The sequence below is a fragment of the Ochotona curzoniae genome, unplaced genomic scaffold (assembly GCF_017591425.1).
Source record: "Ochotona curzoniae isolate NIBS_2020 unplaced genomic scaffold, NIBS_Ocur_1.0 scaffold_3835, whole genome shotgun sequence".
NCBI lineage: Eukaryota > Metazoa > Chordata > Mammalia > Lagomorpha > Ochotonidae > Ochotona > Ochotona curzoniae.
In genome coordinates this window covers 12,209,715-12,272,052 of record NW_024467114.1, presented here as the reverse complement: position 1 = coordinate 12,272,052, position 62,338 = coordinate 12,209,715, and the positions used below count along the sequence as shown (strand labels likewise).

The following is a 62,338-nucleotide window of genomic DNA, read 5'->3' as shown; positions in this document are numbered from 1 at the left end:
AGCAATTAATGTAAGAAACACATTCAGGCAAATATGTTAGCAGCAGGAATTTTTGCCAAGCTGAGGAATAGGTCCGTGTCTTGATTGCAGACTTGATAGAGGCTCTGAGAGAGGCCGGTTTACCACACACAGTGTGAGGCCAGCTTTCCAGCTTCCGTCCTCACTCTGGGTTTAGCAACAGGATCTGGCAGGGAAGTCGCTGTGTATTTCCTGTAAGTCAAGGCTCCTAATGAGCCTGGGGGGAGATACTGCTCAGACCTTTTTGAATTTCCTTCAGAGGCCAAGGGCATGTTTTGTTAATGTAACCATCATTTGTATTGGGCACTTGAGACAGTATAATTTAGGAATGCGATAAAGGTTAAGTCAGATCTAGAACACTCAAAAATGACATTATGACATTACGCTGCGGCATACTCATTACTTATGTTAAAGCAATGCTTCCACCTACTGGTAGAAAGGAAGAACTTTCAGTATTTCCATTTCGAGGCCTAAGGATGCAACAGGTTACAGTCAACCAAGGGCAAAAACTGACACAGCATTCACACCCGGCTGGCCACAGCAAGTTGCCTTCAAGAAACAGCAATTTATGTGGGATAAATAAGAAATCCAGTGTCTTTCTGACTTATGAAGGACAACTTAAGCTTGCACCAAAGTTGGAAAGAATTGGAAATCGAGAACTTCAATTTCCTTTCATGTAGTTAGCAAGTCCAGTGTATTCACGAACTAGACCTCGGCCAGAACAGCTTTGCTGGCCTAACTCACTGTTCCCGGTCACCAGGCAGGAGTCCCTGGGGTCCTGGGGTGATGTGAAAACCCCTGGTGCATGTGTATTCCGTAAACCTGATTGTAGTGTGACTGAATGCAACCCCAAGACCCAAAGATGAACTTTCAAATCTATGTTGTGATTTTAAAAAAAAAGAAATCAAACATTCTTCAAAGCATTAGAGCATTAATGATAGCTTTTAATTTTCATCAATTAGGGGATATTGAAAATACCATGTATACCACGTAGAGGTCTGTAATTTTTCTTTTTCTTTTTTTCTTAAAGACTTCAGGATATTTTGCTTTGCTTTGTTTGGTTTGGTCTTACTTTGTTTTCCGAGTAGCATACAGTTAGCATCTGTTGATCAGAGCCTCGTGCCATGGTATTACCGGCTCAGCTTCTGTCTGCAGCGCTGGCATACCATAGGGCACCAGTTTGAGTCCCAGAGACTCTGCTTCCAATCCAGCTCCCTGCTTATGGCCTGGGAAGTCCATGGAGAATGGCCCAAGTTCTTAGGCATCTGAATCCACATGGGAGACCCTGAAAAAGTTCCTGGCTTCTGGCTTTGGACCGGCTCAGCTCTGGCAGCTGTGGCCATCTGGGGAGTGAACTAGCAGATGGAAAATCTTTGTCTCTCCTCTCTCTGCAGCTTGGCCTTTCAAATAGAAATGAATAAATCTTAAAAAAGAAAGAATGAATCTATGGGCAAATATTTTCTTAAGAAAACATAACACTTCTTAGTCAGTTTAAATATTTAACTATTTCCTGAATACTTGTGCCAGAATCTTTAGTGCTTTCCAAAAATGAGCTCATGCAATCATCACAATGCCATGTGTCATTGTCAAGACAGAAACAAAACTAGAGCTATGTGAGGCTTAGAAACCAAAGTTCATATTTAAACCAATTTTAATTTTAAAAAGTATGTTAATTTTATTTAAATATAAAAGGAAGTATTAGTTTCTGTCAAAGTGAGCTGAGTTAGTTATTTGAAAACACAGAAGTTGTTTTCTCTTATGACAGCCTTTTGGAAAATAAAACAAGAAAAGGAATTTTTTTTTTAATCACACATTGAAAATAGCACCTGGCATGGTGGCTAAGATGGCTGTGGCAGTGCCAGCATTTCAGTCCTGGCTCTGCGCCCAGCGCCAGCTTTTTGGAAATGTGCTTCCTGGAAGATGATGGTGATGATAGTTCAAGTTCCGTGCCCCCCACACGCACCCCTGGCTGGAGTTCCAGACTGCTGCCCGTGGCCTGCTCCAGCCCGTGGCCTGCTGCAGCCCGACTGTGGCAGGCACTCGAGAAGCCAACACACAGATGGAAGATCTCTCGCTCTGTTTCACATAAAGAATAAACAAAAACAAAAACCACTAGCACATATTTAAGAGTGGAAGAAGTTTGACAACAAGAAATTCCCCTGAGATCACAAAAGTGGAAGCCTGCCCGGAGCTGCATGAAGCTGCATGTACAAACTCATCTCACTCATAGTGGATTCATCTGATTTTAGTTTAATTTTCATTTCCTCATCTCCCAGAAAAAAGATCTTTTTCATCAACTGTAGGTTGTTTCAATTTTTTGTGCGACTTTTCAAAATCACAAAGCTCAAGGGTCTTTTTGCCTCACGACAACGTTGGAAATGCTAGTGTCTCCAGAAGGGACCAGTTAAGGCCAGTCTCACCAGCGCAGTGGGCAGAGTCAGGCTGGCTCAGTTCCCTGCCGGGTGGCAGTCAACAGGGGAGCCAGAGGCCACCACCGCAGTGGGGAGTTCATCAGAGACAGACACGGGCAACAGCAGTCCATCCTTAAGTCAGGAGAAGTTTTTCCCTCTATCCAACAAGCCTTCCTGGGCAGGTGGTTGGCATTTCTAGGCTTTGCCTGTCCCTCTTGCGGCGATTCCTCCAGCATCACTTCTAGAGTTCTGACATTTCTTTTCTTTCCTTTCTTTCCCAGGAGAGATAAATTTCATTATCCAAGGGAATGGAAATGGCACCTTAGAAGTTTCAAGTCTACAATATAATAGCAGCTGCCACTTGCTGAGCCACCACCTCATGCATTGCCTATTCCTAATATGTATAATCTTAAAAAAACTAAGATATTTTGACAGACCCTTAACGTGATGGACACAAAATACAAACTTATTTGACAATTTGGTCCCCGAACAATGGTCTGGCGGCTAAATCCTCACCTTGAAATGCCAGGATCCCCATTAAGATGCAGTTTCCTCTTTATCTCTCTCCAGTGTCTCTCTTTCTCTCTCCATCCTCTCTGAGCTTTTTCCATGTCTCCTTATTTGTCTTTCTCTCTCTTTTTCTTCCTCCTCCACTCTGAGCAGCCTGACAGTAATTTTCTTGGGTTTTCTTTCTTTCTTTTTTTTTTTTTTTAGTTGAGATTTGGTTAAATTCCTTAACCTCATGCTCATGACAATACTATCTCACAAGATGGTGATGAAGATCAATTTTTTTAAAATCTATGTTAAATTCTTGGAACAGTGCTTGGCATACAACGAGCTCAATTAAGGAACAGGCTAATGCCACAGGACAGGTTGGTGAGCGAAGGTGATTCTTAGTTTAGTTAGTCCAAAAGCGTAGGTCGTCATGTTTGAAAGTCCCTTACAAAATTGCTTGACCTGTACAAGTTGAAAAGTAAAATGGTTAGGGTTGCATTGTGAAAGATGAGGGATTGTGGGAGCAGTAAGGTCAGAATGACTGTCTTGGGGAAGCCCATGCTCAATGTCACCCATCCCCAAATTCTCAGTTTGGATTTTAGTCTATGTACAAGTGTGAATCTCCAGCAGATGTAAAACAACCATTTCATACGATCCAGTTCATCTATGTGTTAAGAAGCAGTACAGTGGTAGCAGGCATGGATTTGCAGGAGCCAGAGGAAAAGCAGAAAGCAGCATAGGCAGGGCGGCGTGGAGGCGAGGTGGTGACAGCTGCAGAGTGGTGGGATGGGTGAGGACACACTGGAGCATTTCTCATCTACAGTGACAAGTTTTCCCTGTTCTTAACCAGAAAATAAGTCACAAAATACAGCAAAGAAGACGCCCAGATTTTTAGCTTGATCCAAATTACGGTTTGAAACAGGCTGGTATATTTAATTAGGCTTTTCTAATTATGGTCCAGATGATGTTTTTTCTTCTAGTTATGCATCTGTTTTAGCGAATCTGAATTTCGATACCTGTGCACATTTCCTCCATCCTCATGGAGCTCTTCAGGCTCCTGTTTTTCAGCCACATCTTGCCAAATGCCTGATGAAACTGTATCCCATTCTTCTTGATTTCAGGGTGTAGCTGTCCCATCCCATTCTTGCAATGGTTGAACAGCCATCCCAGCTGTAGGTGCTTGCATTATGAATCACACTGTAGACCTTGTTTAGGAGTTTGCATGCATGCAACAAATGCTTAAGGAACATGACTTCACCAGTATTGTGTTGAACTTGATAAGGGGAACCGGAAAGCAAACAATGGGTGCCAGCTTACAATAAGGGTAGGGGTGGTAGAGAAACAGAAGAATTCCCAGCAGGTGGTGATTTCCTCATTAGCATGGCTGGTCTAATGTGTTTTGTCCATTGTTTTGTCCCCAGCCAGAACACGCTGAACAGTCTTTAATTTATTTGAAATGCAAAGTGACAGGGGTGGGGTAGAAGTGGGGAGACAAACAGGCGTCGGTGTGCACTGCTTTACCTCCTAAACGCCCACAGAAGCTAGGACTGCGTTCCCAGACGGGAACTTTCTTTGGAGGTGCATCCTCTGTTCCCTGGGACCCTAGCTTTATCTATTTGCTTTTTGTGTTTTAAATATTTATTTATTTGGAAGTCAGAGTTAACACAAAGAGGAAGAGGCAGACACAGAGATTGCCATCTTCTGGGTCACTCTTCAAAATGGCCACTGCAGCCACACTGAGCCAAGAGCGTCATCTGGGTGTCCCATGTGGGTATTAGAGGCCAAGAAATTGGACCGTTCTTAGATGCTTTTCCTAGGTGCATTAGCAGGGAGCTGGATCTGAAATGGAACAGCTGAGACATGAACTAGTTTCCATGTGGGATGGCAGCCTTGGAGGCAGGGACTATGCCATATTGCCAGCCCCTTGATCCTAAATTTGTAGACAGGGATTCCAACTGTCACTTTGACTATCAGACACTTAGCAAATTAGGAATGCTTAATATAAAAACTTTACTAAGTGTAAAAGGTGATAAAGCAATGAGGTATTGGCCAGGAAGAGTGATTGTGTCAGCAGCTCCAGGAGGGCAGCCGGCACAGCGCCAGGCTGGGACCTGGACCTCGTTGGAGAAGATGGCACGAAAGCCACAGTGTGCTATGCAGGCAAGATGTGCCAGGAATCAGTTCTGGGGAGTGTGGAGCAAAGCTGTTCACAGGCAGGTTCTCGCTGGAGGAGGCGCATCACTGTCAAACCATGGGGGGAGGAAACTGGCTGATGACTGCTGCTAGCTGGCACCACTGCCAGGGCTCCAGGAGCAGGTGCTGCGCAGAGCCACGCACGCCTGAGTTCCCAGCACAGGAAGTGAGACCCTTCCTCCCGGGCCCTCCACTGACAAAGTTTAACCTTGTGTCAGCTGGCTCTGGGAAAATATTTTAAAAGCCCAGATCCAACGTCACAGAGCAGGTGTTGCGTACATTTAGAACCTGGAGGCTACAAACTGATCACAGGCATGTGGGGCAGTCACCACTACACTTACTCCAGTGTGGGCCAGCCCATGCCCTGCAGAGCTTGTCCTGGGCACGTCTGGGCTTCCCTGTGGCTGTGTTATCTTGAGCCTCTTCCCTGGGCCTGTGTGTCCCAAGTCTGCACGTTCCAGCTCGCCTTCTCACTGCTTCCAGAGATATATTTTTTTAATTTTTAAAAACTATTTACCTGAAAATCAGAGAAAGAGGAAAAGACACATACAAAGATACTCCATCTGCTAGCTAGCTCACTGTATGTGGGTGGCAAGACCCAAACACTTGAGCCGTCTTCCTCTGTTTTTTCCCAGGCCGTTAGCAGGGAGCTGCTTAGCAGTTGGGAAACACACCTGTGCCTGGAGAGGAAGCTGCTGTCACATGGAGCAGCTTCACCACCTGCGCTTGCCAACCCCCCAAGAGGATTTGTATTCCTTGAAGCCAAATGCATCTGAGTTAATTCCTCAGACTTTATGCTGATTAGGCCAGTATCCCAGAGAAGAGTGCAGGTTGGAGACCTGGCTGCCCTACTTGCAATGCAGCTCCCTGCCTGGTAGTGTACCTGGGAAAGCAACAGAAGATGGCCCAAGTGCGTGGGCCCCTTCCACCCATGTGGAACGCCCAGATGGAGTTCCTGGCTCCTGGCTTCGATGTGGCCCAACCCCAGTTCTTGTAGCCATTTGGCAAATGAACAGGAAATGAAACTTACTCTTTCTTACACTCAACCTTCAAATAAATAAAGTAAAACTGCATTATATAATTTCTCTGTACAGAATGCAAGCAAGACCAAGAGACACGACACGAAGAAGTCTAAAGTGATACAGTGAGTAGACATGGCAATGCAATACATCTGGGAATCAAATTCTCTTGAACTTTCTGTCCTGCATTTTAACACATTGACTTGTGGCCTGGGACCATCTGTAGGCGTAAGAAATGATACAAGATAACAGACAGGAATGGTTTCGAAGTTCTGCTTTCTGTAATCTGTATTTCAAGTGTCCAAAAATAAGTTCATTTGAGGGCTTGGTACAGTGGCCTAGTGGCTAAAGTCAGCGTCTTGCACATGCCAGGATCCCATATGGGTACCGGTTCATGTCCTAGCGACCCAGCTTCCTTTCCAACTCCCTGCTTTTGTCCTGTAAAAGAAGTCAAGAACGGCCCAAAGCCTTGGGACCCTGCACCTGCATGGGAGACCTAGAAGAAGCTCCTGGCTTCAGGACAGTGCAGTACTGGCCTGTTGCAGCTGCTTGGGGAGTGAGTCACTGGATGAAAGATCTTCCTCTCTGTTTCTCCCCTCTGTATTTCTGACTTTCTGAACAAAACAAAACAAAACAAACAAACAAACAAAAAACTTTAAAATAGAAAAAGAAGTCCATTTGAATCTTAAATTGGAAGATATAAGAAAAAATTCGTCACTGTCTGTGGGTTACTGGCTAATAAGCAAGTTAACAACAAATAAGCCTTAAACGCACTTCCGGAAGATAGAAGTGGGCTGGGTAAGTTCTCCGTCAGGTGCAGGGCAAAGGAGCGATGTGTAACTGCCTCATGTCTTTGAAAACTTGGGAAAAAATCTTTTAGATCAAAGACAAGACTTTAGGATTTGGACATAAGTGCGTTTATTTATCTGAATACCAGCACAGTCATAAAGTGCAGTTTCTAATATTTTTAAAATATTTATTTATTTATTTAACTGAGAGGCAGATTTGCAGAGAGAAAAGGAGAGAGAGAGAGAGAGAGAGAGGAGAAAGATCTGCCATTCATGATTCACTCCAGCAACGGCCAGAGCTGGGCCTGTCTGAAGCCTGGAGCCAGGGGTTCTTTGGGGTGAGTGCAGAAGCCCAAGGATTAGAACCAGTGCCCATATGAGATCCCTGCACACTCATGGTGAGGACTTTAGCCATTACGCTATTGCGCCGGGCTCCCATTTGTTTTTTTAAAACATGTTTTTATATCATATTAGGATGTTCTATCATATTCAATGTGGGGTGTGTTAATCTGTCAGTTACACAAAAGCTCCACGTGTGTGAAAAGGTTAGGAATCATGGATTTAGTCAATGCATATTTCAACATTATAGATTAAAAACTTAGTGGGAAATTTAATATGAAGTTGGACAGAGGTTTCTGGAATTTCTGGAAAGTCCAGGTTTTAAATGAAAACTGGGGAAGTATTTTTTTTCCTGAAGTTATGAGACTGGATCAGATAGCTGACTGAGTGGTGAGTGTAGGTTTAAAAACAAAAAAGCCCAAAGGAGCTCACATGGTCACCTACCCAGAATTATAAACCTGCGACCTGGTAAGCGCGAAGAAATGCACCAGAAGGAATTATCCTGTACATGTTTTTAATCTGCAGCAAAAAAAAGTGACTTTAGGAAATCCTCCCCAAAGCTGTGACTCTATGAGCGAGGGAGCTGAGTCTGTGGAGCGGGAGTGCTTAGCACCATGCGTGGGGTTCAGCACCAACAGCACGCAGCAGAAGCAGGCTCTAAGGCGTGGTAACATCCCAAGACGTCAAGTCCCCCTGGGGAAGGAACCTCAGGGTTAAAGTGAAGCGGAGGGTGACCCGAGGCTCTTGCTGAGTCACCTGCTCAGGCTGCTGAGTCCAGCACAGCCCAGGCTGCCTGCTTCTCCTGCTGGAATGCGCCTGAAAACTGGAAAGACAGCTTTTGCCTCTAAGCTGCTGGAGGCATCAACAGGGTGGCTGTAGCCAGGTACAAGCTTGTATGGAGGTAAATCAGTGCATGGATTTTTTAAAAGTTTACTTTTTAAAGCTCCGTTTCCCTTCTATCTTTTAAAAGATTTATTTATTTATTTAAGGCAGAGTTACAGAGAGAGACAGAGATGAATCTTCCATCTGCTAGTCCATTCCCCCACATGACCGCAACAAGTCATGCCGGGGCCAAGCTGAAGCCCAGAGCAGAAGCTTCATCCAGGTCTCCCATGTGGGTACAGGGGCCGCAGGACGTGAGCCGCCCTCCGTTGCTTTCCTCGGCACATTAACAGGGAGCTAAGTCAGAAATGGAGCAACCAGAATGCCAGCTCTGCAGGTGGAGGCTTGACCCCCAGTGCCACAGTGCTGCCTCCACCCCTACCCGCAGACGTCAACTCAGTCACTAGCCTTGTAAGGCTGGAATGTCAGCTGTAAGAAACAGGAGCTTCGGGGCAGATACGGTGGCACAGAGGGTTAAGTGTCGTTTGTGACACCAGCATCCCCCACTGTGAAGGTATAATTCCCCACTCTTCTGCTTCTGATCCACTTCCTGCTGACGCACCTGGGAAGGCAGGTGGAGATAGCTCTTGGGCACAGGGTTCCTGGCTCCCTCCTGGCCCAGTCTTGGCTTACGCAGCCATCTGAGGTGAGAACCAGCAGATAGAATATCTTACTTTGTTTTTCCCTCTGTATACTGTTCTACCTTTTGGGTAAAGTCAAGAACAGAGAGGAGAGAAAGAGAGAGAGAGAGAGATGGGAGCTACAGATATGTAGAATTCATTTTCCTGGGGACCACAGAAAATGTCTCAAGTGTGCTAACGTAGAAGAACATTCGACTTCACTCATTCTCCCGTGCTCCCTAGAAATGATCAAACATTTATGCAGTAGAAAGTTTACCATACAGTGTTCATCAATTGATCTGAAAAGTCCGTGGATTTCCAATGAAAATATGAGGGCGAAATAAAACATGACAAGTAGCAGTGGCATCTGTTAAATACTTGCCAATAATGCTTCCAGCAAACTGGAAACTTCTAAGTAGCCAGGATGGGAATTCTTCCCTGGCTCATTGGTCCAAAGAGCTCACGCATCTCTTGTCTTCAGAGGAATCTTGCTGGCAGCAGAGAACACCTTCAGAGAGCAGTACCACCTAGTCTACATTCGTGCACTGGACGAGCAGATTGGAGGGAGGGCAGAGGACAGTCACCTGTTACCCACGGCACCTTGGCTGCAGGTCTGCCCCCTGTCCCCTTCTGTCTCCACAGCATTCTCGCTGGTGAGCCCTGAACACGCAGGAAGCCCACATCCTCACTCTTCCCCTCCCCGTGGGCCCAGCAGGCTGTGGACTGCATTTGACATCCTTCTGAATGAAAGTAGGTGCAGAGAATTCTTGAAATGCTGGGGGTAGTTTCTTTTCTTAAATTTTCATTATTATTGTTAGTAAAGACTTATTTATTTATTTTTATTGGAAACTCAGTTATACAGAGGAAGAGGAGAGACAGAGAGGAAGATCTTCCATCTGATGATTCACTCCCCTAGTGGCTGCAGCAAGCTGGAGCAGAGCCCATTCAAAGCCAGGAGCCAGGATCTTCTACTGGATCTCCCATGCAGGTGCAGGGTCCCAGGGCTGTCCTTGACTACTTTTCCCAGGCCATAAGCAGGGAGCTGGATTAGAACCGGTGCCCATATGGTATCCCGGCATGTTCAAGGTGAGGATTTTAGCCTCTAGGCTACTGCACCGGATATAGTTCCCTAGGCTCTGGGCTTTCTCCTCTGCTCCCCAATTTCCCTCACATCTCCCACTGACTTCCCCTCTATTATTTTTAATGTATAGCCCTTCATGAACAGTCATAAGTCCATCATTATGCCATTTGAGTGTACGCTGACATTGCAGGTATGGACAATGGCAGAGAGTCCAGCATCCTATTGTCAAGAAATATTGAACTGTTTCATTGGGATTTGAAAGCAGAGCTGTTTACTGTACTGTGTCTTCACATTTGGATATGACAGTCTCTATTACACAGTTACTATACATTCCCTTAAATGAAAATCCATAAAACAAAATCAACAACAGAAATAAAATGAAAAAATTTAAAACAGGAAGTTCAATAACATGCTACAGAATGTTGCTAAAGAAATGAAAAAGAAAATAAAAACCTTCTTGAAGAAAAAGGAATAGGTTTTCATTTTCCTTGTATAATTTCCACATTTGCCTCTGCTGCTTGCTCCCGGATCACTAAACACTTATTTCTTCCTATGAATGATATGAATAAAAACACGAAAAATTGTAACTTGTGTTATTAATTGTGTTAGTTCAATATAAAAGTGCAACTTTTAGGAGCTGAAGACTGCCCCCACCCCCATCTGCGTGTCGTACTTGAGAAGCAAGGAGTCCAGCGAGGCTGGAGTGTGGAGAACTAAGAAAACGGCAAGAGGGAATGAGGTTGGAAACAGAAGGGTGGTGTTTGCTAGGCTTTAGAATTTGCCAGATGCTTTAAGTTTTTCAGGAACTTTTATTCCATAGCTATAGTTGTCAGCCCAGGGTCTATACATATCTTGATTGGATATGGCATAGCCCAGAAATGCTTAAGAAATGTTGTCGGGTAGGACTTGAATGTTGGTTATGCCCGCTGTGTCCACAGACCTGGGTGGCATGATCTTACACTTATGGCATGATTTCATGGTATAAAATGACACATTTCTCCCCATGAGAAAACCCAGTTCATCTGCTTCTTTTGCTTCTGTAATTCACCAGCTGAAAACCAAGCCTGCACTGCTTCAATCTCTCTAACATTTTAAATAAAGTAACTCGCTCTGGTTTAACTTCTTCCACTTTCAACTTCAAAGCTCTGTTAGGTGAGATGAGTTATGCCGCAGTTGAAAACCATTTCCAATCTGACGGTGATCACCACAGGAGTGTTGGGGTTTCTTTGTGCGTTCAAGTTATACCCGAGTCATTGTAAGAAGACTACACCCTTCTCTATACAATGTTCTTTTAAAAAAAAGGATTTTATTTATATTTATTGGAAAGGCAGATATATAGAGAAGGAGAGACAGAGAGAAAGATCTTCTATCCACTGGTTCACTCCTCAAGGGGCCGCAATGGGCAGAGCTGAGCCAATCCAAAGCCAGGAGCCAGGAGTTTCCTCCAAGTCTCCCAGGTGGGTGCAGGAATCGTATGCTTTGGGCCATCCTCGACTGCTTTCCCAGGCCACGAGCTGGGAGCTGGATGGAAGTGGAGCAGCTGGGATAAGAACCGGTGCCTATTGTGACTGACAGCATTTCAGAACTATAGGAACCGCTAAAGCAGAACCCTTGGAACATGCTCCACACCGGGGACCCTGCGTTGATGTCAGGTGGCTGTTCCCCATCCCTGGATGCTGGGGCAGTGGGAGGCTGGATACAGCTTCTCCCCTTATGTCTCTCTTTCCCCCAGACACAGGAAGAAGAAAAAGGAAATTTGGCAACAACGGTCTCATCTACTTTCCCCTGACCTCAATCCTCTCCACCCTAGGCAACTATGTAAACATCATAAAAGAAGAAGAGGAGGAGGGGGAGGGGGAAAAGAAGAACTGGTGTCCTTATGGAATACTGGTGCGTGCAAGGCAAGGATTTAGCCACTAGGCTATTGCGCTTGGCTCCTCCATACAATTTTTGCTCTGGCCCTAGGAAGAGTTGCTTTTAGCAGAACACTAGTGGGACTGCAGTGAGGAGGTAGTGAGCCACTGTGGCTCTTCCTGCTCACAAGTGACACCCATCACTTTGCTTTCCAGCAGGAGTGCTATGGTAGCTTGGTAGACATTAGCCTGTGTGTGTAAGAGGGACTGAAGACAATGAGAATTTCTGTGAGGATGGAGGAGGACAGAAATGCAGCCACAAGCCTTGGGAGCAGACCAACATCACATCTAAAGCACTGCTCTGATTCAGTAGCCTTGTTTGAGGTGAGTCTTCTTCCCCCATAGTTGGATAAGGGAAGAAATGTTGAAGCAAATAAGCACTTATGTATCAAAAGTCCTGTCCCGTTCAATAGCTTGGTTGAGTGGGTCTCGATCCCTTCTCCAGATTAGGGACATTTCCTTGCAGAGGTTACCAAGGGGGCTATGAGGTGCATGATGACATTCTGGGAGGTACTTGAAGCATTCCACATCCGAGAAACTCTTCACTCAGTGAGCCCTTACGGGCAGGGAGGAGCAGGGAGAAATGGGGGACCCATCCCCAAATCCATGAGAATTCCAGTCTGAATGCAAACTTGGGTCTCATTTCTTTGCCCAGATGCTCACCTATTCTAAGAGCTGTACTTCTGTACTTCTCTTCTTCAAACTTCGCTGCCTTTGGGGGACTTCTGAACCAAGACATAAACTGCAGCATGCTGTATTCTGCCTGTTTCCTATGGCTGCCTTCTCAGCCTCATCTATTTGTTCTTGTTCCTTTAAAGGAGAGTCTCTGTTGCCTGTTTCCATTTGGCTTGCATCTTGATTTCTGCTGGCTGAAGGGTTGGGTTGGCACCTTCTGTGTCCTGGGGCCATCTCCTGGAAGGACTCTTGTCTACTGGACCTGCTGGGGGTGGGAGAGTCACTCCTACGTCACAACCCTGCCTCTGAAGCTCTGGCTCCGTCACTTCTGCCACTGTCTTGTTTGGGCACATTCACTTATCTTTTCAAAACACTTGCTACTTCTTTAACTGTCAACAGAGAATACAAGGGGGCGGGCTTTGGGCACAGCCACAGCTTGGGGCACCCAGAGGCCATATCAGGGTGCAGAGTGCCTTCCTGTTAAGGCACCGCCTGGAAGGCAGCCGGCCTCGGCTCAGTGCAGGGAAGTCCAGGATGGGGTTCCATGCTCCGGGCTTCAGCGTGGCTTACCTCTGATTGTCGCATGCGCTGAGGAGTGAATCAGTGCAGGGAAGATTTCTGTGTGTCTGTATTTCTGTCTCTCTGCCTTTGACATAAAATGAGAAGTAGACACTTTAAAAAATAATGATTATTACCCCTATGAAGAATAGAAATAAGTTGGGCTCGGCATAGTTGCCTAATCCACCGGGATCCCATATGAGTGCTGGTTCGGGTCCCAGCTGTTCCACTTCCCCTCCAGCTCCTGGCTTGTGGCCTGGAAAAGCCATCAAGGGTGACCCAAAGCTTTGGGACCCTGCACCAGACTGGGAGACCTGGAATAAGCTCCTGGCTCCTGATCAGCTGAGTTCTGATTGTTGCAGCCACTTGGGGAGTGAACCAGTGGATGGAAGATCTTCTCTGTCTTTATTTTGCTCTGTAAATCTGACTTTCCAACAAAAATACATAAATATTTAAAAAAAAGTATAGAAATCCATAAATCTTTAAAAAAAAGTATAGAAATAATTTATGCAAGATGCATGTGGTTAGGAGGTACTTAATAGATGGTGGCTACTGTGAAGCTGAATATCATCATCCGATGTCACTGTGTCCCGAGCTCCCTGCTACAGTGTACCCCATTCATACCAATAATTATTCCAGTGTTTTGTAATATGCATGCTGAACCCCTGTTGTTTTTTTCTGTTTTTAAAGATATATTTATTTTTATTTGAAAGGCAGAGTTACAGAGAGAGAAGGAGAGACACAAAGAGAGTTCTTCTATCTGCTGGTTCACTCCCCAGATGGTCACAGTGACTGGAGCTGCGCTGATCCAAAGCCAGGAGCCAAGAGCCTCTTCTGGGTCTCCCACACAGGTATAGCGAGCGTCCAAGGACTTAAACCGTCCTCTGCTGCTTTTCCAGGCCATGAGCAGGGAGTGGGACTAGAAGTGAAGCAGCAAGGACTCAAACTGATGCCCTTCTGGGATGCCATTGCCACCGGTGGAGGAGTAATTTACTAAGCCAGGGTGCTGGCCTTTCTGGTTCTTTTATTTGGGACCAAATAACTGTGGGTGGAAGAGTTTAGTAGTTCTGGGTTTGAGACATTTACAGACACACAAAAGGAATATGTACATACTCTGTGTTAATGTCTCTTTTTGTTACACTAAGAATAACTAGTGTCATGATAATCTTTCTGGGATGTGGAGCTTCTTGGTTTTTCCAAATTGTTCTTTGACTTGCTAATTTAAAGCAGACATCAGGGAATGTCTCTGAAACTGGAAGTAGAGGACAGAGAAATAAAAGGGAGGAGTCTTATATCCAACTGAATTTTGGTTCCTGAAAAAAAAAATGGGTCATACATATGACCCATAAAATGAGTCTGACACTGAAACTTTTTTTTTGAATAAAGATTTATTGATTTGGAAGCCAGGGTACCAGCAAGAGAGGGTGAGGGGGATCTTACGTCTCCTGGGACTTGGCCAGGCCAAAGCACAGAGCTTGGGCGTCCACTCTCGTGTCTGGAAGGCAGGGACTCACTTAGCTGGCCATCATCTGATGCCTCGCACACACACTGGCAGGAAGCTGGAATGGAGAGCTGAGCTGGGACTCACTCCGATCCGGAATGCAAGCATCCTAAGCAGCATCTTATCCTGCTGGACCTCGATGACCACTCAAGAAGCTTGTCTTGAACTCAGCTACCTGGTCATTTTGCTCTTGTCTGCTATTTACTGCACACGACAGGCTATGCTCAGGGACTTTATGTTCTTGGCAGTTTTGAACTTGGGCACATATTGTAAACGGGATGTCAGCGTTGTGTGCTGTAAGCATCATTTGTGGTCTGATATGAGCACGTGTCTTGAACACATCATTTTCACTCTTTTTCAGTTTGTTTTTATGCTGATATAATTAATGAAATCTGAGCATTATGGAGTCAGGATATTCTTTTCTTGGTCATGGTGTATTTTCTTCTATCAGAGCTCCCAGGAACACACTGTTGACCAGGTGCTGGGGTGAGGTGGTAGGGTGGGAAATTTCTTTTTTTCAGTCTAGAAGAAATCTTTGCAGTTACAATGTTCAAGAGCCATGAGTCTATCTTGGCTTCATGTACTGCTTTGCTGTAGCTCTTCTGAAAGCCGGCACGTTAAGCATTTGTTTCTGTCTCCTTTCCGAAGGCAGCCCAACCGTGCTCTTAAAACGAGAGATTCGAATTCTCAGGGCAGGTAATGAACGGGGACAGGTCAACTTTACAGTAATCCTGCAGAAAAAGCGTTTAATTCCTCATGTTCAGTGAAAACAAGGACGGCGCGCCAGCCTCCTGCCATCCGGGGTGTATGGTCAGCCTGGCTGCCTGGTCATTCTACACTCCTGGGTGCAGCGTGACCAGGAGAGCAGCTGGTGGACACGGACGGCACACCTGGCTGATGCTACCTGCAGCCCCAAGGACCAAGGGCAGTGAAGCTGGGCAACTGACCTCTAATGAAGACTACGCAACGCGCTACGCACTGCGAGTAATCTTGACTTTCAATGAGTTCCCTTGGCAGCGTACAAAGGAAAACATCAATTTCCCTCTCTAAATGACATGGTTATGAGAATGTCTCATCACAGAATTTCAGAACTGGAAGATACCGCTTTAGTTTTTTAATTTTATTCTTATTATTTTTAAGATTTATTATTTTTATTGGAAAGGTAGATATTTAGAGAAGAGGAGAGACAGAGAGGAAGATCTTTCGTCCAATGATTCATTCCCCAAGCGGCCATAACTGAGCTCCAGAGCTGAGTCAATCCGAAGCCAGGAGCCCAGTGCTTTGTCTAGATTTCCGGGGCCCAAGGCTTTGGGACGTCTTTAATTGCTTTCCCAGGACACAAGCAGGAAGCTAGGTGGGAAGTGGGGCTGCCGGGATTAGAACTGGCGTCCATATGGGATCCTGGCTCATTCAAGGCAAGAACTTTAGCCACTAGGCTATCGCACTGGGCCCTCCTATTTTTTTTTTTTTTAAAGGGGTTTGTTTCTTTATGTGAAAGGCAGAGTTAGAGAGAGGGACAGTTCTTCCGTTTGCTGGTTTGAGTCTCAGAGAATCGCGGTAGCCAGGGTTGGGCCAGGCTGAAGCCAGGCGCTGGGAGCTCCACCAAGGTCTCCCAGGTGGGTGGTAGGGGCTCAAGTAGTTGTGCCATCTTGGCTGCTGTGCTCTGCTCTCCCTCGGCAGGGAGCGGAGATGGGCACTTGAATCTGTGCTCACCTGGGACGAAGGTTTCCCAGCGGTTTAATCAGGGTCCCACTGACTTTCCTTATTTTAAAGCTAGAAAACTAGCGTTCCTAGGACCAACAGAGCCGCACAAGTTAAGGCACAATTTGGACTCCCAACTCAGTCCCTTTAAAGGCAGCCGGTTCACAATCAAGTTCAAACAGAAACAGATGGGACAAGAATATGGCTTTGATAACCCACAGGGAGGCATAACTGGAGTCCTCAAAATGCAGGGTGAACGTGGCACCTGCAGCCCCAGCCGGTAACCTCGCTAGGAACAAAGCACGTGTGGGAAGGTCCGTGCTGGGCAGCCCAGCGTGCAGGATGCCCCAGGGCGCGGGGGGTCCAGCAAGGGTCCACGCAGGACTCCCCCGCGCGCGCTCGCACCCGCGCCCCGCCCCGGCCCGGCGTGCGTGCGCTGGCCCCGCCCCGCGCGCTGGTTGGCGCTCGCGGACATGATGAAACTTCGCGCACGCATTTCGCGAGCCGGAGACGGTCAGACCGGCCCAGAAGGTTGTCGCTCGGCCTGCACCGCGCGGCCCTGACCTTAGGAGCCAAGGTAAGCCCGGGACAGGGATGCGCGGCGGCGCTGTCGGATACCGCCGGACCCCGGGCGGGGCGGCGCCTCCCGATTGTTGCGCACCTGCGGGCCAGCGGCTGGGGAGAGCCTAAGGTCCGGGTGCGCCGGACGATGGCGCGACTGCAGCAGCCCCGAGGCGCGGCGATTCTGGACAGGAGGTGCGCGCAGACAGCCTGGGTCGGCCCCTAGGTGATGGCGTCGAAGTCTAGGACGATTTTCGCAGTCCGAGGGCTCTGCCGCCGACTGGCTGCAGTGCGCACGTGGCCCTGGCACAGGCCGGTCACTTTTCCCAGGCCCTGCAAGGAGAGTGACAGCTGTGGGGCTCAGGCTGGAGTCTGCCCCTTCTTGCCTCCCCTAGCGCTCCTCCTCTGCAGTCTGCGGGGCCCAGCGAGGAACCCGCCGGTCAATCCAAGCAGGCATCTGTTTAGAGTGACCGGGCGACTAAGGCAGCCTGAAGGCAGAGGAACCCCGCAGAGCGTCGTTTCCCTGGTGACTGGCTATTCTGTAGGGCTACCTTTGGATTAAGATTTTGTACAGGGTTACGAAATGGGGGCGGTTTCTTCTGGCGGGTGGCCTCTTTGGTCTTTTGCCTGTCCTCTGCCCTGATGTCTTGACTGGTAGTATTTTGGAAGCCCCGATAACTCCATTTTCAAGGAACCGTGGCGTAGTTGTCAGAGGAATTCCAAATGAAATAGGGCTTGCGCCTGTCCAGGGGTTGGCGGAGATTTTACCTGGGGTGTGACTTGAGCTGATTGCTCTGAAATGGCGCTGTCCAATTTGGTAGTGGCTAATGGAGCTCCTGCCAGCCCGACTAGCCGGACTGAGCTGGTGTTGTGAGAGTAGAATGTACTGGATCGTGACAGTCATAAGCAGTACTCACTGTCTTGTGCAAACACAATGTTTATACCGATTATGAGTTTGAGACGATGCCATTTTGTGTATAATGACTTAAACTATGTTTAAAATGACCTTTGTCTTTTTTTTTTTTTTTTGGATGGGACTGCACATAAGTTTGAAATTAGACATGTGGCTTCTATTTCTGTTGGAGGCATTGCTGTGGAAGTTAGGAAACATGGATGATGAGTGGAGCTGGGGAAAGCACTGCAGGTGGGACCTTTGCTCCACAAAGACTGGTTCCAGTGAAAAGAAGAGGTTGGGTTTTAAGCTGCTGCGTCCTCGCTGGAGAAACTGGTGTACTTCACAAACGTGTTTGCCTTTTCCCACATTCAGTCTAGTGGTCAGTGTGTGCCTCTAGCAGACTGAGGAGCGTTACTCACCAAATGACATTCACATGGGTTTCGTTGATGATTTGCTGAGAATTAACTTGGCTTTCAAATCACTTTCCCAGTCCGTTATAAGAATCATGTAATATATTTTTAAAAGATTTATTTAGTTTCATTGCAAAGTTTTATATATAGAGAGAGAGAGAGAAAGAGAGAGGAAAGACGGAAACATCCCCAAGTGACTGCAACAGCCAGTGCTACGCTGATCTGAAGCCAGGATCCAGGAGCTCTTCCCGGTCTCCCACAAGGGTGTAGGGTCCCAAGGCTTTGGGCTGTCCTTGACTGCTTTCCTAGGCCACAAGCAGGTAGTTTGATGGGAAACGGGGCTGCCAGCATTGGAACCGGCACCTGTATGGGATCCCGGCACATTCAAGGTGAGGACTTTAGCCACTAGGCCATGGCGCTGGGCTCAGAATCATGTAAAATAGAGTTACATGAGTTGAAAGAGTTACAGAGAGGAGAGAGAGCAAGAGCGAGAGGGCGCTATCTAGCATCTGCTGGTTCACTCCCCAATTAGCCACAATGACCGGAGCCTGGCTGGTCTGAAGTGGGGTGCCTGTAGTTTCCTCTTGGTCATCCACACCATTGCAGGGCCCCTAGCACTTCCAGGCCACCAGCAGTGAGCTGGATCAGAAGCAGAGCAGTCAGGACTCAAATTAGCACCCACACGGGCTGCTGGTGCTCTAGGTGGAGACATTTTAGACTTGGAATAGGTCAAAGAGAGGTTGCTCCTGAATGGAACTTCACGTATCTCTGCAGTTTTCAGTCTAAGTCACCCTTCATTATGGGCTCTTGGCAGGTGCGTGGAATAGAGGGCCCGGGATGTGTGACACTTGGTTTTCAAGATACTTGAAATGATGTTGTTTCCCATAACCTCAGTTTTGTCGCAGGGAATGGCCAGCCAGAGCTGTGGTTCATTTAGGTACCAAAAATGAAATAAATAACACCCAAGGATTCCTGTCATTTTAGAGTATCCTCGAACTATCTGGAGTCCTGGCTCCTGGCTCCTGGCTCCAGGTGGACCCAGCCCCGTAGTGGTAGGAGCAGATCCAAGGGAGGAAAATCCGAGGAACTGGTGGGAGTGGGGTCTTCCAGGGACCATCTCGGGAGAGGAGGATCAGCAGGACTCCTGGGAGGGCAGAAAACAAAGAAGAAAAAGGGGAACTCCTGCGTCCTGGGCAGCCAGGTCTGGCACTTTGCTCTGGGCATTATGGACGTCATAAATGTGTGAGAGGTGGCTTCCTCCTGCCATCCCGATAAGATGAAATCTCAGACGCCGTTCCCCTGACAGGAACTCGGAGGTGGGGGCTGCTCTAGGCTGTGTCTCCTTGCTTTTGTTGACTTTGTCTCTGTTCTCACGCCAGGAGACTTGGGGAGGGCGGGGAGGAGGCTAGGATGAACTTGCTTCTGGAAGGATAAGCGATGGGGAGAAGCAAGATTTTATATTTTAAACAGTAACGTCACCAGGGCCCAGAGACCCTAACTGCCTCTTAGCCCATCTGACTCCTCACATTATTATTATTATTATTAAAATGTTTATTCGGTTGTTTGAAAGGCAAAGCAGCAGAGAGGAGAGAGAGAGAAGTGGCTGGGACTGCCCAGTTTAAAGTCTGGGTCCCTCATGGGGGTCAGTAGCCCAAACACTTGGGCCATCCTCCCCTTCCCAGGCACATTAGTAGGGAGCTGGCTTGGAAGCACAGCGGTTGGGAGTAGACCCTGTGCGCATATGGGATGTGGGCACTACAGGCAGTAGCTTAACTTGCTGTACCGCTAAGCTGCATCTTTATCCTGCACCAGATGCCCACTCCAGGACATTTTGATGGGGAACATTTTCTATGTGCATGTTATGTTTGTTCCAAGGCCAGGATATCTAATATTTCATTATATCACTTTGTTTTTCTCTTTAGGCTTTCCTTCAGCACATTTGAACAGATCATTTAGAGGTAAGCTAAAGCTTGTGAAATGCTTATATGAACTGTGTGTTTTGGTATTATGCTTCAGCAGTGTGACCTTCTGGTCTACCGCTCCACCACTCCATTCTGCTTACACTTGGTCCAAGAGGGGGCGGTAAATCCTCAAAGATGCTTAGTGGGACTCTAGGGGATTGTGGGGTCCTTGAAGGCTTTTGAGATTCTGGCATGGGAAAGTTGTACCTGGAGGCATCTGTCCCTGTGGCCTTGTGACTGGAGAGCAAACTTCACCTGCTGAGAGAGTGCAGCCTGCCCGCCCCCCGGGGGAGGACGTAGGTGCTGGTGGGTGCCAAGCTGCTGTGTGTCTCCTTAGATGTAAAGGTCATTCATCAATTATGGTATTTCTAAGTGAATTAAGTCACTGTCTGCTCATGTCCACCTGGCAGCCTAATGGAAACCTGCTGTTGATAAGATGGTTTCTGGTTTCTATCTCAGTGTTGGAAGTGTTATGCAAGTTTCTGGCATCAGGACTTAATGCACACTTGGACTGGGTATTGAACATTTGTTCTCTTTTTCTCTCTGTAGAGAGCCTGTCACTCCGGGCGCCATGTGTGGCATCTGGGCCCTCTTTGGCAGCGATGACTGCCTGTCTGTTCAGTGTCTGAGTGCGATGAAGATTGCACACAGGGGTCCAGATGCATTTCGTTTTGAGAACGTCAATGGATACACCAACTGCTGCTTTGGATTTCATCGGTTGGCAGTGGTTGACCAGCTGTTTGGGATGCAGCCAATTCGAGTGAAGAAATTCCCGTATTTGTGGCTTTGTTACAACGGTGAAATCTATAACCATAAGACGGTAAGCAGGTCCAAACCGGAGAGCGTCTGGATGACACCTCAGAGCCTGTTGGTTACTGTAGTGTTTATTACACATGTCGTATGATGCTGGCTACTTTCAAAGCCTTTTCATGTTCATGATCTCATTTGTCAGAGTTCATGCCTGAGAATGCCAGGTTATGGTATGCTAATCCAGGCTGGCTTTTCTGCCTTAATTGAGATGGAAAATGCCTTTTATTACGGGATCACGGTTTTGCTTCTGTTCATTTCCTTAAAAATTTATTACCAAAAGTTAATTATTCTAAAGTATTTCCACTCCAGGTTAGCCAAGCTTGCTGTGTTTTTTCCCTTTTCTTCCTGCAACCTCCCTGAACACTCTGAGTATGCTCAGTGGACGGCTTCAGGCAGGTTCAGAGTGTCCCGAGGCATAGGAGGGGGCTTCAGCTGGCTCCTGGAAAAAGGAATTGAAAGAGAGGTTTGCTACCAAAAAAGTTGCATCCCATGCATTAAAAAAAAAAAGGTTTACATATTTATTTACTAGAAAGGGAGAGACTGAGACTGCAGTTCCGTTAGTTCATTCACTCCCTCTCTGGCCACAGCAGTCTGTCCGGCTGGGTTGAAGCCAGGAACCAGGAACTCACTCCATCCTGGTCTCACACTTGGGTGTCCTCCAAGGAGTCCTTCTCCTGAGTAAGTTACCTGCAGATTTAGGTCAAAGACAGGTGATTGGGGCAGGGTGGTAGGGAAGATTTAGGGAGTTGTTCATTACTGGTGTCATCCAGTGCTTTAGGAATATTTATCCTGCAGGTGCAAAAGCCCAGAAGGATCAGCCTGCTTCCCAGCTGCACCTGCCAGTGACAGGCACCCGCCTTTGGTGTCGCAGAGCCAGGAGGGTTAATACGTGGACACAGCCAAAGCCAGTTTCTGAACAAGTCTACCAATGCATAAAGACAAATTGGTCATAGAGCTTCCTAAACCTGAGCCGGCCCATCCAATGTGCGGCAAGGCAGCCGCTGGCACTGGGTGGCCGAAGGAAGCAGGTTTATTGCAAAGTGCAGAGCCAGGAGCCGGCAGTGGTGGCTCGATGGCCCAACTCCTTGATGGATAAAGGATTTTACAGTTGGAGGTTGGGGTGAGATGTGCACATTGGGCTCATGTGCAGGTCTCTGGCTTGTGCACGGCTCTGCTTCGATCGTAAGATCAAGTTTCAGGAATTATGAAGATGGCAAAGTGGGCTCGCCCAGGTGGCAATCACTTCTTTTTCAGGTCCTGGGATTTCTGGAAAAAGCCCTCAAGATGGGACTTACTCCCCCGAGGTGTTCTTTATGGGGGAGGTGGGTCAGTGAGCTCATGGGTCTGTGAGCCAGGACCCCACATGGCTGGCTGTAGCACTGCCTCAATTCCATGAGCTGACTTTAGATAAAGCGGAGCAGAACAGAGCAAGGTGAGGGAGAGAGATTGAGAGACAGTGGGCGAACTAGTGCCTGATGGAATCTAGCATCTACGTTGAAGGCTCTGACCGCATAGCTGCCTACTTCCAAATTCACAAACTGTGAAACCAGTTAGGCTGTGAAGCCTATTTATGTAGCCGCCCTATTCCCATGGGCTTACTGTTTAATATTCAAAAGCATGTTGGAAATGTTTAAAGTCCTCCAGGATTCTCACCGGATTTCACAGTAGCTTCTCCATTGCCAATTGAGTACATGAGCGCAGATACCAAGAGGGCCACGCCAGGCCTCTGCCCCCCACAGTTGGCAGAGGTGTGTGGGAGAGTGTGGGTGCACCTTGATTGCCCCGCCCTGCTGTGATGGCGGGGACAAGGGATGCTGCTACAGGGATGGAAGGAGTGAATGTGCCAGCCTTCCCCTTGGCCAGCACGTGTGCTTTGGGCCGTGTGTGTGTCACTGTGCTGAGACATTCAGTTTTCACGGAATGCTGCCAAGTTGTTCTCTACTTTGTATTTTCATAGGTAGGAGTTAGAGGCTGAACTGGCAGAGCCTCAGCTTAAGTTTTGTTCTCAAATTAAAAGTTTACAGCCGTGGAAAACACATTGTGAGGTTCCAGGCAGCCAGCCAACCTATTAACATCCATGTGTATGTGAATATTTGTTTTACCTGCATGATATACCATGAGTATGCATTTGCGCTGCCCAGTTGTTATTCTGGTATGTTACTATATATTCTGCTTTTCAGGATGCAGCTAAAAATTTCAGGGTTCAGCTTGGTGTTGTAAAAATGTTGCAGAATTGTGAGTTGATTCTTCAGAATCGAAGGACTGTTGGAGCACAGGTGTAACCGAAGCGTCTTTGGCATAAAGCATTATTAACGTGTGCACGAGGATTCTAACGCTGTGTTTTGCTGTTGCTTCCTTAAGATGCAGCATCACTTTGGATTTGAATACCAGACCAAAGTGGATGGTGAGATCATCCTACACCTTTACGACAAAGGAGGCATTGAGCAGACCATCTGCATGCTGGACGGAGTGTTTGCGTTCATCTTACTGGACACTGCCAACAAGAAGGTGTTCCTGGGTAGAGATACTTACGGAGTCAGACCGCTGTTTAAAGCCATGACTGAAGATGGATTTTTGGCTGTGTGTTCAGAAGCTAAAGGTACTCGTGGGATTTTTCTGTTGATTTTCCTTACCGTCACACCCGTGGGTTTTTTTTCCAGATCGTATCTTTGATCCCCTGACTGACCGGATCACGATCCTCTAAACTTTGTGTTTGAAAATACACCGCTGAGACTCGATCCTTGAGGGCTGGACGAGGAATCCCTAGTAGGCGTCCCTCTTTTTCGGTGTTGCCAGCAGCCTTGCATCTGGTGCGATCCTGCATCTGTTTGCAGTTTACCCATGTTGCTCTGCAGTGTTGCATTTGCTGTACTGCGACACCGGTAGAGCCCCCGGTTACGCCCACATTGTAAAAACTCGGTTATTGATCGGCAGTTCACACACCAAGTATTTCACCTACTTAACATGTTTAGCTTAATGGATAGCCATGGATATTTGAAAGCCCAGTCATTTTGGCTTTTTTTTTTTTTAATCACTTCACAAAGAACTACTGTGCCCCTTAGCTGTCATGCCCACCCTTCACCGTTTATCATGTTTGCCCCCTAGCCCTATCTCAGCCTCTGGCAGCTTCCAAGTTTATCTGTCAAGTGATGGGTTTTTGTGCTCTTTCTCTGTTTTGGTTAGCATGAATACTGCTGCTATTATGTGGTCGGACAGTCTTGGATGTTTACCTGCAAGGGGAACTGCTGGGTTCTACCTAAGTTGTTGAGGAACTGCCATTCTGTTGGCCGGGGTGGCTGCCTCCCTCTGTCTTCCCAGCAGCTCTGAAGGGTCCTGGTTTTCTGCATCCTCAGCACTTGGCTGGCTGTGTCTCCAGCCGTTGTAGTGTGTGTGAAGCACTCTCACATGCTTGGCCTTGCCCAGCTTGCAGTAATGTCCGGCTTCTTTGAGTGTTGGCCATTTTATTCCTTCTTTGTAGAAATGTCTGTACAGGGACATCTTCTCCTCCTTCCCCTCCTCCCTCCCACTCCCTTTTGGGTTCATCTAATTAAAACAAAAAAGTTAATGGAATAATTTTTAGATTAGTTTCAGGTTTCAAAGAAGTTGAGCAAAAGTACAGAGAGCTTCCATGAGCTCCTGGCCATTCAGCCAGTTTCCCTTGCCTTGAATGCTTGCCTTCCTGTACTACGTTGCTTAGAATTTATGAATGGATACTAACATATTACTGTTAACTGAAGTTAGTGGTTTTAGGAGTTTCACAAAATGCTAGTCTTTATGGTATTATATGGGATAGTTTATTGTCCTGAAAGTCTCTTGGGATCCACTTGCTCATTTTGCCCCTCTTCCTCATCCTGAATTCTTTAATACTGATCTATTTACAGCCACCATGATGTCACTTTTCCTGGTATGTCATGTACTTGGGATCATGTGGGATGTATCCTTTTCAGAATGACTGCTTTTACTTAGGAAAGTACACTTAAAATTGCTCTGTGTCTTTTCATGCCTTAATAACTTTAAAAAAATTAAATGGCTAAATAACAGTCACTCTATAGCTGTGCCCTAGTTTGCTTGCCCATTTTTTGAATTATTCATCTTAGAGCGGATCTTTTTACAGTTTACTCATACTGAATATTCTAGACACAAATTTCAGCACGATGTTCGGTGGAGTTGCAGGACAGAAGCTCGAAAAGCTACGAAAGCAGCTTTTACCCAGTACCAGGGAACAATCAGAAAAGAAATTTATTTACAATAGAAATTGAAAAGGATAAAATATTTGGGGAGAAATTTAACAAAACAAGCACAAAAGTTGTGCTATGGAAACCATATGGCCTGATTGAAAGGAGAGAAAGACGATCTGAATCGATGGGGAAGTGGGGTATGGCCCAGTAGCCACATTTTCAAGCGTTCTGTTCCCCCTAGCACTGTTAGAGCGGCCTGGAGAAGCAGGCTGGTCCTTGCACTGGGTCTCCTCAGCTACAGGGAGAGTCTTCAACCAAACTTATTCTGGGGTTTTGTGTTCCCTTCCTCCTCAGCCCTGCCCTCTTCCACACCGGATGGGCCTGGGACCTGTGTGTCTTCCTTTCTCAGCCCTTTGGGGTAGCCTGCCGAGTCCTGCTCTGGGCAGAGCACTCCCTGGTCAGGTCCTCGTTGGCTCCCTGGCCCCCCACCCCAAGCTCACTGGGAGGGCAGCAGAGGCCTTTGTCTGGACTTTGAACTTGACGCTCAGCTGGTAAATTGTGAGTGTCCCGTGTGGACATGCTGTGACTGTTTGCCAGAGGACCTTGGGGGTCTCGTGCTCGTCAGAGGTCACGCTGATGGCCGTTTGGTCACTGCCTGTAAGAACTTGCTGATGAAATCTGAAGTGTCCAGTGTCAGTCACAGTGTATGACCGCGCGGGGATACACACTTGACTTCTCACGTCCGGCTTCAGCTCCCCTGTTAGCCGACGGGTTTGTTTGTTACAAGATTAGGGCCCAGGCAGTTGTATTAAAATATCTCAGTGATGACCGAAAAGAACTACAAAGTTCAGGCTCAGGTTCATCCCTTCGCTTCATAAATAGCTTAGATATTTTTATATGCTTGCTTTTTTTTTTTTATAGGGAACGCATTAAAAAAATCTTTTTTAACATGTAGCAAAGGGGACAGAGAGCTCCCATCTGCCTTCACTCTCCAGGTGCCCACAAAGAGCAGTACCAGACCAATGCCCAGAGCCAAGAACTCAGCCCCGTCCTCCCATGTGGGTGGCAGCCATTCCTGCGGCTTCCCCAAGTCTGACTTCCCAGAAAGCTGGAGTGGGGAGCCAGGAGCGGTTCCTGAACCCAGGACTCCCACATGGGATGAGCGCGTGTCCCAGCTGTCATCTTCATGGCTAGGCCCAATGCCAGCCCCTAGATCCCATCCTTGGAAAAGAAACTGAATGCAGGAGATGTTGCTTTGAGTTGAAGTCTGCATAATTTGGTGCATGTTTCTAAGCCGCTGTTGTCTTACTAGCAAGTGGACGGCAGGGTTTTAGGTAAACGGAAATGGTTTCCCTCTTTTGCTTATGAAACTGACATGTGTTTGTATCAAAGAGAAATTGGATTGGCATTTAGAGGGTGGCACCTATCTCAGAGAGTTGCGGTGGGTGCCATGCAGAGCTGATTTCAATAAGGCTGTGCTTCAACCTGCCAGGGCTGGTTACGCTGAAGCACTCCACCACCCCCTTCTTGAAAGTGGAGCCCTTTCTTCCGGGCCACTACGAAGTTTTGGATTTGAAGCCGAATGGCAAAGTCGCCTCCGTGGAAATGGTCAAATACCATCACTGCAGGGATGAGCCCCTGCACGCCCTCTACGACAGTGTGGAGAAGCTCTTCCCAGGTAACAACTCCTCGCCCACCTGCTCCCATCCCGCTCCCCTCCCTGCCTTCCGGAGGAATGGAAGGACTGCAGCTTGAAGACCTGGCTCCCCGCTTTCCAGGGCGGTAGTGCGCCCCGATTCCGAGGCTGCACAGGTGCCATCACGGTGGCCGTGGAGGGCGTGCATGCCGTCCTGGAAGCTGGTTCAGGCCAGGCTCCCATGGAGCTGATCCGTTTATTTGCCGTGTTTATAGGCTTTGAGATAGAAACGGTGAAGAGCAACCTCCGGATCCTTTTTGACAACGCCGTGAGGAAGCGGCTGATGACCGACCGGAGGATCGCCTGCCTCTTGTCAGGTGAGGGCGACCGGAGGGGACTGCCAGCCTGGGAAGAAACGGTTAGCCTCTGTCCCCAAGGTTTTCATGGTAGAATGTTTGCTATATGATTAATCTTTCATTATAAAATGAAATTTTTAAAAAAAGATTTATTTATTTTTATTGGAAAGATATACAGTGAGGAGGAGAGACAGAGAGGACAATCTTCCTTCTACTGGTTCACTCCCCAAGTGGCCGCAATGGCTGGACTGAGCCGATCCAAAGCCAGGAGCCAGGAGCCTCCAGGTCTCCCACATGGGTGCAGGGTCCCAAGGCTTTGGGCCATCCTCCACTGCTTTTGCAGGCCACAAGCAGGGAGCTGGGTGGGAAGTAGGGCAGCCGGTACACAATGTCCCATATAGGTTCCTGGTGCATGCAAGGCGACAACTTTAGCCATTAGGCTACCATGCTGGACCCATGAAAAAGTTTTTCACAAGCTGTATTTAGTATTCATGGTTATACTATAGCGTATTTTGGTGTATATATAATATAAAAAGGAGCTAGATGGTGCATATGAAATGCACAAAATCTGTTCTTTATAGTTGTAAAAATTTTTATTAAAGAATGAGTGAATATACATTTTTTGAATACTGTGTAGCTATTTTTCTTTTAAGATTGATATTCTTTTTTTTATTTGAAAGTTAGGGAATGAGAGAGACCAATCTTCCACCATTAGTTCACTCCCCACATGGCTGCAACAGTCTGTTCCAGGCTAGTCTGAAGCCTGGAGCCTGGAGACAGGACTGCTGCGGGGTCTGCCATTTGGGGAGGAGATCCCAGCCACGTGAGCTGTCATCTGCTGCTCTCCTAGGCGCATTGACAGGAAGCTGGCTGTGAAGTATAGTGGCTGAGACTGGAACCGGCACTGCACTCTCGGGTGCAGGTGTCCTGAAAGCAGTGGCTACACTTGCTGTGCTGGGAAGCCCCCAAATGGCAGTACAGTTAGCGCTGCTGCAGGGTATCGTTGGCTGTCCCCCCTTCTCAGTGTCGCTTTCGGCTGACGGTACTGGGGGATCTTGAGTGCAAGTCGCTCCAGTGCCATCTCAAGGACATGGCCATCTTGCCTGCAGGGGGTCTGGACTCCAGCCTCGTGGCTGCCACGCTGTTGAAGCAGCTGAAGGAGGCCAAGGTGCAGTACGCGCTGCAGACTTTTGCCATCGGCATGGAGGACAGCCCCGATCTGCTGGCCGCGAGGAAGGTAGGACGCTGTCTCTCCCTGCCCCGGTGGCGGGAGAGCAGCCTGCGTGCCAGGAGGGTAGGCTCAGTGCTGGTGGGCCCTCTGCAGCTGCTGTGGGGACTTGGGTGATTGTTGCATAAAGCTCATGCCTTCAGCTGTCCACTGTGCTGGAATCTGGGATTGCTCATCCCCACGGCCTAGGCAGTGCTCCACAAGCCGTTTTCCTGCTCAAGGCTGTGGCTTTAGAGTCTTGTCACCTATGGTCACCCGGGTCCCCACCCTTGTGTGTGATGGTACAGTTTTGAAGTGAATATGTGGCAATTCATACTGCATGTGTAGCACGGGACCTGAGCCCCTAGTGTGCTGGTTTCGGTTGTGTATAGAATGCGGTGTTCAGAGCCAGGGGTCCAGGGCACCTTGTGCGCATGCAGTGTGCCCGAGACTGACCCCCTGCTCTGGAAGACCTGAGAACGAGGAGAAAGATCTAGAGTGCAGTCCAGTGTACGGTGGTTAGGATGGGGCTTCTGAAAGAGCTCTGGAGAGTAGCAGACCATATGGAAATACCAGCCATTTCAGCAGGGGCCAAAGGAGGCCGGGGTTAGAGTGGCATTGTAATAGCCCAGAGAGAGGGGGGAGGAAGAGGAAGCAAATGCCTGGGGAGGAAGGGACGTGCACTGGGAGCCTTTTTCCTGTTTGAAGCGTGAGAGTGGGACGAGCTGGTGGGGTCTGCTTGTGGCTGAACGTGTGAGTGTGGGGCTGGCACACTGGTGGGCAAGGCCCAGGCTGGGGAGTTCGTGGTGCGGTCTGGAGAATCCTCCCCCCTCGGTTTGCCATGTTTTCTGCTGTTGTTAATTCACAATGCTTTGGGAACTACTCTCCTGCATTCTTTCTTTTTTCTTCATTATTCATTAGTGAGGCAGAGAGGGGAAAGAGAGACAGATACACAAGCCTGGGTTCCCAGTGGACGGTTCACTTCCCAAATGCCGGAAATAGCTGGGGCTCTGCCAGGCTGAAGCTGGGAGCAGGGAATTCAGTCTGGTTTCTTGCGTGGGTGGCAGGGAACCACTTACTTGAGCCACCACCTGCTGCCTCCTGGCGTGGGCATTAGTGGGAAGCTGGGGTCAGGAGAGGGGGGCAGCTGCAGCCTGGGCACGGTGATGTGGGGATCCAGGCAGCCTCAGGGGCATCTTCGGTACTGTGTCCAACGCCTGTTGCCTTGTTTCACCTCCATATGGACTTCTGGTAATAACACGGGTATGGTTATTTCTTCCTGCACTCAGGTAGCAAACCACATTGGAAGTGAACACCACGAAGTCCTCTTTAACTCAGAGGAGGGCATTCAGGCCCTGGATGAGGTCATATTTTCCTTGGAAACTTACGACATCACGACAGTTCGTGCTTCAGTAGGTAAGGAGTTTCATGATACAGAAAAGGGTTTCTTTTTAATCACTGAAGAAGCGTCACACTTTCAGTATGCTAGTTCAAGCGACCGTTTAAGAAGCATTGTTCGTGAATGAATACAGATGGAATTCCTGTTACTGATTGCTTATGGCCATTTGAGAAGTCCTGACTCTTTAGTAAGTTAACAGTAAGTGCATGGTTCAGCTGCCACATTAGGGTCACTGCCTGGGCACCTGCTTCCCAGCCGCCCTCCCTCTTCAGTATTAATGTCCTCAGGCTACAGTCTGAAGAAAATGGGGACGTGGCTCTGTGATGCTGTGCATCTTCACTAAGGGATCCTTATTTTAGAAAACGTCCCATCATAGAACCTGTCAGTCACCAGCTAGTGCCACCTGCCGACGGAGCTGGTTCTGGACACTGGACTAGAGACTCTGGCTCAGGTGGAGCCTGGGCTGCTAACAGAGACAGATTGAGAGAGGGAGAGAGAGCAAGTGAGTGAGTGCTTCTAAGAGTTGTGGCTCATGGGACCTCAAGCTGGGGGCCGGGGAGAACCATTACTCATCACTGTTCCTCCCCACCCGGTCTACAGGAAGATGGGGTCAGGAGCCGGGGTTGGGCATGGAGCCCAGGCTCTCCACCGTGCAGTGGAGGCTTGTTGAGCCACTCAGCTACACACTCACCCCAGTATGCCTGTCTTTTTAAGGGACTTGCTAGACAGAGCAAAAATGTCATAGGGATGACCAAGGTTCTGACCCCGCAGAGCCCAGTAAATAGACACACAGTGGGTCCGTGTTGCCGCAGTTTTATAGGGTTTAATAGGATTAGAAAAAGAAAAAGTTGAAAGGCTCCTGAGGGAGGTCCAGTCAAGCTAAATGGAGAAGTCCTTGTTTCGAGGCCTACGGGGTAGGCACCAGGCAGGCAGGCAGGGCTTCATACATGAAGTCTCCTGAACCACATGTGGAATTCGAGAAATGGGGAGTGGCAGCAGAAAAAAGAACAAAGTTAGGAATGACTGACTTCATTATTTTGTATGGGCATACCCACATGAAGGGCATGGTACAGAGCGAATTTCGAGGTAGGAATTTGATAACTTTCAGCATCGTAGGACGGCCCTGGGTCGTCGTCCTGGCAGTGTAGGTGCTGCCTTCGCTGCTTGCAAGCCCCTCTTGGGGTCGTTGTTTTGGAAGCTACATTGATGACGCAGTTGAGGGTGGTTAGTTCCGGATGCCATCTCATGTTGATGGTTATTTCTCTCATTGAAGGGATGTATTTAATTTCCAAGTACATTCGCAAGAACACAGACAGCGTGGTGATCTTCTCGGGGGAGGGATCGGATGAGCTGACCCAGGGTTACATCTATTTTCACAAGGTAAGGCCTTTGGGTGGGTGTATCTCGAGCCACAGTAAAGAAGGCATGCCCTGTTCGATCTTTTCTGTTGCCAGTTTGGGGTAAACATTAAGATCGCCGAGCATCCTGTGAGTTTAGATGAGGAAATCTGTTAGTGCCTGCTCTGTGTTTTCTTGGGAAAGAAAGAAGTTGCTTTAGTGTCAGATAATTGTTATTCTTTAGAACTAATTAAAAGGGGTTGGCGTTGTGTTAAGCCGCCATTTCTGATACTAGGATCCCATAGTGGAGAGAGCCACGTTGAGTCCTGGCTGCTCCACTTCCAGTCCAGTTCCTGCTCATGTGCCTGGGAAGGCAGCAGACCTGGGGTTAGCTCCGGCTCCTGGTTTCTGCCTGGCCCAGTGCTGGCTGTTGTAATGGTTTATGGGAGAGCAGCAGCAGGTGAGAGTTCTCTCTCCCACTCTGTCACTGTCCCTTTCAAATAAGTGAATACATATTTAAAAACTGTTGAAGCAGAAGAATCACTTTTGTGACATTCCTTCATCTTCTGTAGCCTTGGGGCTGTTGCAGAGTATGAATAAGTATTAACTTCCTTATTTAAGATTCACTTCCTTATTTGAAAGGCAGACGGACAGGGAGAGGCAGGGACCCTGGCGCGTGGGATCACCACCGTCACCCCAGGTGTGTTAGTGTGGGAGTGACATCAGAGGCGGGCGAGCCGGGACTGGGAGCGGCGCTCTGAGCCGGGTGGGGGTGAGCCACGTGGTGGCCTGGCCCTCTGTTCTGTTCTGTGTCTGAGCTGTGTGTCCGTGACTTAGGCCCCTTCTGCCGAGGAGGCCGAGGAGGAGAGCGAGAGGCTGCTGCGGGAGCTGTACCTGTTTGACGTCCTCCGTGCGGATCGCACCACCGCCGCCCACGGGTAACTTAGGACTTTAGGACGCACTGTCAAAGAGAAGAGGACAGAAAGAAATTAGGAAACCAAAAAGCCCATTAGCTGGTTTTCTCTTTTTAATTTAGTTGGTTAAAAGCTACGAGTTGTGATTTCTACAGAGAAGGTCATCCTTGTCTCTTCGCACAGTGCCAGATGCAAAGCCCAGCTGCTGTGGCTCGCGTTGCATGCGGCGTACATCTACACGCTGTGTGTGCTTTTAAAAAATGTTACAGAAGGAAAGACAACAGCCTCCCATCAGCTGGTTCACTCCATCACAGATGCCTTTGATGGCCCGGGAGAGGCTGGGCTGAAGCCAGGAGCTGGGGACTCAGGCCAAGTATCTAACGTGGATGGTGGCACCAAACTCCTTGAGCCATGGCCTGCTGCCCCAGGGGTCTGGAATCGGGTCGAGTTAGGACTCACACGTGAGCCCAGGGATGTGGCATGTGGGTGTCTGACTGACATCTTGAGGCTGAGCACCTGCCTCACGGGTCGCCTCAAAGGCGTCAGAACAGCCTGGAGGCAAGGCTGGGGCAGCCTTTGCCAAGTCTGTTCCAGAGAAGCAAAGGTTGTAAAATCCACACAGCCCACCCTGAGCACTCGCCATGCCTGCGTGATGCCAGGGATGCCAAGCAGAGGCCGGAAGCGAGGTCCAGCGTAGGCTAGAAAGCCCAGGGTCCTTTGGGTTTCAGATTTCACTTTCATGAATAGAAAAACAATGAAGATTCTTCTTATTCATGATCAACAACTGACATTAAATGCCTTAGCTGCCTCTGTGGAATCACACTTGGAAATAATTAAATATGGGGTTGAGGAATGAACTTGTTTGTCACTTTTATTCTGTTGGTCTTTCATGAGAACACGAGGGTTCAGGGGACAAATGGTGTGGAATGTGGCTTGTATAAATTGTCCATCACTTAGTAATAGAGTTGTTAATAGGAAAAGAGGTGGGTTCTTCTAGAAAAAAACCTTTCTAATTGGAAGGGTCTAGGCAAGGTGATTTTTTTTTAAAAAAAAGATTTATTTATTTATTCATTGGACTTTAGAATTACAGAGATGGGGATAGATGGAGGTGGGGAGGGGGAGATGAGAGAGATCTTCCCTCCGCTGGTTCGCCCCCTGAGTGGCCACAATATCCAGGTGTGATTTGGTGTGACCCCAGGAGCCCAGGACTTTATCTGAGGCTCCCACATGAGTGCAGGGGCCCAAGCACCTGAGCCATCTTCAGCTGCTTTCCCAGGCGCATTAGCAGGGAGCTGGTTGGGAAGCAGAAGAGCCAGTGCTGCAGGCAGAAGCTTAGCCCACTGTGCGGTAGCACCAGCCTCAGGGTGCATTCTCAACGGTCAGACATGCGTTCAAGTGTTCATGGAAGGGAATGCAAACCTAACAGCTTTAAGTTGTCCGTCTCACTTCCGGGATGAGGCGGTGCACATCACCTTCATGCAGATGTTTTGTATTTATCCGTTAGTATAGAGTGCATTTTCCCAGGACTTTGTAATCTTACTTGTAACCAGATTCTGGTTGCTGGACCCTGGCGAGGGGTGTTGCCTGCCCGCTGTGATGTGGGTTTTTCTCCCTCTGTCATTCCAGTCTGGAGCTGAGAGTTCCATTCCTGGATCACCGGTTCTCCTCCTATTACTTGTCTCTGCCCCCGGAAATGAGAGTGCCAAAGGTAAGCACGGCAGCTTGGGAGAGCCGCGGCCGCCCGCCGGGCCACAGCCTCGCTCTGATGGGCCTTTGTTCTGTGCCAGAACGGGATAGAAAAACACCTCCTACGAGAGACATTTGAGGACTCCAACCTGATCCCCAAAGAGATTCTCTGGAGACCGAAGGAAGCCTTCAGTGACGGGATAACCTCAGTGAAGAATTCCTGGTTTAAGATTTTGCAGGAATATGTCGAGCATCAGGTAAAGCACCTGTGTGCGGTGGGAGGGCTGGGACGCGCGGCTTGAATCGTGACCCCTCTCGCCTTCAGTTTGAGCATTTTATGTATACAGAATTGGCTCATGGTTCCTCAAGTCCTTTATAAAAACTGTAAAAGAGTTAGGGAGCCTGAAACATACAGAATAGTATCTTAGACCCAAAGGAGCAAAGGGGCTGAATAATTTGTGGTCCCTGGCCTTCACTTGACACATGTGACATTTGCTGGGAGGGAGATATCATTGGGCCCAGCCGACTGTAGCGCTCTGAGCCGCTAAGAATTAGGAATGTGCAAGGTGAGGCTCCTTGCAGCTCACCACGCCCCCACGGCCCCTGACTGCTCTAATAATCTCTAAGAGATCCGTGATGCAGAGAGCCGCTTGCGCAGTTTCTTCTCTTCACTTTTTGGTTCCACGAAGGCAGGAGAAACACACGAGAGTCCCCGGGCCGGTGGAGAGCTGTGTGGCTCTGAGGCTGTTTGTCCTGCAGGTTGACGACGCGATGATGGCAGCGGCGGCCCAGAAGTTTCCCTTCAATACCCCGAAAACCAAGGAGGGCTATTACTACCGACAGATCTTCGAGCGCCACTACCCAGGCCGGGCCGACTGGCTGACCCATTACTGGATGCCCAAGTGGATCAATGCCACCGACCCTTCCGCCCGCACGCTCACCCATTACAAGTCAGCCGCCAAAGCCTAGGGGCTCCCCGTGCTCCCCAGCGAGAGTAAATGTGACCTGTGGTGTGTGTGTCAGTTCGGGGCTGGGGACCCAGCTGGGAGAGACAAGGGCTGACCACGCAGACTTACTTGAGTGTAAAGAAAATAAACATGTTACATCTAAGATGCACGTCTGGTTTTGTCTCTTCATTCAGCACTTTTCTTGGAGGTCAGTGAGGCCATGGGTGAGTCGGCTCACCACGTCTGATCCGACGCTGGCTTGTGGCCCAGTGGGTTAAGCCATTGCTTTGGAGGGCCACTTACATAGGAACACTGCTGGTTCGAGTCCTGACTTCACTTCTAGTTCAACTCTCTGCTGATGTGCCAGCGGAGGGACAGAAAGGTGGCCGGAGGGCTTGGGTCTCTGCCACCCTGTGGAAGACCTAGCTGGAGTTCCTGGCTCGCGGCTTCTGTTGCAGCCAGCCATCTGGGGGCGCTATCCAGCAGACGCAAAGATCTCTGTCCCTCTCAAAGTAGGTATACAGAGAGGAGGAGAGACAGACAGGAAGATCTTCCATCCGATGATTCACGCCCCCCAAGTGACCACAACGGCCGGTGCTGCGCCGATCCAAAGCCAGGCACCAGGAACTTCTTTCCAGGTCTCCTCCACAGGTGCGGGGTCCCAAGGCTTTTGGCCGTCCTCGACTGCTTTCCCAGGTCACAAACAGGGAGCTGGATGGGAAGTGGAGCTGCCGGGATTAGAACCAGCGTCCATATGGGATCCCGGCATGTTCAAGGTGAGGACTTTAGGCACTAGAGCACGCCGCCGAGCCCTCAGAGTAGATCTTAAAGCAAAAGCTGGCTGTCTCTGTCATATTTCCCTTTCCGTCCCTGCTGCCCATTGCCTCGCAGCACCCCGTTCTGGCCTCATTCCCAGGGGGTGGGATCTTCCACTCACGCATTACGCCCAACAGGACTCATTTATGCCTATTTTCTAATTGACTTTAATTTTGGGGTTGAACCAGTTTCTCTGAAGACTTACCTAGGACAAGGGCCGGACGCCAATTAATCATTCAATATGTTTAAATTCTGCTAGTCTTCATATAATTAGAAATCATGTATAGTAAATAGTGGCAGTTGTCAGACCTGAAAACTGAAACAGGAGAAGCCTGGAAGTTATTTTCTGAGTCGAAGCATCCCTAATTCTACAGAAAGGAGAAGCAGCTGTTGGTGGTAGCAATCGCATTCCAACGCATTTGAATTACAGCTCAGACTCCTGAAAAGCAAGACTGTTAGAGAAAAAGGCTTCAGATTGCCCACTGGCACGGTGTACATCCACTTCCTGTGCTTACACTAAACTGCTGTTCCTTATTTCAAGTGCAATGACGATTTTCCTTAAGGAAAATGAGTCTTAGAACATTATGTAAATGAGGTCACCAAGCAAATGATCAGGCAGCCTCAACTCCCGTCATTTCTCTGTACTTGAACTGCGAGAAGCACCTGCTTGGAATTGGCCACGACTGGATCAAGTTTGTTGCCTGATTACAAACATTTAAGGAGCGAGCGAGATTACTCAAAGTACAGTTTAAGCATCAAGTGGATTCGAGAGAATTCTGCTGAATGTTACTTTCATGTAAAAATTCAAAGATGTATCCATCTCAATCTTTACGTAGGAAGCGAGAATTTATTATTCTAGTGACTCAGCTAATGAAAATATTTACAAGGTAACTTGCTTGCGGTGTGACTGAAATGTTTAGCCCAACCTCATTTTGTAGAGGGCTGGACTCCCTGGCTCTGCGGACCTCTGTTGGATGTGTCAGCTCTGTCTTTGGGGTGTCAAAACCGGCTGTTAGTTTGCATAAGGCTCTTGAGCTGCCTCTGTCCTGCAACAATCCAAGCGAGCAAGCATTTTTGACACAACGAAAGTCGTTCTACAGCTTGGTTTGGAAAAGGGAAGGGGTGCCAGGGAAACACTGGGTGATCAACTCAAGTTTCCTTTGAATGCTCACAGGTGTTTCAGGGACAGTAGAGCTGAATTTAGTTACTAAGAACTTTGGGAAGCCACTAGTATACAAGTAAACCGGAGAGTGCTTGGTGGGAAAGCAGGATGGGAAATCCTTGGACAGCGGAAGATACTGATGGAGCTGCGATATGGGTCCTCACCTGCAAGTATAAATGCCCCCAGACTCTAGAAATGTCCCCTGTTTGTGATGTTTTTCATGACTACTTTGTGAATTGTTTAGCATGCCTTGGTTCTTGGCCTGTTTTTGATAAAACCTCCACTGGCCAAGCTGAGGTGCCAAGAATGCCTTGTGTGTGGTTGGCGGCGACTACACAGCAATCATTGCCAGGAGTAAGGCGGCATGGAGGCTAACCAGCCAGCTTGTCATGGCATGGGGCCAGGCTTTCAGGGTCAGTGCCACGTTGACATAGTACCCAGGAATTATGATACTAAGGCTACTTAAACCTTGGGCTTTTTGAGGGACCGACCCCTGTCGGGCTGTGATGGGGGAGTGGGCTCTGCGTTGAGACTGGCAGGTCATTGCTTGCTCTGAAATCCCTCCTTTGTGTGGTTGCTTTAGTCAGGCCTGGGACCTGTGACCCAGATCCCTGGAGTGGATTCCCTGATTGGAAAATGGCGGCTGAGAGGCTAGGGAGCTAGGAGGTGGCCCCTGACCCGGTGCTCAGCCACCTGCTTGCTCTGTGCATTGCTGTGGACAGGGACAGAGGGGCAAGCCCTGCCATCCTCAGTGCTCGCCTCTGCCCCTGGAGCCTGGCAGGATTTTGCCGGAGTCTTGAGGAGAGCAGTGAGGCGGTGCTGTGTGCCCTCCGAGGTTAGGTCACAGAGAGTGGTGGCTCCTGCTTTCTCTCTTTACAAAGTTTGTCTTTTTTAGTGTCTTTATTTGATAGGCAGAGCTACACAGGCTGGGGAGATCTTCCCTGCACTGACTCCTGGGATGCCTGGGACACGGACAGCCACGGGCGGCTCACCCTGCCACTTCCCAACCCCGTCCGCTCGTGCTCTCGCCGCGTGCTGTTTGGAAACCGTGTCCGCACACAGCTGCCCTGCATGATGGGAGCCCCAGTCAGGAGCCACTTCAATCACCGGGCACGTGGGGGCTGGAGTCCAGCCCCTGGGCGTGGAGCCTTCCAGCACAGGACCAACAGAGGCCACCCCTGCAGGCTCCGGACGAGCTCCTCACCCACACATCCGTGAGTATCCGGAGCAGTGTTCGGACAGCTTTGATTTTGGGACGGGTTTATGATCAAGTGTGGTGAGACACGCGAAGCAGCAGCGCTGCGGCAGCACACACACACACACACACACCACACACACACACACACACACACCACACCACACACACACACACACACACACACACACACACACACACACACACCACACACACACACACACACACACACACACACACACACACACACACACACACACACACACACACACACACACACACACACACACACACACACACACACACGCGAGCTGGAACTACGCCCGGGGCTGGAGTGGGAGTTTGCTTCAGGCGCTTCCGTGGGAACTCAGAAGGCAACGTGGGTATTCCCCACCTGTCCTGTGCTTGCTAGGGTGGGGGCCAGGGAGCCGCATGGGCAGCAAGAAGGCTCATTCTTACTGCTGGAGGACAGAAGGGACGACACGGCGAATCCTGGCAGCCACCTTGTCCCCAGCAGAAGGCAGCAGAGCCGCCACAGGCGTGAGCGAGCTGGGCACCAGGAACACGGCACCGGTGGGAGGCGGCCTGATTTCTGGCAGTAATGTGAATGTGGCTGGTGCTGTCATGTTGGCTACACAGTTCGCTGACTGTCCTGATGGCCAGGGACTCCTCTAAACTACAACATTTAAAAAAGATATATTTATTCATTTATTTGAGTGTCAGGGAGAGAGATTAAGATTGCCTTTCCACTTTCTGTCTGCTCATCTGTTCCGCAGATGACCACAGCAGCCAGCTCTGTTCGAGGCGGCAGCTAAGAGCGTTGAACTTCATGCTCTTAGTGGTAGGGGCTGGGGCTCAAGCGCTGGCATTGCCTTCCACTACCTTCCCAGACACATCAGCCAGATGCTCTGAAATGGGATGCTGGCATTGCATATGGTGGCTTCCCCCGCTGTACCACAACACCGGGTCTACCCACGCTCAGTCTTCTGAGTCGCCCAGTATAGGATGCACCCAGAGGTCATTCCCACGCTGTGGGCATGGAAGGCCATGTGCTCAGGGGTCAGGCACAGAGCTGAGAAGCAATGGGATGTGGGATGTTTGGGCCCACGTTCCAGACTTTTAGACTGTTTTATGTGACATTTCAAAGGGTTAGAAACAGAAAATGCAATGACATTCGTGGACAAAGAAAATTCACAATTTTCTCTAATTCTTTAATAGTAACATATATTTCCCTTTCGAGTAGCTTGTAAGTTTGTACCTCTGCTAATTTACAGCTGTATGATGCTTTCAGCTTATTTCAGTTTTTAAAGTTAGCACCGTGCCCATCTAGGCATATGTCCCTCCTGTCATTGGCGTCTCCTGTGAATTCTCACCTGCCCTCAGCCTGTATCTGGACAGGAGGAGATCGCCATGACCTTGTGGTCCTTTCACAAGTTGGAGCATGTTGAAGACCACTCAGAAACAAAGCCGTCATTACAACTGGTCCGGGTCTGTCCGGGATTGGAGCAATCTAAAGAACTTGCTCTCTGTGGCTGCAATACCACACGACGCCACAAGGTGGCAGCCACCACACACAGCATGCAGACTCCTCCAGGCTGGTTTGCAAAGTTCTGCAGGGCAGCGGTGAGACAAGCGCGTGTGGTCTACAGGGCAGAGATGACGTGTCGGTTCAGAGGCCCCGGCAGCACGGAAGCTCCACAGACACCCGGGGGGCTTTAGCGAGCACTTTTAATCTGTGCAGAGTTGGGGATTCTGAGCAGAGTATGGAAAAACACTCTGCTCCCGAAGTTCGCAGAAAATTCTCTTAATTCTGTTACCCCAGCCCGGGTCTTTTTTCTCCCTCCTCCTCTAGCTCATGTCTGCAGAAAGCATGTCCTAAGAAGACGGAGCTCCCCACAACCCCAGAGGATGGAAGGAAGTGAGCACCCCAAATCTGGGTTGATTCGCTTTTTTAAAAAAATGTAGATGCGTGCTGTTTGTTTTAAAGAGGGTTAGACAGAAGGAGAGGTTGATTTCTATCTGCTGGTCAAGGCTGGGGCTGAATCAGGAGCCAGGAGCTTTTCTGGGCTTCCCACAGGGATGTAGGGGCTCAGGGGCAGGATGTCGGGGGTTTTGCACCCAGCGACCAGATAGCACCACGTGAACTGCTGGCCTGGGATCTTGGAACACCCCATCTTACTCCAGTTGCTCCGTTGACCTCTTCCCAGCGTGGCTCTCAGATGCCCACACGGTGGCGCTAGAGGATAGTCGATGGAGAGTTTGCGCGTGTGACTGGAGTTTGCCTGCCAGATAACCGTGAATCTTGAAGCAGGTGTGCACGCCTAGTGTAGTGGTTTTTGTGGCCGTAGAGATGGAAAAAGGCACAACCTCCGGTGGTGACCCCGTGAACAGCTTTGCCATACTGGATCATGTGATAGTACAGACTCAGAGGGTGGCTTCTGTTGGGGAACCAGCTCTCCACCATCAGCCTGATGTTGACCCGGAGCTGTTTCTCAAATCCGTGACTCACCTTGACAGGTGGAGCAGGAAGGTGGCCTTCCTACCTCAGGTCCCCCACTGACACAGGGGATAAGAAGTGGGGGTGGGGACATGTGTGTTCTGTGTTGGGCAGCGATGTGTGTGGCAAGCAGTTGACATATGAGCGTGGATGAGTAGTCACGCACTGTCACCCAACACTACATGCCAGATGCTGAGTGGAGCCAATGACAATTGTCCCTGAGACCCGGCCCTTCCATGCAGAATTGTGACACCGGCGTTCTTGGTAGGAGAATCCAGACATCCAGATATTTCTGAAAAATCCCAACTCGAACATGTTAATTTCAAGGGCTAGAGTGGTGGCCCAGCAGGCTAATCCTCTGCCTACAAGTGCCAGCATCCCATACGGGAGCTGGTTTGTGTCCTGGCTGCCCCACTTCCATTCCAGCTCTCTATCTTTAGGACCTAGGAAAGCAATGGAGGAAGGCTCAAGTCCTTGGGCCCCTGCACCCACATAGCAGACCCGGAAGAAGCTGCTGGCTTCCGGCTCTTGGCTCCTGGCTTTGAATCAGCTCAACTGTGGTGGCTGCAGTCATTTGGGGAGTGAGCTAGTGGGTAGAAAGTCTTTCTCTCTCTCTCCTTTGTATATCTGCCTTCCCAATAGAAAAATACATAAAATGTTTAAGAATCTTCAGCTCAAACATGTTCAGTATACGGATTTCAATCTGTGTAAGTTGATCTATATTATTCACACAGCTTACTAACCCACCCTGACTTCTTAATGTAAGTGCCAGCAAGCACATGGTTAAGGAAAACTAAGCATTTCAAAAAAAAATTAGTTTATCTAAAAAGTAAAGACATAGATATTTTCTGGCTATTGGTTCACTCCCCAAATGCGCACAGCTGTCCGCGTGGGGTGGTTCAAAGCCAAGAGCTCAGAACTCCATCTGGCTCTCACAGGAGGGAGTCGAGCGGCCACGTGCAGGAGCTGCTGCCCTCCAGGGGTTGCACAAGCAGGATCCACAGTGGCAGAGCTGGGGACATGAGCCAGAGCCTCCCCATGGGGTGCGAGAGTCCCACGGGGCCGCTACACTGATGTGCCACATGGCCAGGCGAGGTAGGAACTGTTGCGGCTGTTTGACTCTATTCCCTCCTTCAGCAAGTCCGTGTCGAGTGTTTCCATAGCGTAGGCGTTGTAGTGCTTGGTGAAGAATGAGTGTGTGTGCCATGAGGTATTCGGGGCTGACCTGGCGAAGTGGAGAGCCGGCGGCAGGGTGGGCAATGAAGGCGGGACAGCCAAGGGGAGGGAAGCTGACCCTGAGACCTCCTTCGGGAGCTGCAGCTGGCGGGAGGGTGGAGTGGTTCTGACACTCGGACCCGAGGCTCAGCTCCTGAGGCAGCAGTCATAGCTCCAGTTGTTGGGTTGCTTTCAGCCAAGTGGGAGGCCAAGACTGCAGCTCCTTGCTCAGCCATGACCAGTAGGTGGGCGTTCTCCTGGGCCAAGTCCGAGAGGCCCCAGCATTGAGCACCCAGTCTCAGGTGCCCAGAGACGCTCCAGGCTCAGCAGGGAGCTGCCGGGAGTCTCGCTTTGCTTGGTAGTCCGGGCTTCTGGCATCTGCACCTGCTTTTTCTCTCCCTCCTTCCAGAACTCAAGCACCTTCTTACAGCTTCTGGCAACAGCGCCACCTCCTGGGAAAGGCTGGAAAAGGGTCGCAGACTTTGCTCACCGAATGACAAACAGATCTGCTCACGTGCAAAAACACAACATCTCAACAGACCCCGTTCAACGAGCTAATTGGGTTCTTTTCTATTTGCAAACTAGGTGACACTTCATCTGAAAATAGCCACGTGGTCCACTGGACCTGGCACAGCTGCTGCTGCATAGCGCAATTCGAGCCAGAAAGTGGATTTGTTAACCCCAGGTCACTGCCGGCTCCGTTCCAGGTAAGCATTTAGGTTAACACCGTCTGGGACCGCGCTGCTCTCCCGGTCTCTCCCGAAGGCACATAAACGATGTAGTTTCACTTTGCTGATGTTCACTCCGAGCTTGTGTGATCTTAATTTATTTACTATACTTTTACAAGTTTTAAAAGATGTATTTTACTCAGTAGAAAGAGAGAGAGAGAAACAGCTCTCCCATGTGTCAATTCATCCCACCGGCCATAACAGCCTGTCCTGGTCCAGGGAGCAAGGCAGAAGCCTAGAAGCTGGGCACTCAGCAGCTGCGCGACCCACACAGGTCAGCAGGGAGTCGGGACTGGAGCTGAGCAGCCGGGACTTGAACCCTGCCGCTAACATGGGATCCTGGCATCTCAGGAGGTGTCTTAACTTGCTTCTCCATGTTGGTTTTGTCTGCTGGGGCCTGGTGCAACAGCTCGACCCAAGTAGATGTTCAACATTCATTTTACTGAACATCGATGTCTATGAGCTCCCCTTCAGTGGACGTGTCCCCCCTGGGCTGCGCAGTCCCTGGAAAGTCAGGGTTCTTTATAATTTGTGTGTTGCGACAAGAGGCTATTGCCCGTCCACAGAAGGGCCCCTGCTATTTGGTGACATGGTACAGGGTCTCTTCTGTTTGGTGACATGGTACAGACAGGGCAAGCTCAGGATGCTTGTACTTCTCAGTCTGACCAAAATTATCACCTCCCTGAAATGTAAAATCCTAGGCAGGGAAGACCCAGGTCGCCACTCTCACCTCTTAAATTGTTCACTGGTGACTGGTTTCCAGTGCGGCGCATATGAAGTGAGCTACCAGTAGGTGGTGCTCTTGCTTGATTGTTGAAGGGTTGGTAAGTGCTTCAGGCGGGCGACTCTGAAAGCAAAGGAATCTGGCTTCAATGGAAAATGCTTGGTTTTTCTGATCCGTTACAAGCGACTCCTTCCTCCTCCCCCGCCAAACGTTTGTTTATTTTTATTTGAAAGGCAGATTTTACAGAGAGAGAAGAGATAGAGAAGGTCTTCCACCCACTGGCTGACTCTCCAAATGGTGGCAAAAGCTAGAGCTGAGCTGATCCAAGACTGGGAGCTAGGAGAATCTCCCAGGTCTCTCAAGTGGGTGTAGCATCCCAAGGCGTTGGGCCATTCCCTGTTCCTTTCCCAGGCCAAAGGCAGAGAGCTGGACTGGAAGTGGAGCAGCTGGAACACAAACTAGTGCGTGTGAGGGATGTGGGCACTGCAGACAATTACCTTCCCATGCCACTGCTCTGGTCCTGCATTCGCTCCTTTCTATCTTTTAAAAAGATTTTTATTTATCTGAAAGGTAGAGGTATAGAGAGAGAGGAAGAGAGAGATTGTTTACCATCTGCTGGCTAAACCTTACCCTCCTCCTCCCTCCCAACAAATGACCACTCCAGTCAGGGTTGTGCCAGGCCTGAGCCAAGAGCCCGGCACCCCATCCTGGTCTCCCATATGGGACTCACGTACGTGGGCCGTCATGTGCTTTAGCAGGGAGCTGCATCAGAGGTGGAACAGCTGGGAATTGAACTCACAGGATGTCGGTATCACAAATGGTGGCTTAACGTGCCGAGCTGACCCCTCTCCTCTGTCTCACTGATTCAGAAGTTCTTCGAAGAATCCTTAGTCACACATTAAGGAACCAGCTCTGAAGTTCTTCAGGGCCTTTTTGGAAACCTTCCTAACGGGTTTTAACTCGGGGAGAGGGCAGCACATTCTCCTAGGGGCCATTTGTAAATATGTGGGAACAGTTTTGATGGTCAGACAGCTGGGAACTTCGGTCAGCCCATAGAGGAGTGAGATCCAGGAATGCTGAGCCATCACAGGCCATGAGATTGTCCATGTTGAACGCCAGTGGCAGCTCCCATGAGACACTCTGGGTTAGACTGTCATCTGAGGACATCTTGAACAACCCTTTTCTTGAAGACATGATGTCAAAATGTGTGCCTAGTTGAGTTACATTAGCAGTTTTTTCTGCTCTGGATTTATGTGTGCAAGCTTAGTCGGCTCAACATACCCAACCTTTGCTTCCAGCATGGGATACTTGCCGTCAGCTGGACGCAGCCTCTGGGAGGCACACTCCAATCGATCATTTCCATGTATTAAGTGGGTTAAGGTGCTGATTTGCTCAGGAAAAGTTGTGTGGGGAGTTACATTAATTTGATTTCTCAACTCAGAGTTGGGAATGATGCTCTAAGACAGATTTCACTGGGCCACATACCTGTTCCCATCACGGGGTCTCCTGGGCTGCATCCCGTCCCTACCATGGGGTCCATTCTGGATTTTCTGAGAGTCCATGACTCCAGGGTGGCCAGAGGTCCATGAGGCTGTGACCCAGGGTGGCCAGTGGTCCATGAGGCTGTGACCCAGGGTGGCCAGTGCTCCATCCTTGATTGGTAGTACTCTTCTGACTGCTCTGGGCATGATTTGTTCTGCAAATGTGCAGGGCAGGAACTGACCAAGTCTCTTTTCATCTGTGAGTGCATTCTTCTTGGAAATATAATTACTCTGTTCATTTGAAATTGCCTTTGATCTAAGAACATGTTAGTATAAACGAAAGGATTTTTTTTTTTTACCTACAAATGGCTATGGCTATTAATTTGTTCTAAATACAAGGTGCTAGTTTGCCCGTGTAGTGATAGGGTTTATTGTGTTCTGATAAAAATTATTCTGATTCACACACTGCCTTTGGAGGGCAGAGAGCTGAATTTATATGCTTAACAAGATGTCACTTAAAAGATCAGGTAGTCAGGCAAAGAACATTAAAGGCTTTTTAAATTAACATATTTCACCTGATTATGCAAAATACTGGATAGTGACAAAAGAGTTTGAGAATGGGATTTGATTACTGTGGCCAAACTCAGATAACGTTATCTGAGTAAATTAGATTCTGAAACATACTTAATGTATGATATATTTTATGCTCTAAATTTCAGCTCCAGAACAGGATGTGGCAATAATGGTTAATTATTCTTTGAAGATGCTGGCAAGAAACATTATGGAATGCAGACCACTAACACTGCTTCCAAACTGGATGGAATTGTCAGGAAGGTATGGGGATTCAAGGCACAATAGTGTCTTCCTCTGACACATGCTGTTGGAAGCCACAATATACAGTCAAGGGAAGGGACTTGAGGGAGTGGAGGCAAACTCAAAAGGCAAGTCTCCAGCCAAAATGGGGAGGGGGAGTGGACGTGGGGTCAGAACCCTTTTTTTCCCTTGTGATCACTGGGACTTATGTGACCTTTGACCTGTGTGACCTTCAACTTGTGTAACCTTTGACCTGTGTGACCTTCGACTTGTGTAACCTTTGACCCGTGTGACCTTTGAGGTGCAAGAAGGTGTGCATTCTGTGTACTGACGGTCCAAGATGACAGAAATGCGAATGTGGCTAATCAAGGTCATGTACTGAAATATGGTCTTTTTATAAGGTGTTTCAAGAGAGAGGGAACAGGAATTTGGGGGATAAGTCTATAGTCTTCTGAGGCTGAGTATCAGCGAGCCCGATTCTGCCTTTGTCGTCTCTGTGTCAATGGCGATGGGACATCTGAGCTAGGAGGAGTTCAGGTCCAACTCCATGCTGGTGCTTATGTCTCTAGTGTCATAAGTAGTCATAGTATGGGGGCAAGTCCAAAGTGTTGTACTAGTGGGCTGTACCAACAGACGTGTTGGGTGGTCTTGCGGGGGCATGCTCAGAGGAGCCTGGTGGAGATCCTGACGGAGTTGCCAGAGGATGCTTTTTCATTAGGTATGGGCAGACTGGATTTGTGATGCAATGATTGGCTTTTCTGGTTGGGCTTTTAAGGGAGAAATAGGATCAAGATTTTGAGGGAGAATACAATGTTTTGATTTGTAGCAGACAACGGAGCTTCTGGCTTTCTTTGTTTTCTTAATTTTATCTTTCCAAGTTGTCCAAGTTGAACTTTTCTCGTGTACTAATTCGCTGAATGTTTGCTGTGTTCCCACACAGCCAAGCTTGTCCACGCCAATGGTCGTCCATGGATGCTTGTCTGTTGGGCAGATATATCATGGTAACTGGTAGTAAGACATAAAAAGATGAAGCCACAGTTTCCTTCCTCCAATGGGCAGGAGGAACATAATGAAAAGGAGAAACAGAGTTATAAAGATGATCTATTTAAGAAATAATAGCCACTAGGCGCAGTAGCCTAATGGCTAAAGTCCTTGTCTTGAAAGTGCTGGGATCTCATGTGGGCACTGGTTCTAATCCTGGTGGCCCTGCTTCCCATCCAGCTCCCTGCTCGTGGCCTGGGAAAGCAGTGGAGGATGGCCCAAAGCCTTGGGACCCTGCACCTGCCTGGGATACCTGGAAAGAAGTTCCTGGCTCGTGGCTTCGGATTGGCTCAGTTTTGGCCATTGTGGCCACTTGGGGAGTGAATCAATGGATGGAAGCTCTTCTTTTCTGTCTCTTCTCTCTATATATCTGACTTTCCAATAAAAATAAATAGATCTTAAGAAAAAGAAAGAACCATACTAATGGTGCACTCTAATTGTTGCTAAGTACTGCTTTACTCTCACTGCGTAGTTCTTGTTTTCAGCTGTTCAAAACATCTGATTTCCATTTTGAATGTTTCTTTGGTATATGGTAAGTTTCTTAGAAGTGTGTTATTTAGTATTCAAGCATAAGACTTTCCAGTTTTTTTAATTATTATTTACTTACTAATTTAATTCCACTGTGGTCAGAAAGCATACTTTGGATGATTTGAATATATATGCTTTTTAGTTTACTGAAATTTTATTTCAAATGCCTGGATGGAATGAACTGCTTGGACTTGAGGTGCGTGTTTTCAGACCAGACAAAGCTGGTTGCTGTTTGACTCCACACACTAGATATTGGGTATTTTTGAAGTTTGGAGAGTGTTTTCTGGGCGACCTTCCCAGTGAGGACTCAGGCACTTAACCTTCTCACTTCCGGGGGCCTTCCAGCTGTCTTCAGGTTCTCTTCAGATTCCTTCATTGGAGCAGCTGCTCAGGGAGGGCAGGGAAGGAGCGTTGGGGATCACAGGAGAAGCTCTAGGTGCTAATCTGTGAAGTGCTTTAAAACCCTTGGCTGACTTTCCTTCAGCTGTTACCCAGTGGTTGCTTTCAGGAAGAAGATACATATATCTTATATATACATATACATATTTATACATTAATAAATTATACATAAAATTTTCTCCCCAAAGTACTTTCTTCCAGCCAGTACTTTCTTTTTTCTTTTTTTTTAAAGATTTATTTTTATTATTTTTTTATTGGAAAGGCAGATATACAGAGAGGAGAGACAGAGAGGAAGATCTTCCATCCGATGATTCACTCCCCAAGTGAGCACAACGGCCGATGCTATGCCGATCCGAAGCCAGGAGCCTCTTCCGGGTCTCCCACGCGGGTGCAGGGTCCCAAAGCTTTGGGCTGTCCTCTACTGCTTTCCTGGGCCACAGGCAGGGAGCTGGAAGGGAAGTGGGGCTGCCGGGATAGAACCGGCGCCCATATGGGATCCCGGGCATGCAAGGCGAGGACCTTAACCACTGCGCCACCGTGCCGGGCCCTCTTCCAGTACTTTCTTCCAGTACTGGCTTTCTTTTGCTGTAGCAAGATCAGAATTATCTGGAACAAGGCTACCTTGGATGAGGCAGACACTTGTATTCCTTGATCTTTTATACTTCTTGATGTTACCAGTTATTTTCAGCTCTAACTGATCTCAGGCATTCTTCCTGCAGAAGAGTGCAGTGAGTCCCAGAGGGTGGATGCTTTTACCCTTGGCTCAGTGGCTGCTCCTGCTGTGGCAGGTTGTTCCCATTCGTTGTCCCTGGATTGTGGTTCCCTTTCTTCATCACCTAACAACGCAGACATGACACAGGCAGTGGGTGAAAACCAAGAAGGCGAGTTGTGGAGAATTCTAACAAGAGAGATGCTTGGCATTGCTATTTCCATGTTCCAGCAGCAAGTCTTCTTTGCTCCTTTCTTGCCAGATTTTGGGTTTGCGCCTTGTAGCATGAATTTGGAAATAATTCTAAGGCATACACACCTTCTAAATTCTTCTCTTTTCTCAAAGCACTTATGTGAGCAAACAACTCAAACAAGTTTCTCTCAACAGCCAGGAGAATTCAGCAAATACTGAATCAAATCAAAATCACTGGCCAGTGTTCCAACTGAACAACAAAATCAACAGAAAATAACCTCTTTCTTCCCAATGAAGCAGCTTTTTTTCTACTTGTGCTGAACAATTTCATTTGCTACACAGGTACCCTCTTGTTATTACTTGGCGTCTCTAAAGGCTCTTTAATTCTTCTAAATAAAATTTTTCTCCCCAAAGTACTTTCTTCCAGAAACTTTTTTTGTGTCTTTCTTTTGGTTGAGGTTGACTACTGTAGTCATTTCCCCCCTTGTTACTCCAGTATTACGCCTAATGCAAATTCCAGAGCTTTTGGAAATTGCTTGCAAAGTGGAAGAAAATCTGAGGTTTCATAATCTTGAGGAACATCTCAACCTGATCTGTGTGCTAGAATCTCCTGAAAAGCTTCTCCAACTCTTGACCCTGGGCCCACACTCCAGACCAATGAAGTCGGTCTGGGAGAGGGAACAGGAGGCAGATACGCATGGGCAATTGAAGCGTTCGCCATCTGTCGCCCCACTCACTGGATTAGACAGATCCATCCTTGATTCCAAGGAATCAGCTTTTAGATTATGCCTAAATTGCAACAAGATAAATGTTTTCAAAAGCCGAGTCTATGTGCAGAGCCAGTGCTCTGGGGATATAGCCTGGAATTCTTTTGGATTGGCACTGTTTGAAGATGCTGACTCTGGGATATGAGATACTGGCTTCCAGAGGGAGTTAGACCACTGTGGTGTCTGCAAGCAAAGGCGTCAAACACAGTGAGAGCTTGGCTGTCCAGTCTGTACATTTCCAACCCAAGACTGAGTTCTCCTACCAGTTGAACTTTGTTTGGTAATTAAAACAACTCACAATAAATATAAAGTAGAGGAAATTTTATTAAACTCCTATGCCTAAGATGATTCAACGGCTGGTAAAGCTTAGCATGATTGATGGGGAGGTAAGGTGAGACTGATGAAGTAACTTCCCAGGCACCTGAGCTCTCAGCCTGTGCGGTCCACGGCGCTGGTTCCTCCACTGTCACCTCTGGCGGTTCCGGGCTGTACCACGGAACTTCTTAGCTGATGGCTCCACTCTACCGGTTTTTCTTTTTTCTTTTTTGTTAAGCCTGGTTGTGAATTTTAACTTCTAGTCATTTCTAGCAAGAGTATGAATTGCACGCTCCTGAACAGCCACCTAAAGTCTTTCATAAGCAGGGCTTTCTGTCTTCTACTAAACCAGTTCCCAGGTTTACCCAGGGGAAAGTCTTATATTCATTTTATTCATTAAAAATTTTAAAATAAAGGTTTATTTTAATTTAATTTATTTATTTGCAAAAGCATATATACAGAGATGAGAGACAGAGAGAAAGATCTTCCACCTGCTGGTTCACTCCCCAAGTGACCGCAACAGCTAGAGTTGAGCCGATCTGAGGCCAGAAGCCAGGAGCTTCTTCTGGGTCTTCCACGCAGTACAGGGTCCCAACCTGTCCTCCACCGCTTTTCCAGGCTACAAGCAGGGAGCTGGATGGGAAGTGGGGCAGTTGGTACATGAGGCAGCACACATATGGGATCCTGACACATGCAAGGCAAGGAATTTAGGCACTAGGCCACCACATCGGGCTCTGTTAATTTATTTTCGTGTTCACATTCCTGTCAGTGGTGTATTGGGGTACATTTCCCTCTCCCCCCATATCCTCACCAGCATTTGTGATTTTTAATTTTTTCAGTGATAGCTGTTCTTTCTGAAGTGAGATGGAACCTCATCATAGTTTTAATTTGCATTTCCCTGATGGCCCGTGATTCTTAGTACTTTTTCATGTGTCTGTTCATTTCTTAACTGCATTGTTTTGTCATTGTCTTGTTTCTTGAGTTCTTTCTAGATCTTGAATATTAAAACCTTTATCAGTTTCATAGTTTGCAAATCCCATTCTGTCAATTGCCTCTCCACCTTTTTGAGTGTTGTTTTTGTTGTGCAGGAATTCATGAGCTTGATGTAATCCTATCTGTCTATCCTTGTCTTTATTGCCTGTGCTTCTGGGGTCTTATCCAAGAGGTCTTTTCAAAGGCAATGCTTTGCACTGTTTCCCATAAGTTCTCCTCTAATAGTTAGATGGCTTCAGGTCCTAGATTTGGGCTCCTCATCCACTGTGAGTTGATTCTTGTATGGGGAGTAAGGTAGAGGTCCTGTTACATAGTCTTGCATGCAAAAATCCAGTTTTCTTATCACCAGTTTTTGAAGTGACTGTCCTTTATTCAGGGAATGAGTTTAGCTCATTTGTGTAAGATTGGTTGGTTGTGGATGCATGGATGAATTCCTGGGGCCTGTGTTCTGTTTCACTGGTCTCCATGTTTATTTTTGTGCCAATACCAGGCTGTTCTGGCCATAACTGCCCTGTAATGTGTCCAGAAGTCTGACATTGTGATACCTCGAGTTTAATTTTACTGTTTAGGATTGCTTTAACTATTTGAGGTCTCTTGTGATTCTGTATGGATTTTAGGATGGAAGTTTTGCATTTTAAAAAGAGGGGATGTGCTGCTTAAAGGTGAGTATCCTGAAAATTGCCTTCTGTGCAGTGCAGTCCCCTAGGAATCCAGGGTAGTTGATTTACTGAAACACAATTCATTCATTTCCCCCTGGAACCAACTGCTCCTGCCTGGGGTGAATCATGTTGTCACTTGTCTGGCTGCAGAGAGGTGAGGCAGCTCCTTACTCCCATTCTTTCCTCGCAGCAGTCCGTGTAGATAACGGACAGGCAGTTGTGTGGCTCATGACACATGATGAATGGGAAAGATGCAGTTGCTGTTTTGGGCATACATGTAAAGCCGACTGATGGACGAACAGCTCCTCCCACCCCAGAAAACAGCACCGGGGCCTCGGACTAGCGTGTCTGGCCTCCTCTGCCCTGGACGTGTCCCAGTTCTCACTGTCACTGCAGGGATAGTGGGAGTATTTGAAACTGGGTTTTAGATGTGATCCACCAATTCCTAGGTATTTCAGGATGCATTTCCTGAGAAAGGGTACCATCATGACCCGTGAAGTGACACCGCAGACTAATCTTCAGTCTACAGCGCTAGCATCCCAAAGGAATGCTGGTTCATGTCCCAGCTGTTCCACTTCGCGTCCAGCTCTCTGCTCATGGCCTGGGAAAGCAGCAGAGGATGGCTCAGGTCTTTAGGCTTCTGCACCTAAGTGGGTTCCTGCTGGTTCCTGGCTTTGGATTGGCTTGCTTCAGTCATTGTGGCTATTTGGGGAGTGAGTCAGTGGATGAAGATCTCTCTGTCTCTCCTTCTTTCTCTGTAAATTTGCCTTTAAAATAAATAAATCTTAGAAAAAGTAATTCTTCTAAATACAATCAGGATTAATAAATTAGCAATAACTTCTATCATGCATATTAAAATATTCCCATTGTTTCTAGAATTTTGTTAGGCCCCTTGTTCTTCAAGGTATATCAAAATAATACATTGCATTTTATATGTATGTACATATAATATCTATCTATGTGTGCATTATAATGTGTGAGTTCTAATATATTCTATGTTAGAAGTCTATATCTAGTATACAATATCTAATACAAATAAAAGTTCATTGCAAATGGAATTAAAAGCTGGTTATTTTGATGCAGAATTTTTCAAATCCAAAAATGCCTTTTTCTTAATATGCATCTTGCATTAATCCCATGAAAACCCCTTCCTATGTATAAGGTATGAATTCATGTCAAGGAAGTATGTTTTACTACATTAACTTTTATTAGAAAAAAAATTTAATTTCTTTTTAAAACATTTATTTATTTTTGGTTATTACTTTAGATGATGTTTACATAGTTGATCGGGTGGGAAGGATCTGGGGTTAGGGAGACGTGGCTGTGATCTTTGTTTCCAAACTTCCTTTTTTCCATTTCTGGGGGGAGGGGGAAGATAGGCCATACCCACTGTGCAGGCAGACCCATGGCTCTGGGCTGTGAGACCTGAGATCCGCCAGACTCCCACCTTCAGCTCATGGATCTGGCACCCACCCTGCAGTGTGCCCAGTGACCTGGGCCAGGAGACCCAGGCCCCACTGCACCACCCCCCACCCTCTGTGGCTCACAGACACGATACACACCAATGGATGGGACCAGTGACCTGGGCCAGGACACCCAGGCCTCTCTGGATCCCACATCCCTGGGGCTCATAGATCCAGCACGCATTGTGCAGGCAGGCCCAATGAGACATGCACCGTGAGGCATGCTACCTAGGACACCCCCTTACCCCTCCCGGGGCTCATGGACCCAACACCCACCATGCAAGTGGGCCTAGTGACTCGGACCAGGATACACAGGCTCCACTGGAACCCCACCCCTGGTGCTCAGGGCTGAAAGTCCTGGGCCATATGAGAAAAGTAAAATTTCTGGTGTATAAGTTTTAAATTCTATGGATAAAACCAAATGATTTTTCTTCTTTGATCTCTTAATATGAATGTAATAATTTTATATAAATACTTGATATTTATATAAAATGTATAGATTTGTGCAAAATATATAACTTCTTTATATGTGAGTATATATAAAATGTATATTCTAAATTTAAACTTAATTTTCTTAAAAATCTTTCTTGGTGCCAATATATTTTTGCTGTTGGATTTTGTTGGCTAATACTCTTAGATTTTTGTATTGTGAAAGGGCTAGTGGTTCATGACTTTCTGGGTGCATATATGTGTGTGTGTGTGTGTGCGTGTGTGTAAAACCTTATGTTTATACATACAGTATTAGTTTTTTCTTAAAATATTGCACATATGTCAAACTCTTGGAGCATTTTAAAGAAATGGAACATTTTAAAGAAATTGGTGTCATTCATTTTTTTAAATGTTAGTGTATTTCCCTGTGATGGTTTTTTTATGTCCGGTGTTTTCACAGCAGTAGGGATTACTTGGATTATTTTTGCCATTTCTTCTACTAAAAAGTGATTTGTCTAAACGTATTTTTAAAGACGTTTCTGGGGTTAGTTTTTCTATGTTAAATTTTCTTAGAAAGTCACCAAATTTCATTTCCGTTTTTTTAGTTCATGTTTTTGGCATATATGCAAGGAATGTCTTGATATTTAATTTCCCCTGTGGATAGCTACTCTCTCGTTGGAATTTATTATTGGTTCAATCACCGTGTGATTGAAGTGTTCTTTTGATGAGGGTAGCAGTTTATCCTTTTCAAATCCTTTCAGATACCTTTTATTACTTATATGAACTCACATTTCCATCTATCCTTTTGAATTTTTGAGTTGATTACTTTATTCTTCTAGCTTCTGGGAGTTGAATGTTTAGCTGATTTTTCAGCTTATTTACATTTAATGCTACCAATCTTCCTACTGACATTGCTTTAATTGTACCACATAGATTCTGACTTGTGGTATTTGTATCAAAATTTTTAGAAATTCTAAAATTTCAGCTTGTACAATGTGACCAAAGCATGGTAAAATGCTGAGTTTTTAATGTCCCAAGTGGAAGAGTCTTAAAACGATTTTTGTTATGAACTTCTGCTTTATTATGCTAAGATTTATGCAGGCTTCTTTTAATGTAAATGTCTGACCAAGTCTTGTTAGTATCCTCTGTTTACTTGGGAAATAAAGAGATACAAACTGTTTGTTCTATTCTTGATTCTTGTGTAGCTTCTGAGTTTTTTTTTGGTCAATGTTTAGTTATTTATTTTAGTTTTATGTAAAATGAGGAGAAAACACACACACACACACACACACCCCACTGACTTTCATCTACCCATTCGTCCACATTCCTGCATCCCTTGGTTAATGCTCCAAATGCCTGCACAGACAGGGCAAGGCCAGACTGAAGCCAGGGGCCTGGGACTCAGTGTGGATGTCTCCTATGTGAGTAGAAGTGACCCAAGAACTTCCCACTGCACATTAGCAGGAAGCTGGATTGGAAGTAAAGTAGCTGGGACGTAAAACAAACATTCTTGTATGAGATGTGGTATCTGAAGTAATGTCTTAACTGCTAGGTCAAATGCCTGTCCTACTTCTTCCATTTTTTAGAAGAGTATTTTTGTTGGAAAGGCAGATTTACAGGACAAGGAAAGACAGAAAGATCTTCAATCTGCTGACTCACTCTCCAATTGACTGTAATGACCAGAGCTGAGCTGCGCTGACCTGAAGCCAGGAGCCTCTTCCAGGTCTTCCATTTAAGAGCATACTGATACTTCTCACACCCTGCCCCTGACCTGTGTTCCCTACCCATCCTCCTCTTTGCTTCTTCCTATTTTTTTCTTCAATTGTTTTTTTAATGATGGAACATGTCAGCTTTCAGTCTCACACCGAGGAAGCATTTAGTGTAGATACATAACTCTTTGTGCTGTACAGAAGAGCAAAGAGAAAGAGGCTGAGATTACAATAAGGAGCACTTAAGCAAGGAAGAGACTGAATATTTAGGCCAGGAAGAGGAAAAAATAAAAGGAATATTCAGAAAGGATGAGTCTACACTTTGTCCTAGATGCTGCAAGTATTTAGCTTGCTCACCAACAACACAAAAGTGTCAGACTTCTTGCTCTTACGAATGTCCTTTTTTGGTTGTCCTTGACCTTGCTGTTGTTATGGTTGATCTTTGGTTAGAGAAAGCTATCTGTCTTCAAAGCAGATCTAATTCTTCAAGAGTGAGGATGGCTACATCAAAAGTGCTAATCCTGTGCCCAAGGTCAGCCTGTATTTTTGTGAGCATGATCATCCTGTCCAAGCCACAAGCACTGGTGGTGACAGTCAGCTTGTCTGCAAGGCAAGGAGCGGTGAGGTTTCTAACGTTGCTTGTGCTCTACTGATGGGCGTCAGTAAAGCTCACTGGTACTGTGAAGATACCACAGTTTGACAGTTAGTTTCCATGCATGCATCTTTTTTATTTCAAGATCTATTTATTTAGTTTTTTTAGTATTGTTTACATAGTTGAGAAGGACACATCCCCATGTGGGCCTCCGATTAGGGTGTGGGGGGTCAGGTATGTAGGAAGGTGGGTGAGGCATGTTTCAGTTTTTTTCCTCCTACGTCTGCTGGACAGGAGGGGTAAAGGCCGTTCCTTGCTGTCAAACTACATCAGCACCTGGGGATGAGAGCCAATCATTTGATGAAGCCTTGGAGATTCTGATATGGGGAAGAGTGTTCTGAGGATGTTACTGGAGTTGTTTTGATAGTTTTGAGAAGTTGTTGGTTTCAATGCTTCAGGGTTGAGAAAAATCTTTCCAAGGTCTATGTGTTGACAAATTCCACCTTAGTGCATCCACAGACCCAGGGGTGTGTTGCAAAGCTTGGCCAGGAGAATTGTCCAACTTGCTTTCCATCCTCTGATGAGGCAGTTGACATCCCTTGCTGGCCTAGATGAGCACATGTATATTTTTTAAACCAAAGCTGAGACAGAAGTGTATAATCCCTTCCTTTTGTATTTGACTTCAACCTTTGGCCTGTCTTCTGGAAAATGAATAATGTAAATCAATATCCAATAATGCACTTTGCACCAAGTGTCACATGGTGGGGTTCCTCAGGCCTACATGACTGAAGGATCAGTGATTAATGAGTTCATATCTGTTGACGTAACAGCATGGATGATCCTCCTCTCCCCAGGCCTGGGAGTGTCCTCTTAGGGGCAGATGGCCACAGGTGTGGTAGCATCGGTGCCAGCTGCAAGGGTCTTCCACAGTTGCTGCTGACTCTTTGGGGGACAGGCAGCAGGGCTACTGCTCTGTTCTGCAAGCTGATCATTCTAGCATGAAAGTATGAGTACACACAAGGAACAAAATGATAAACCTGGCTTCAGAATTCTTGATCATCTTGTCATGTACTAATAGGATACTTGCTGCTAAATTGCTCAGTGTGTTACATGTATGCATGCTTGTCTTGCCTGTCGTCTCCTCTGACTTGCGTTTCTCTGTGTTTTGTTTGTGAGATGTACAGGCTGATGTGTATAGCTTTAATTCCTTCACTGTTGTGCATCATTCTACTGTTGGAGTACATTTGAGCTTATTTATTCATTTTCCATTTTCCTGATGATTTGTTTTTAGCATGCTTCTATTTCCATTATTATTAAGTACAGTGCTGTTGTGGTTATGAAAGCAAAGATCAGTGAATTCAATTAACATAGAAACTATATCCAAAGGGTCGTAAGGATGTCGAAGGGACAATGTGCTGAAGGTACATTTTGGTGCATGTAACCACCAGCAGAGTGTTCAGCTTGCATGAAGAACTCCCATATATCAATCTGAAAAATATAAAAATGTCAATAAAAAGGGGACAAGCCATGAAACAATTCATAGGAGAGTGAAGTTATAATTCTGAATGGCTAGTAAAATATTGAAAGATGTTTCATCTCCCATATAAATGAAGAAAGATGAAAATAAAACCCACAATAGCTTCTGCCTGCACTGTAAAAACGTAGAAGATCAAGTGCTAGTGAAGATATGCATTGATGCAAACCCCTTTCACTTGGCCCAAGGAAGTTAAAAGGAACACAGTGATTAGGAGGGAAAATTGATCATCTCTAATAAGATCAATGATAAGAATTCCACTTACCCAGCACTTTTGCTAAGAATGTACCCAAGAGAAATCTTACTCAGGTATTTAAAGAGAGGCTTCCTTGCCTCTCCAGTAGTTGATTTTAATGAGCATTTTCCTCTTTTTTTTTTTTTTTGTCAAGATTTGTTTAACTTATTTGAAAGGCAGAGTTACAAAGAGAGACAGAGATATCTTCCACCCACTCACTCACAGCCCAGACGGCCACAACGAACAGGGCTGGACCACGCTGAAACCAGGAGTTTCTGCTGTGTCTCCCACTTGGAAGACAGGGACCCAAGGACTCGGGCATTTCTCTGTTGTTTTCCCAGGAACGTTAGCAGAGAGCTGAACAGGAAGTAGGGTGGCAGAGACTTGAACTGGTACCCATATGAGATGTTGGCATTGCAGGCAGTGGCTTATATGTCTTTAAAGTGAACAAATGAGAGAATTTATTTAAAGAGGGATTGAATATACACCCACACATGGGTGGGCACATCCAGCAGGAGAGATGCACAGCACAAGAGGGCCAGCGATGAACCTGCATGAGAACAGGGAAGAACAAGCAACGGCTCGGTGAGAAGCCAATAGGAGCACTCCTACGTGCAGCAGTTCTCTGCGATGCAGGAGTTGGATTCTCAGTTCAATGAATAAATGGGGTAGAGCTTCAGTGGTATGTAGTAGGTATGAAGATTTCTGGGGTCATTTTCTATTAGCAAAAATTTACATCATTTAGCTCATACTAACATTTAAAGCAGATTGTTATTTTCATCTTTAATTCAATAAATTGTGTGACGATAAAAAGGTTGACTATTAGCAAAAATACTCAGTGGTTCTAATTCCTTCACTCATTTTCTTTTATATGAATGTATGTCTCCTGAGTGCTAGGTACTGGAATAAATAAGGCAGTGTAGCTACTCTTACCTCTAAGGTTTTGGAATTTACTCCAATACTCCTATTTCTGCTCTTATAAACCATCTCTGTCCCAGAAGGTGATTTTTAGTCCTTCAGGCTGTGGTGCGCTGTCCGCATTAGCCTGCCCCTGCTTGCTGGCCGGAGCACAACGGCAGCTCCATGATCAGCGATTGCTGGTGATCGCTGATAGCATCCTCATCTTCCCGTCCCCTGGGCTCTCATCTGCAAACAGACATTAAAGACATCTAGTTCGTCACCAGCCGGAAATGAATAAACAGACACGAAATGGCTTCTGAAATTGCAGAGCTCAGACAAGTGTAATTCCCCGAAGTTCCATCTTTCAGATCTGTTCCTTGCTCAGCTGCTAAGATGCAGAGGAAATAAGGAAAATAAAAGATGATGAAGGAAGAGAAAGCTTGTCTGCCTTGCTCTTAAGTGCATTGTCTCAGGCAGGGCATTTCAGAATGAAAGTGAAATGCAGTCTTAAAAGATTTTCCTTCAAACCAGGGAAGGAGGTGGACATAATTTATCTCCTACGTCTCCAATGCAGTAAGTATTAGACAAGTTTCAGAGAAACTCACTTTGCTGTTTCACCTACTCACCACATTGGCGAGCACTGGTCTGTCTGTTGGCAAAGTAGATTTGAACCTGATAAATTTGATTTCTGAGCCATCAGCATTCATTTCAGCAACCCCACCAGTAGGGTGGAAATACTGTAGGGAAGCCATGTCTTCTATAATTATATATATTCTGCTAATTCATGCTCATTTATCTTGTGTAAACTTCTAGGAAAAATAAACTCAGACTATAGGCAACACAAGTGAAGTGTTTGCTGTGGTGAAATGACCACAGCTCTTAGCATGTGTGCACTGCACTGTTCTAGACTTCTGGGCTTTCTAGGGGGGCGGGGGGAGAGGGGAAGAACAAGGCTTAAGAGAGCAGAGAAGAGCCATGATGGGGCAGTTTGTATGTGGTTGGTGTTTGGGGCTGGGAGGCTAAACAGTGCACCTGATTCCAAGCCACACCCTCCGCAGGATAACTGAGAGGCAGGCAGTGCAGGCAGCAGAAAACAGAGTGGACCAAGGACTTTGGGAACTCCTGAAGCCTCATCACAAAAACTCTAATGTTTAGAAAAAAAATTGCCAGCTGAGGAGGAAGGCTTTCTCTTCTCTATATGAGGAGCAAGAGTTTGTGGACAGCAGAGGAAGGCCCCTAGGAAGGACTTGGGTGGCAGGGCTCTTGGGAGCTGTGGATAGATAGCCAGTATGCAACAGGTGGGAGAAGAAACCCACAGGTCTCCCAGGCAATGCTCTGCTGGGGGACTGGCCCAGGCTCCAGGTGGCGCTATGCTTCCTGGAAATTGTGTGGCTCAGCTCCAACACTAGAGGGTTTTCTGCACGGTGTCTCAATAGACACAATGAACAGCTAGCAAAGGCCTTTACCAGGTTCATGAGGTGAGGGAAGAAGACGATGGACAAGAGACTCCCAGACAAGTATGTTAATAAGAAATACAAGTACATAGATGAAAACTTGCTAGGGAAAATGACGGAATTAATACTTGATGGAGTCATGCTTGATATCAGGCATTGCTAGATGCATAAAAGTGGAGAAAATGGGGGCCCAGCAGGGGAAACCGCTGCTGGGGTGCCAGCATCCCATACGGCATGGTTCTGAGTCCTACTTCAGCTGCTCTGCCTCTGATCAAGTTCCTGACTAATGTGCCCAGAAGAGCAGTGAAGGATGGTTCAACAGTTAGGACCCTTGCTACTCATGTGGGTGACCCGTATGGAATTCCAGGCTCCTGGTTTTTGCCTGGCCTAGCCCTAGCCTACTGAACAAGCAGATGGAAGATCTTTCTGCCCTTTGCCCCTCTTTCTGTTTTCTCTGTCACTCTGCCTTTAAATAAAAAAATAAGTAAATGCACGAATATTTTAAAGAAATAGAAAAGATATCTAGGAATTCTTAGAAAAAAACAGCAGAGCAAGTTGTGCACAAAATTTCATGTGATATTTGTTTATACGCTCACTCGTTCAAAAATCTTGATTAAGTACTTACTTTGTTCCAGACCTTGTTGTAGGCACAAGAATGAAAAAAAAGTAGAAAAAATGGGAGAATTAAGATGATAGAATAGGATACAGACATGTCTAAACAGTCAGTGTGAAGCAGAGAGGGCATATTCCAGGAAATAGGAGAGCACAGAACAGCAGCAGAGGGGAACTTGGAGACTGACAGACACGGGAAAGCAATGGACACAATGCTGTGGTATTGCAGTGATTGATACACCACCAGTGTTCAGTGAGTGGTGGTCTGAATTGCACCCGCACTCAAAGCTCCACCAACCACAAGGTGGGAAGGGATGTTCACTGGGAGCTCAGAAGGTGAACCCAGAAAAGAACTGCCCATCCTGCTAGTCTGGTTTCACCAGGTGCAGAGACAGAGTGGCAGTTCCCAGAAGAGCAGTGCAGGAACGGGGTAGATTTCACAGTCCAGTGCACCCTCTAGAGCTGAATTGGACACCATTTTGTATAGGAAGGCAAAAGCTAAGGACAGTACTATGCATGCACTGAGCTGGGAGTGAATTCATTTCACTTGGCATCCTACAGGTTCCACCCAAGATAGGTCTAAGTAGGCCTCAGACCTGACATCCAGCAGATCAAGAACTCTAGTAGTGGCACATCAGATGCCATTTTGTACAGTGTGGAAAAACACAGGGACCACAGGGACAACAGTGAGCTGTGCATGAGCTGAGCTGGGAGCGAACTCACTGGACTCAGTGCATTGCATTGATCCACAGGAGGTGGATAGTGGTGAGCCAGGAGCTGGGGCTATGGAGATGATGGTGGAAGTCTAACATTAGAACCCAGACCTGGAATTCCTGGAGGGAGTGGTACAAGTGACTGCAAACAAAAAGCCATGTACCAACTGCAATAAGTAAAATTGAATTGGGTGACACAGCTTAGAAACTTGCCCCAAGGAGAGGATCTCATAACTAGAAGTACAATGACCAAGAGCAAAAGAAGAGAGAAAGGCACAGTGAATATTACTGAAGTCTCTGCTGCAAAGGGGCAAAACCCTTTGCCAATCTCAGAGTTCACTGAGGAATAAATTGAGAAAATTGGGGATACAGAATTCAAAACACTTCTTATAAAGCTTTTTATCAACAATGAGGAGCACATAATATAGGAGTTCAAGAAATTTAAGGAACATGTCACACAGGAAATGAATCAAATGAAAGCTGATATATCAGAAATGAAGAATACAGTGGAGCAGTTTAAAAGAACAGTTGGAGAGTCTCCGAAATAGAATGAAGCAAGCAGAAGAAAGAATCTCAGAATGGGAAGATATTTCCTGTTACCAAGGGGTAAACAAAAAGCTGGAAGCAGTGCTGGGTCAAGCTAAAAAAAGTATTCAAGAATTAAGAGACACTATTACAAGGCCAAATATAAGAGTTATGGGAGTCCCAGAAGGTGCAGAAAGAGAAGCGGAAATTAAAGGTGTGTTCAATGAAATAATGAAAAATTTTCCTATTTTAGAGAAAGAATTGGGAAACAACATCCAAGAGGGGACATAACTTCCAACAGAGCTGACCAAAAGCGATCTTCACAACACATAATCAAGCTCTCTTCTATCAAACATAAGGAAAAGATTCTCAAATGTGCATATGAAAAAAAATCAATTGACATATTAAGTAATGTCAATTCAATTCACAGGAAACCTCTCACAGGAAACTGTATAGGTCAGAAGAGAATGGAGATTCTAAAAGTCTTTTCCAGATTATAAAAGCCAAAAATTGTCAGCCCTGGATAAAGTACCCAGCAAAGCTTTCCTTTCCTCCCTCCTTCCTCTTCCCTCCCTTCCTCCCTTCCCTCCCTCCCCCCCCTTTCCTCCCTCCCTCTGTGCATGCTGGGTGTGGTAATATCACTTAGTTTCAGTAATTACGATAGAACATTTTCCTGCACAACATGATTGCCAATTTTCAGGGAATTCAAACGTTCACAATTCAAAATGTCCTTTGGTAGAAATGAAGGAGAATCTGCAGCAAAAACCTCACAATGATGACAGATCGGCGTCATTTTACCAAATGCTAGTTCAGTTCTGGATTGTGTGCAACAAGACTATAAGAAGATCATTCCGATGGTGGCAGTAAAATCTCAGGTCATTTTTGTATTTAACTATCAAACATGGAATTCTAGATATTTGGGCAGAATATCAAATGGGAGAGCTCCCTGTGAATGTGAACAAGAACTATTCAAGCAAATAAGTCACCGGACAGACACCATCTGAGGTTCAGTAATGAGAACATTTCACAAATGCTCGTTCTGGGAGAGATGTTTTATTAATACCATGCTATTGGTAGTTTCAGAAATGTCTCCTAAAAATGGCTCCTAGAATGTACCATACAGTCGAGTTGTGCTGGAGAAAATGGATGTAGCTGAAGCGGTGGCGGTCTGGAGTCTCTAGGCAGCAGCCTGGCCTAATGGGAAGATACTGTAGGGTGGGAGTGGCTGATTAGGGGCAGAGGGCATAGCACGTGGGAAAGTGGGTGTTTCCTGAGGATGAACATGAGGAGGAAGAAGGGACAGTGATCCAGGTTAAGGGAGCAAATGTTACAGTGGAAGGGGCATGGTCCCCTGGGAAGGGGTCTCAATCTGATGCACAGTGTACCCTGGGAAATGGGGCTTTGTTAGCAGACTCTCATCAGAGTGCTCTGATTTTTAATAAAAAAA

The 62,338-nt window shown here is 47.1% G+C and overlaps 1 protein-coding gene across 1 annotated transcript; it reads left to right on the top strand.

Moving 5' to 3' along the window:
• Positions 1–16,674: 16,674 nt before the first annotated feature.
• ASNS (asparagine synthetase (glutamine-hydrolyzing)) lies at positions 16,675–34,654 on the top strand. Its single transcript, XM_040964956.1, has 13 exons — positions 16,675–16,771; positions 19,983–20,018; positions 20,571–20,841; positions 23,193–23,430; positions 26,502–26,687; positions 26,921–27,022; positions 28,111–28,238; positions 29,498–29,624; positions 30,881–30,987; positions 31,782–31,882; positions 33,485–33,566; positions 33,646–33,801; positions 34,304–34,654. Exons 3-13 carry the CDS (start codon positions 20,593–20,595, stop codon positions 34,511–34,513), a joined length of 1,686 nt encoding a protein of 561 aa, XP_040820890.1. The 5' UTR covers positions 16,675–16,771; positions 19,983–20,018; positions 20,571–20,592; the 3' UTR covers positions 34,514–34,654.
• Positions 34,655–62,338: the final 27,684 nt, after the last annotated feature.

What these genes read in the sequence shown, in the direction of transcription:
- ASNS (XM_040964956.1), top strand. Translation starts at nt 20,593, where the DNA reads ATGTGTGGCATCTGGGCCCTCTTTGGCAGCGATGACTGCCTGTCTGTT. An exon ending in TGTGTGTTCAGAAGCTAAAG is followed by an intron (nt 23,431 to 26,501) that starts GTACTCGTGGGA and finishes TCAACCTGCCAG; the next exon opens with GGCTGGTTACGCTGAAGCAC. An exon ending in GATCGCCTGCCTCTTGTCAG is followed by an intron (nt 27,023 to 28,110) that starts GTGAGGGCGACC and finishes TCTTGCCTGCAG; the next exon opens with GGGGTCTGGACTCCAGCCTC.